At 40.4% G+C, this 72,089-nt stretch overlaps 1 protein-coding gene across 3 annotated transcripts; it reads left to right on the top strand.

Moving 5' to 3' along the window:
• The first annotated feature begins 14,058 nt into the window (after positions 1–14,058).
• Positions 14,059–55,365, top strand: ankrd50 (ankyrin repeat domain 50). 3 transcript variants are annotated; one of them, XM_028589071.1, is made up of 6 exons: positions 14,059–14,317; positions 15,674–15,964; positions 16,073–16,789; positions 30,951–31,183; positions 49,782–53,326; positions 53,636–55,365. In XM_028589071.1, exons 3-5 carry the CDS (start codon positions 16,284–16,286, stop codon positions 53,321–53,323), a joined length of 4,281 nt encoding a protein of 1,426 aa, XP_028444872.1. In that variant the 5' UTR covers positions 14,059–14,317; positions 15,674–15,964; positions 16,073–16,283; the 3' UTR covers positions 53,324–53,326; positions 53,636–55,365. The 3 variants fall into 3 exon arrangements, with proteins under 3 accessions (XP_028444872.1, XP_028444870.1, XP_028444871.1); XM_028589069.1 differs by having other exon boundaries at positions 15,674–16,789; XM_028589070.1 differs by lacking the exon at positions 14,059–14,317 and adding an exon at positions 14,649–14,695 and having other exon boundaries at positions 15,674–16,789.
• The last annotated feature ends 16,724 nt before the right edge of the window (positions 55,366–72,089 follow it).

Here is a 72,089-nt window from a genome sequence, read left to right on the forward strand (position 1 = left end):
CATTGGGTTATAACCCACTTTAGAGGAAGTTATTAATCTGCAAAAAACATTCTGTTTTCAGTCTGTTATTGAGTCTTAAATTGTTATCATTTGAAGCAAAACAGAATTTGGGTGATTTTTACAGTAAACAGTTTATGTTACAATTCACCCAATTTCAAGAGATTTCTGGATGCATCTATCTTCATCTGTTGTTCAACGATGCTGACACTTGTTTACTTCAAGAAAAACTGCACAACATTGGTGGGAGTGTAAAAATATCTGACATCAAATATTAAGTAATCAGTATGCTCTGACTCTGTGTAGTTGCAAGCTGGTTAAAATAATGATGTGCAAATATAGTACTTGATACAGATCTCATGATATTCCACAAGTCTTTGCATCAGTGTGTCGGATCACTCAAACAGGAAGTACAATAAACAGGAAAGCCTGGTGAGACATCACACTAATTGACTTTATGGCCTCCACAAATACAAACTGCAGCCTCAGCGGAGAGTGTGTGTCCTTTAAACAACCAGCACCATGGTCATAAAATCACACTGACAAGCTTCTCCATAAACACTGGAAGAGATGTTGAGGGAAGGTCAACAAATGTTCAAAACAGACAACAAAAAAGAAACTTTCCTTTGTTTCATTTCACAGAATCCCATTTAATGACAAATTCTTTCCACAGTTTGTGGTATTACAACATTTTTATGGCAGAGTACACAGACTTTTAATGGCAATTCTGTGTCATACAGGCGGCGGGTCTGTTTGCAGTTACACATAAACCAAGTAAACCTGGGATTCAGTTTGGGGTTTTTTTTCTGATGGAGAACTAAACAGTGCAAATATCAAAGCCACTTTATTTTACTGCTGTGTATTTCATTTGAATGTATATATAGACTCCTTTATATATATATATATATATATATATATATATATATATATATATATATATATATATATATATATATATATATATATATATATCACTGTACTGTCTGTAAGTTGGGTAGCAGGTAATCTAAAACTGGGTATCACAATGGGAAGTTTTAATGTAAAACATTTGTAATTACATGTAAATAGCACTATTGTGAATGTCATTTCAATTACATGTAAATGGCACTTTTAGGTATTGAATAGTATTTTAGCACTGACAAAACCTTTGAAGTTACATGTAAACTTGTAATTGTAATTTTCCTGTCTTTAATTACATGTGAATAGCACTTTTAAGTATGTGATGACCCGTGTACTGTCTATCTTAAGTGAGATAGATGCTATAGACAAATTTATATAGAAATATATACATTGTATGTGTATGTACTGAATGCCATCATTTCCCCAAAGCTTCTGTTGAAGTTTGCTAATGAAGCTTTTAATCGCTGTCGTCATATTCCATGACGTCATCACCATACAAAAGGGATTCTTTGGATTATATTAGTAAAACAATAATGAATATAACAACAGGCTAATCCAATAAGGACTTAACAAATGATGAAATAATAATTGCGACTTTAGGCCTACAGAAACTTTATTATTACGACAGAAACAACGCCCTGGAGGTATTGGAAATGTTTGGATCACACAAATTTTAAACAATCCGACCACTGTAATCAAATTCTACAAATAGTATGATACTAATAATATTAGTGTAGCCTAATCTTCATCTACAACTGTGCATAAATACCGAGTTTAAACAGAATGAATAGACGTGCAAACAAAAACAAAAAGCTGCACAGCATGCAAATGTTTATTCTGAATTTGGATGCCAGTGTTATGAATGAAGCTTCAAAGACTCAAGAAAATGAATGACTACATGATACATTTATTAATGCATCCATTTGCTCACTCTGTGCATCCAAAGCTGAATCAAATTAAGTCCGTTCATACATGAACCAATGTAAGTAAGATTTTAGGAAGCAAAGACACATGACGCTGTCATTGCTTTGCATACACAAAGACACCAAACTTAGGATTCGTCAAAAATGAGAACAGGAATGCAGAGTGATGCCTGTAACTTGTTCTGTGGTGGTTATATAACACAGCGGGATGATATTTTTAAACTCAGTCCTGTGCAGAGGTAGAGGAACACAACATCACTCTGCTCTATCATCTCCTTTAGAAGATCTGTCATTAATGATGCACAAACTGTATGAACGGTTTTACAGTGTTCACAAATCGATTTCCATGTCCTAGATTTCTGGAGATGACATGTAGCTGTGTGATGCCTTTTTGTGTTGATTTAGAATCAATTATTCAGGAGGGGTTATGAATTTACAATGAGAAATGTGTGTAGATTTTGTGAACAGAAACCGTAGTGATACCATTAGTTAACAGCAGCAGAGGTGCTTGACTTATATGTCGATGAAGAGTATTTATTCAGGCCATTCATTCCTTCCTATTTTGATTAATTATTTGGTTTGATTAATACTTTCATCCGCTGGCAACGTTATTGATAAACCAAAGCAGCTATAGAAATGAAGTATGTAATGTTGTGTAAATCCATCTGGTAGATGTTGAGATATTTCACTGGATAAGTGACAACTTTGACCTGCTGGGCGTACTTTATCAAGAGTCAGAGGATCACCTAAGTTATAAGGATTTATCCTCTGGGTACCAGGGCAACCCAGCTGTGGAGATATTTCAGTCTAGGCCAAAGTAGTCTTGCATTGCCCAAACTTCCTCCACAGCGCTGCGGAAGATGGTCTGGCGAGTCCACAGAGCAGGGATGGGAGAAAAAGTGCTCTGTTTTATTAGCATTTCTATGATCCAATCACAATCGTCTTGGGCGGCTCAAAGCACCAGACGGAGCAACGGTGCCTCTGTAAATTTAGCCTCGGAAAGGAACTTGTTTTGGTGGAACAAGTCGTTGAACAAGTTGTGCAATATAAAACTCAGATTGGACAGATAGTCTAACTAGCTGTCTCAATTTACCATGCGTGGATCTGAGGAGCAGTTAACCATAGTCCTCACAACTCCACCGGAGTTAAAGGTGCTCTAAGCAATGTCACGTGTTTTTTAGGCTACACATTTTTTTGTCACAGCACATATCTCCTCACTATCTGCTATCTGCCTGTCCCCTAAACACACTGTAAAAAAAACGCTCTCTGTAGACATCCCGGGTTCCACAAACAGCAACAAAAACAAACTGCGCCAACCTGCACCATGAAACATAACAAACAGCGTTCCAGCCAATAACCGACCAGAAGGATTTTGGGATGAGGGTTGGGGGGTTAGTGCACGGAAGGGAGGGGGAGGGGACGGGATGAGGAGGGAGGGAGGGGCAAGCTAGCTACCTACTCAGTTTTGTTTGACAATACTTTGAACGTCAACAAGAAGTAACGTCACCCAACATCGCTTAGAGCAGTGGTTCCTAACCTGGGGTCCGGGCACCCCTCAGGGGGGCGGCAAATATCACAGGGGGTGTGCAAGTCTTTATCTGGTTTGAGGTTGAGGTAAAAAAATAAATATTCGCACATGTTAAACAAATTATGATAATACACTAGAATATATAATGTATACAAAAGTCTGTATAAAAACTATATATTTTTGTTCATGCTTAAAATTGTAGGCAGGCTACGTAGTAGGCCAAACCTCCGGGACCTCTTAACCTGGGACCCTTGCTGTCATCAGGTCAGCTGCTAGCTGCTATCATCCTTGTCTTTCCTGCCGCCAAGGCATCACTATTTTATGAATGAAACATGGTGGAGAAACGAGAAAGGGGGCTTTTCTTAGACATGAGTTGGGGGGGCGCCAAGGAAAAAAGGTTGGGAACCACTGGACTAGAGGATCACCTAAGTCATTAGGATTTATCCTCTGGGTACCAGGGCAACCCAGCTGTGGAGATATGTCGGTTTAAGCCAAAGTGGTGGACCCACAGGCCGATTAAAGCCATGCTATACAGCTAAAAATTAAAAGAAGAAAGGAAACAAGTCCTAGTTTTATCGTTGTGATAACGCCAGCCTTCTTGACTTTTTATTAATTAAAGGAGAACTCTGTATTATTACAAAATGGGGGTTATTTTTATACTATTGGCCTATCAGTCCTATCGGTAACCAAAACTGTTTCAGACGGGGCAGAATAATAAGAGCAGTCAGACAGTTAGACAGGTTGTAAAGAAGGCAAACAATGAAATGATTAGCCAAACTGCTGATGAACGTTTTCCCTTGTTCAAATTTGACACAATGTATAGGGGTGTGCAGATAGTTTTCCTGTAAAATTAAGAATTCCTACTGACATCTCACATTTACTGACCTTCAACCTCACGTATCTTGCCTCGTCTGACTTTGTTGTGGTGATTTTACTTTACCATATTCCCAGATCTCAGCCATCTCTCAGGTGGGTAAAATGTAATCTCATCTGATAGAAATGATAGATAAAACTATGAAGATCAAAGTTTGAATGACCTGGAATTATCCTTTAAAGTCTAAATGAATAAATGTGACTTTTGAGGTAGAGCATAACATTTTATTATTGTATTTTATATTGGGACCTTTTTAATGAAACAAACGTATTTAACCCAAACTGTGACACATGCAAGTTTATCAATAATTCTCATTTTATTGTTTGAAAAAAAATCCCATTTTATTAAATATCCAAGTTATCGTTGAACGTGACAGGGAAAGAAACAGCCTGCAGGCACACAGAGAAGAAGCTTTGCTTTAATGCAGTGCACACATTAGCTTGGATGTAATGTTGTGCCACCTTTACACACGCACGCACACACACACACACTCTCCAGGGACATAAATATTTCAGAGAGTGGTTGTTAGTTCCAGTCTGCTGGGCTGGATGAGCCTGTCGTGAAGCAGCAAACACCAGTTTCTAGAGTAGAGGGACATGAGTTCATGACCCATATAGAGGAAATAAAGTCAATGGAAGCAATCTAGCTTAATGATTTTATAGTTTGTTGCGCCTCAAGACCTTTGGGGAGAGATTAAAAATCGAAAAAATAAATAACAGTGTTTGTCCGCAATAAAAGGTTGGTTGTTCTCTGTGATAACTTCTTTTGGATTTCTTTTGGTCTTATTTCTTTAATCTGTGCTGAACGTAGATTGTCTCAGATTGGCAGATTTGACATCAATTCAATTGGCCTCATTATGTTAATGAAAACCCCAGATGTTTGTGATTCATTTCGTAAATGTCGACATGTCATTTCTTGAAGGTGTCTTCATTGACAACAAAAAAACATATCTTGGCAGGTCAATGAGGCTTAAAAACTCAGAAATCAATTCATTGATCTCAAATAGTGGTTTTAAAACAGCTCTGCCACTGGGTGGAACTATGTAGGCTTTTTTTCCCCAAAGTAGTCTTATTTGTTTCAGATTTTCATATCGTAAAATCAAGTGTTGACACGTAGAATAAAAAAAATAATGCATATCCTACTGATATTGTATCAAATAAGTGCATGTGGATTGGAGTGTAACAATATGTCACACATATTTTAAGTACAATAAGATTAAACATAAGGCTGGTGGATGCATGATGGATGTTTTTCGCAGTGCAATTTATCAATTAGTCATGAAGTATAGCAAGCTAATTGGAAAAGATTGAAAGTGTCCTTAAAAAAACATGACATTTTAATTTTTGGTCCCTTCTTCCTATCAGACATATCACGTTTTTCCCCTAAAGTATATATTTCAATATGCTTTCAGACTCCTGACATATTTATCATCATATCTCTCTGATCTTAGGGAAGCTGTGCTGTGAAACACAACATAATTTTCTACAGTTCAGTAGCCTTGAAACTGCCAAGGGGTCACTCATGTGAATCACACAGTTTGCCTGTCAACTGCTTGTGTATAGGCTTGAGGATACTAAGCTGGGAAGTCTTGTCCAATCTGACAGGAAAAAGAGAAAATCTCTATTCACTCTAAAGTCCTTTGGGCCCTACATCCTTCATAAAAAGGCAACATAATTTGAAAACTGACATTAGCGAGTGAATAGAATACAAGAAAAATGAGATATATGTCATGATTGAGCTGCATTTGACGGGAAATGAAGCTATGAGTAAACCTATGTCAGAGCATAATAGCAAAGTAACAAAAAAAAAAGTATATATATAGCTGCTAGATGTTCCACAACATTCACCACGTTAATCAGCTAGTTGCTATCTTTTTCCACCTGAGTTTGGTGCTCATCAGGTAGCGTACAGTGGATTTTAGGACCTTTATTGCTGAAAACAGGTGTGTGCTGTGGCTGAAAACTACGCTGATGAGGGAGGTAGGTACAGCAGAGTCGTTGACCATACAATTAAAACAACAAACTGAAAGACACTAAAACGCTGGGTGCTAATTTGAGGTACTCACTTACAGACCAAAAATATTTGATACGGGACTTTTTTTTCCAGTGCATTTGCTTGCTGGGTGACGTTCAAAGCATTGCATTAAAGTGTGTGCCACCACGAATCACTTCAATGTAATAATATTCTATAAATAAATGGACACACTAATCAGCTGTGAATGCTACCAAGGTACATGCCAGGTTCAATCTGTTTTCGCACCGCTTATCATCACCCACAGTAACAGAAATTGATCATGCATTTGAATTATTTTTGATGAGCATGCACACACACACACACACACACATTCTCACATATATATATATATATATATATATATATATATATATATATATATATATATATATATATTCACACTTGGAGCACACACACAAGACAACTCTTGAGGAGCAAGCGTTGCCCCACCCTGGGATTGCAAATTAGCACTTACAGGCCTGTAGCTTCAGGCTCCATGATTGCCAATTATGTTTTACTCAGCCTCTATTCAGAGACTGAGTGAAGTGCTGTTGCATGAGTTATCACGGTCAGCATCGCCATTGTTCATTATTACCACATTATCATTCTGGGTGGTTAGATATTGATTTTGCTTGTCATTGTGTAGAAGTCATTCCCGTAAAATGACGCAGTATTTACTGCGGGGACCTGCTTGGACATTTTGAGAGGTGGTGGCTGAAATAAAACAACATATCCCCCTCCCCCAACTGTATAACCTCATTCTTGTGTCAGCCACACTATGAAATGTCATGTCAGGACACACACACACACACACACACACACACACACACACACACATATCTCTCATTTGTATTTATGTGCACACACACACACAGTAAAAATTTCTGCTTTCAAAAAAGGTCTATTATTTTCCAGTATTGTGATAACTGCAGTAAATCCATTTTCTACATTTGGAGAATCACTGGATTTTTCATCCCTATTTACAAATATTTTCCAGCCAGGAAAGGATCTATTTAAACATGTACAATGTTGTCATACCACAATCCCTATATTTTGAAATATATTTAAGTATTTTTTCTTTGTGTCTTTTTGTATTTTCTATAACTGTTTTTACAACTATTTGATTTTTGACAATGTATCTTGAGTGACATATTAAAAGTGCTTAATTTGTCTTATTTAGTTGAACATGGCATTGAATCTCTACCCTTTCTCATGTTAGCCATTACGGTAAGACCATAGGGTCGAGGCGTTGCTTGTCCAGTCCAATGAAGTTCAGGAGCTGTAATCCAGTTTGCTGATTCTTTGTTCCTCGTCCTTTGTAGAATATTTTTTTCCTGCATAGTGTTATCAAACACTACTTATTATGTGACTACAGCACCCATTCTGAAAAACTGCCCAAAACATTGGCATTTATTGCTTTTTCTGTTCAAGTTCTTGTATGGCTGCTTATGTTTAGACAACATTAAACAAAGCTTAGGCTTCTTTGAGCTTTCATAGTATTTTCGTATCAGTTCCAAATGTCAGGTATTGGATCAGCACTTATGTTGTACAATTTGAAACAAAGTCCTTATCCTGCTCGGGTCTAAATATAAAACTGTCCAACTAAAAACACCCATTTCACAAAATTTGCAATGCAGATGGGCATAAGCAACTGGTTTTTACATTACATAAATACATACTTCCGAAATATACAGAAAGAAATATAGTTTTGTAGGTTGTGTGTAAGAACCAGTTGCTGGGAGTTTCAGTCATCATTATTCAGCTGTTGGCTGCTGCTGCTTTGAAAGCAGCTTTATAACAAAGCTTCCTTTAGCTGCCTCCTTCAGCCTTTGCTTTCTTTGTGCTTCTGTCACCTCTATTTATTAGGCACTGCAGCTGTAAACAATGTGAAACATCCAATATGAGCCTTTATTTATAACGCAACATTAGCATTAGCTAACAAAGTAATGGCATGGATACTGCATGATTGAACATAAGCACAGACATCTTCAGCAAAGTTTATATACATTGCAGTGGCCTTTATGCTAATTAGTTGATTAATGAGGAACAAGCACAGCAAAGAAACAACACACTTTCAGCCCTTCTTTCAGTCAAACATGCAAAACAACCACACTACCAGCTTTCCATAGCTTACATGTTACAGCACTCTGGAGCAACGGTCAAGTCAGAGAGAAGAAGAGACACAAAAGAGAGAAGACATGGACCAGTCCAACTCAATTTTCTAAATCAAACCTAGTGTCCCCGAGCCAAACCCCAATCACCAAATGTGCGTCATCGCACTGTTAATAACGAGGTGGAGAATAATTCAGAAAATTCACAAAAGAGGGAACAATCATGGCGGCTCATGCTAATCCAGCCTCCTGAGGACTATGTGACTTGACCAGTTGGTATTTAGTTTATTTTAGCCAAAATACAGAAAAAGTATTGCAATTATATGAATACGGCAGATTGGTGAGCACGGTGGGAGTGGATATACACATAGGTCTCGATGTAAAAGAATGGAATAAATAACAAAACAAGCAACATGCGGCGTTGGAGTTTTCCTGTGGGGAGGAGCGAGCTTGTTACTTGGCTCCTGCTGATACTGAAACGGCAGGCAGATTGGAGAATACTAGTGTTTTACAGAGCACTCTTTAAGAACTGCCCTCATAATGTATGTCAGTGTGCAACGTGGTATAACAAATTTGCCTATAGGTATAGGCAATAAGCACCCTTCAGCGCGTGTATGGAACACACCGGGCAGAGGACATCTGCGCGGCACTTTAGGATGATGTAGTATTAAAGGTGCAGTAGGTAAGACTTAGAAAATTAACTTTCTGTCATATTTGCTGAAACTGACCCTATGTTCGAGTAATTTAAAAAAAAAAAAAAAATCTAGCTCCTCTGGCACCACCTACAACCTGTAGTGTGATTTGCAAAAATTCACCGCTCCCTGTTCAGATGCACCAATCATGGCCAGGGGGGTGTCTAAATGCGTGTCAATCACTGCTCATACACACACATTCATTCTCCCTTGTGAGAGAAGGGGCTTAGGAGACCGATTTGGGCTTTAGCAGAAAGGGGGGAGGGACTGTGAAGTTGTCGATGTTAAAATTTTTTGGCTAAGTCCTGGATCTTCAGAATCCTACCTACAGCACCTTTAAGAGCGGTAACGAATAGTTTATAAGCCAGAAATTCCGCGTAGTGAAGCTGGTTGGGGTGGTGGATGGGTCAGAAAACACAGGATTTTCACCTAGGAGACCATGCCAACACAACGAAACCGGAAGGTGATGGACATCTGGCGGAATTTACAGCAGCACCTGAACAATCCCGGAAATGAAATGTCATAGATGCAGACTAAATATAAAGAGACAATTTCCGTGCTGGATGATAAACTAAGACTAAGAATCTACAGCCGTGCTTTGAGCTAAATGCTAACATGCTTACAATGACAATGTTAACATGTTGATGTTACACATGTAATGTTTACTTTTATCACCATCTTAGTTTAGCATGTCAGCATGCTAACAATTGCTAATTAGCACCACAACACAAGGTGAAGATTAGACTGATGGGAAAGCCATTGGTTTTGCAGGTATTTTGTCATAAACCAAAATATTGGACCTGATGATAGCGTAAAAGGAGAACTTAAGGGATCACCAATTAATAGATTTATTGAAAGTATTTAATGCAGCCTTATTATTACCTGGAGCAATATAGGTAGAAATCAAGACCCAAACAGTTCCTCTTTGTCTTGTCTTTCTCTTGCTTATTTGTTAAGGATTTAGCTGATGAAGTATCATGTAAGGTTGATCAGTGGTTGTTATGACTCTGGAGGGCAGTTCAATATAGTATTGATTTGTTTAACTCCTCTCCGCATCCACAGGGGGCACCTCCACACATCTGACAGAACAGTAACTGAATGAATACCAACGTCTACAAGTTTTCAGTGAGGGACATTTATATAACACTCAATAATGGGAGTCCTTGATGTAATATTTACTGTTTTAAATGATCAAATGAATCAAGGTTGATTTGCTGCGGAATAGACAGTGGTCAGCTGGTAAGTATAGAGAGTGTTTTGTTTTTCCTAATCATCAGGCTTCCTACTGTTGTTGTAATAGTGTTATTTTTTCACAACACTGTTATTATTTCGGCTGAGTGCTTATTTTTGCTTTTTGATAAACCTAACAAAAAAGGTAACCATCATTTTCCTAAAATATTCCGGTAGGGGGTCTAATTTGTTTGTGGAATTCAGTAATGAGAGTGTTTATAGGGACTTTATCAAACTTAGGCTCATTACTGTTGGGTTTTCAGACATACGTGTCTGGCTTGCAGTTTCTCTGCGTTATTATAACTTCTAAAATGTGGTTGATTTGGTAAAAATATATTTTGTGGTCAACTTAAGAGATGGAACAATTTAAAATTGTTCTAGTGACAAAGTGTACTGTACTGTACAGATATAAACTCATTTGCTGTATATTATGGCCAGATTACCTCTTATGGGGCCGCTGTCCCTCACATTTTGGAACGTGCACCATGTGAGCACAATAATAAACTCAAATAACTAGAAGCAAAGCGGGCCCCTAGTTGCCTGGTTGGCTGTGCTGCATGTTGCACATAATAACGGTCAAAGGCCTTATACACTTTTCTGATTCTGCACTTTCACTTACACCTCACAAAGACAATGACCTGATGGTTGTGTAAGTTATGTAAATTACAGTCATACTTCTCACTGAGTGAGCGTACAGCCGTTCTGCGTCATCAAACAACATTATCATAATTCTCAGTTCTTCTCAATTTGCTAACTCTAAGTGAGAGTGTAGTTGAGGGTTCAGAAACAACCTGTGTTTTTGTAGAGTTTGCTGGCGGTCCATCCCTGTCTCCTAAAAATTACATTTATTTATTACTAAATTGTTTTCACAATTACATTATAATCTCTATATGTAGAACAGAGACTGGGCTTTGCAGCCAGACTGTGGTTCGTTTTAAGCACCAAAACACTATGGTTACAGTCGGGAAAAGATTGTGGTTTTCGGTAAATGTGACAACATTTGTGTTGTTGTAAACATGTTGTGTCTTGGGATTCAAGTCACTAACCAGAACCGTGACATTTCCCTAACCTTGAAGGGATATTTTGCCGATCCAGCTCTGTGTCATCTTTGAGTGGGCAATGCTTTCAGATGTTTTTTTTCGGATCTCGACAGACCTCGACTCGAAAATGCCCACACAGCCATAACACAGAGCTGGATGTAAATAAGCAAAATATCTCTTTGACCAAAGTGTTAACCTTAAGTGCTGTGAGTGCCTTAACATACCCATTAAGGTGCAACAATGCTGCAGTCATTACAGGCTTGTATTCCATTGCATTATTGTTTTGTTCTTTGTTAGGTGTTGTGTCACAGTCGGTTTCCACATCGATTTGTGTATGCCCTTACATTAACCTGTCTCTGTGACGCCCAACCTTTATTGTTAACATGAATTAAAACCTAAGAGGGCAGCACTACAAGAACCACAATTTGTAGTGGAAACTGACTTCAACACAAGAGTGGGTTATCTTCAAGAGAGCACAGACAGCATCAGCTGGTAACACTGTCAGCTACTAGAACCTACTGCAGCTACAACTTGAAGAAAAAGTCCCTGAAGTGTTTCCTCAGGGAGTGATAAATAAGTTGTAAGATCAGCAGCCTCCAGTTAGATCAAAACACATCAACCTGCAATCCCCATGTGCATCCCTGATGGAAGAAAAGAAAACAAACTTCTACAACTTGCTCACTTGTGCTTTTTCATTTCTAAAGTGGCTTATGTAACAAATAAAATGTGGTTCTGCAGCTGAAACACACAGCAAACAGGTTAGGGTTAGGGGTCAAACTGAATTTCACTTGAATTAAAAAAAACAAGCTGTTTTGATTCAGGGTGGGCTATGATGAAACACAACCATACAAAAAAGACATGACATGACATGAAATGGCTGAAGTTCTTTTTTTGCTTTTATTCAGAATAAATTTGCACCAATCTATGGACATTGCCAAATAAAAACACAGTATCGGCCCTCATATTCAGGCTGCAAAATAATGGGATGCCTCCTCAAATTATTGTCAAAACTAAAATATGATTTCCAAAACACACACCTGCCAGCTGCTCACTAACAATGACAAAATCTGGCGTGTCAGCTGTGAGGTTTGAAACACATCACAGTTAACAGTTGGACCGGGGGAAAGAACAACCTGATAATGTTTTCATTTCTGATTAATACTTTGTTCATTATTTTCCAGTAGATCCATAAACACACATAACTAAGTATGAGTAATTTCATTGTAATGATAATATGGGATAAAGCCTGCTCCAATATGTAGCACATACTATCTGTGGCATTGCTTAAATGATAACTTTGCGTAAACCACAATTCTGTTGAGCACATGCTGTTCAATGTTGTATTATTAATTTCTGGTGCTGTCTGAACCTATTAATCAGCAACCATGGGCAGATGTTGCAAATACACAGGATGCCTTGCAATGAGACACCTTGGAGAGAATGAAAACAGGAAGCCAACAACTTTTACATCATGTTTTTAAAGACAAAACTATTGCGTCTCATGCCAACACCAAAAGACACATTTCACTGTAGCATCAAAGCAACATTGCCGACAACCAACTCAGGAATGTTTGTACTAACTCACTGATGGAGAAGGATGGGATACAGTTTTTCAAAACATAATCTCATCATTTGCATCTACTACTTTAATGCTGGCAGCCTCTGTGTGTGTGAAAAACAAACCACAGATTTGGGCCGACCACCATGGCACATAAACACACAGTCTAAATAATCAGGGTTTGGATTTCGTCCTTGCCTTGTTCTTCAGATTTATGGCTGTTTTTTGAAGTCAGTAGCAGTTGTTTTTAATGCTGCTTTTAATGATTTGTTTTTATGGCAGGATTTTATATGTTCAGAGGGAAAAAAAGAGGAATGTTTAGTGTTATGAGACTCATAATACATTTCAGTCAATTCAATCAATTTTCTTCATTTCATTTAACTACTTGGTATCAATACTGCCTACAGGGAGTCCCAGTTACATATATTTAAAACAAACCATATTTTTTCTAAAGACACGAAACAACCATTCATCATCGTTCATTTAAAAATGTGTATCCTACATTTTGTCTTTGCTAAATAACAAATCATTTCCCCAATCTGTTATGTGTTAAAAAAGACAACTCCACTAAACAAAAAAACGGAAGTGTAGTTGCACTTGTTTTTGTGTGTTTTTACTACAGGATGCAATGGTAATTACACTGTAGGCCACACCTGCTCATGTTGCATTTAAAAGTTATTATCCAATATCATATATCATTATAATATATTGTATCAGCCATTAGGCTACCACCGGAGATGGTCATGTTCTGTACATATGTTCTGGGAGCAAACTAGTTTTTGGCATTTTTTTTTAAATGAAATGCATTTGTTTTGACACTGACTACTACATTCTTGAAAATCCCAAAGGAAAGCCAAAGCAAACTACCTTGAAGGTTCCTTTTGGATTATAACAATGTACCAATAAAGAAATGAAAAAGAAAACAATGTAACATGTTTCACTTATTCATCTGGGTTTTTACTGCTTTTATTATTTTATTACATGAATACACTTTTAATTTTGTATTTATGTGTGTATATTTACTAGTAGCAAGTCAATTGTGGTTCATTTGGAAGATAGGCTACACAATTTGCAATTATTTATGGGATCGCCTCATTTTATTTTACTAATGGAGATAAGAGGGTAAAACTGCAAGTCCCATAAGACCTTGCGCCGCTCATTGGTGTGTGTGCTCTGCATGCAGTGGAGAGAAATGTCGAGTGTTTGGAGGCGGAGAGTCAGTCGGCTCACTGTGGAGCTGTGTTGGGCAGCAGGAGGAGCCGACAGCCAGAGAAAAGACCGATTCAAAGAAAGATATGAACGTCGCTCAAATGCAGACATTTGGGCTTTAAATTGCACCGGAGGAAACGGTCGAATGGTTTATCTGAAGCGTTTGGCTTTTAACGTGGACAGAAAGGGTGTTGACTACGGACACAGCAACCCCCCCCCCAAAAAAAAGGAATCGGCAAGAGGTGAGAGGGAAACCGTTTGGGGCTGTGAGAGATATTTCAAACTGTAGCGAAAACAGTGAAACGCTCCACAATGTGCTATATTGAAGTTTAAGGAACAGTTGTTGTAGTCTGCAGAATTACGACAGGCAACATGTAAGGTTTCTTTTTTTTGGGGGGGGGTCTCCTTAAAGCATGCAACTGTTAGCTAGTCTGGACGGTTTAAAAAAAAAACACAAATTAAGCCCCCATAGGTGTAAATTGTGTCCCATTTGAAATGGGTGAGGTTCGTGTGGCCATACAAAAGACTTGTGCTGCCTTTTCAGTCACTGGAGTGGATTTATGGCGTTTGCTCTGATTGATTATTTGTCGGCTTTCGCCTCAAAACTCCACTGACCCTGGGTATATTTCATATTTATTTGGAAACGTTCAGCTTTGTGTTGGAGGCAGGGAGCGCCGTAGGTGGAAATGTATCGCAGCCCGTGTAAAACCTTGTTATTTGGCAGCGTTACAAAGTACCAGCAAGACTGTGTGTGTGTGTGTGTGTGTGTGTGTGTGTGTGTGTGTGTGTGTGTGTGTGTGTGTGTGTTCTTGGCTGGAGAGGCTAGGGTTAATATTTGCATTTGCTCCAGTGTACAGAGGCAGTAGTAGACCGTGATGAAGAGCTAAATAAAAACCGATGGTTAAAATGCCTTTAGCCAAAAAGCATCAGAAATCAAATCACGAGAAGCTTAAATTTGATGTCCTCTCCCATTTTTAAAAGATCCCTCCATCATCCAGGCTGAATTAAGATTTCTGTCATCTTCAAAAAGCGATTAAACCCTGGTTTTAGGTGGGTTACCTTCCACTTCCACCCATGTAAATGACCCCTGTATACGCAGGAAAGGGGGTCCTCTCGTTTGGACTCCCCCTCCCCTACAGTTCAGAACGGATGTGGACTGTTTGGGATTTAAAGCCACATAGGAAGGAAGGGGGGGGGGGAATCAGTAGATAGACTAGAGAAACTGGACGAACCCCTGCCAAGAATAGTTGCAGGGCAGGCTGTGATGTGGATTGTGGAGGATGAAAGCACCGAAAACCAACTTACCCACCTTTTGTGGCATGCAAGAATAGAGTTAACCCTTCTTTGTAGGTTGTAAAATATCTATAACACTAATGTGCATCATACTGTAACATGTAGTGGCAAACTGTTGCGGCTTATATGGTGTTGCTCATAGGTTTTTATAGCCAATAAATGCTCCGCTTTATGTTTGTATTGGTGATTGTTTATGCCCTCCATCCTTCACTTGAGTAGGATGGTTAATTGGGCATAATTATATAATATAATGTTGTACTTGAATTGTGTCCTAATTTAGCCTTTATTTCTGTGTCTGTTTCCAGGGAACGAGCCAGGCTTAGTGTGTTATTGGAGAAATTGACTCTGCACTGGCAGTCTCTTCCATGTTAATGTAATGGAAACACGCTTTGGTCACCCCCGGTAGCATCTGAAATGCATCAGCGGAAATATATCAGCAACTCCCATGGCTAATTGTATCAAGCGGCGGTGGCTTGAGTTTGCCAGTGGATGCACTCAAGAGCCGGGTGCCCTGCCATGCCCAGCGCCATGCTAAAGCAACACACTCATAATAACAAGGAGCACTCAGTTCAACCAGTGGGAAAGCTGTGGAAAAAGTTGGTGGAAAATCTATGGTTTGAGTGTCAATTTTGATTTCTTTTTTATTTTGACCTAGATATTCTGTAACTCAGCATAGCTTCTCTGCTTTTTCCTGCCATCTGCAGCAGCTCTGCTTCATTGCATTCACTTTGGCCTCTTAACATCAACACCAAGGACGGCTAGACTTGAGCCTGCTTTCTGGGAGGCACATTTTCAGCTGGCAAAATGGATGTTCGAATTTACTGCCGACCTTTGCTGGAGTTGAAAATGTGAGGGTCAGAATGAAGGGACCCCTATGAAGAGGAGGAATAGGTGGAACAGCAGCACTAGATCAAAATGGCCCAAACCGGTTTGCTGCAGGGGAAGCGCTTTTACTGCCGGGAGTGGGTCTTCCATAAGATCCAGCATTGCCTCCAGGAGAAAACCAACAGCCTCAGTGTAGTGACCAGCACTCCCAGTAAGCAGCCCCTGCTGACGCCCGGCGGGGGTGCGTCCAACCCCGGCACCCTGTCAGCAGAATCCACAAAGTCAGGTAGCTCCTGGGGAGTTTTGCTGGTAGGTGGCCCGGGAAGCGGGAAAACCGCACTGTGCACCGAGCTGTTATGGCCCACGTCGGCCCAGGGAACACACCGGGGGATGCAACAGCAGACCCTGGCCTTCCACTTCTGCCGGGCGGACGACTCGGACACGCTGTGCATCGGCGGGTTCATCCGAGGTCTGGTGGCTCAGATCTGCCGCAGCGGGCTGGTGCCGGGGTATGAGGAGAAGGTGCGCGACCCAGCTGTGCAAAGCAATTTGCAGCCTGGAGAGTGTGAGAGGAACCCCACAGAGGCTTTCAAGAGGTAAGGACGAGCACACACACAAGCAAACAAATACAGCCCTCTTTCTTTATTTAGTTTCATCTTACTACTTACTATCCACTACAGCGAAACAATTTCACCGATTAGCACACATTAGGAGGAGGAACTAATACATGAAGTTATGGCTGAGGAGTAGTTGATCGATGGAGAATTGATTGACAACAATTTTGGCAATCCATTGTTTGAGGCAGTTAATAAGCAAAACTGCCAAACAGTTGCTTCCCAAATATAAGCCTTTGCTGCTTTTCTCAGTTTTTATATCAGTATTGACTAAATATCTTTGAGTTTTGGACTGTTGATTGGGCCAAACAAGCATTTGCAGATACTACCTCGGGCAATGTTTACTTTTTTTCTAAATGATGAAATTGAAAAGAATTATTAACTGGTGAATTTTGTGTGAAACAAAAGATTGTCACAGCCCTGCCTGAAGTCACCTGCAGTATAATTTGTTAGGAATAAATGTTATTGGCTGGTCACGACATCTGCTTGCTGTAGAGACATTATTTGTAACATTTGAATAAAGAACATTCAAATTTGATCCTACAATTCTTCTGGTGGTTCCCAACGGGGTAAGCTTCGCTTCAGAACTCGAACCTCCTATGGCGCCATTTTGATGCCACAAAACGATCACCTCCCGTTAGCATTCTATTGACTGCCATTCATTTTGACGTCACTTTGACAGCGAATAATTTTACATCCGAAGCGTTTAAAGACTATTCTATTCTATTTGTCCATTGTTTATTTCTAAAGAAACACGACAATGTATAAAAGGCTCCATTACCTTGTACCTCACGTTATGGCTCCGTAGCAGACGGTTTTGTAAAAATAGGCTAACGATTGTGTCATGACCACGCGACTTACTGTCGCATAGTAGAGGAATTACCATGCAGTACAGGAGAAGCTCGCAGGCAGTTTCGACTTACATGAGCTGTTTAGGTTTAATTACTAATGTTAAATAGCATGTTGGTAAGCAATAATTAGCTTGTGCCCATGTTATCTCCTTACATATACCTACGCTCTCCGTCTCTGTAAGATTGGGAATGATTGAGATTTCTCTTGGCACAGCTACCAGAAGACTTCCAACTTTCAGACACGTTGCTCACGTCACATTTACGTCGTCTCTCTCAGTTGGAGGCTGCGCAGTAACGCTCAGCGCTCACCGGAAAAGTGCTTCTAATATCCTTCACTGGTCTCCGTCCAGAGCAAGACCATTAAGAATGTTGGTCCATTCTTATATATTGTCTATGGTGGTTCCAGGTAATGTTTGAAATCTAGGAATTTGGTTGGCCAGAAATGTAAAATGCAAAGCCAACTCCTCCCCCTCCCTTCCCTCTCCACCTCCTAACCCTGATGTATCCCCCCCCCCGCACTTTTTTTTTGACTGCTCACACTCATCGCATAGCTCCGCCTTAGCAGCCTCTCCACTTATTTGATGTCATGGCTTTGTTGGTTTTCCCCCCTGGTGTGGCATACTGGGTGGGACTGTCCCTGCTTGGCTTGTGATTCAAGAAAGGTCAGATATTTTTAAGTTGCAGTAGAGCTCAGGTGGCTGGAGACTCTTGAGGAAGGAGATCTGAATTGCGACTGACTCACAGACTGACAGACCCGAGTGACTGCACTGCAGAAAGATAAAGTGCACATGTGAAACTGAAGTACAGTAGGCTTGTGGATTTCCAGTGCCCTGCCTGGACATGTAACACGATCAAGATGGACTGTTATTGTAGACGGAGGCTTTGAAAGGAGCTGCACGTGAGCATGTGTGTATGTGGGTTCTTTGCATGACTTGTCTACACAGTATAGGCCAGGCAGGCTATGCAACACAGGCTGGAATGCAGCACTGAACACACACCACTCACGCTTCTTGTCTGGCCATCTGGTGATGCTTATTGCACCATCTCAACATCACACAAAGGGGGTAAAAGTAGGTCAAACGTTCAGCAAGGTAAATTATTTTTTAAAAGTCATCAGAGTCAACCGCAACCTTTTTTTTCCTTTTTTTTTCTTTCTTTGTTTTTCTCCTTTTTAAAAAACAAAAAAATTGTTTCCTAGGAAGTGAGCGCTCCTCTTGTCATCTGCTTGTAATCATGCGTCCTCTACCGATGACTCTGACTTGAGTTTGACCCGGTTTGATTAAAATGCAGGTTATCGTAGGGACATTTGTAAACAGAGACCGAGCCCAGCTGGGAGGTTATTTCTCACTTCAGCTCTGCTCTGTTTCACGCTGGATGTCGAGGGCCTTTTGCAGACAGACACATTTGTTCATCCTCGTCTCGTGAAGCAAGTATTCCATAGCGCTGGAAACCTCAGGACCTAGATCTGTGGACAACAAAGACACCATGCTTATGACCACAGCCTGTTTTTGTTTGTGAGCCAAATAAGCACTTTGGTGAATGCCTTATCTCCATCTCAGGTGTAAAAGCGTTCCAGGCATTGTACACAAATAATCTCAACGGCTCCCCTGCTGTTCTAGATGCTATCTGGTTTCAGGAAGCCAAGATTGTCGACTGTATCTGGAGGTGACGTTAAAAGAAGGAAAGAGAGAGAAAGGAAAAGAAAGAAAGCAAGCGCAAGGCATGGAATGGTGTAAAACTTTATTCTTCCAACATTATGACCACTAATTTACACCGGGGATAAAAACTCCCAGAGGGTTGCATACCTCGTGTTCATTGAACACATTTTGGCCTGTACTTTTACTCAATAAAAGTTATACAATTTTCATTTAGTTAAGGGCCTTGTTTAACACAGATTTGTGGGGAGCTTTTGACACCCCCATTCCCCTTCCAGCTGTGATTTTAAATGTTAGTTTGTGAGTGAATGCAAAAGGCCCTGTCAAATTCTTTAGCCCAGTCGAAGACAACCAAGTCTGTTTGTTGGTAGTAATCACCAATCGAATGTTAATACGTTGAAAGTGGTTCAGACGCGGGTTTACGTCCACTCGGTGCAACTTGATCATTACTTTTCCCATCCGTGGATCTGCAACCACGGTCGAGCAGACATTTTAAAATTGAGTGTTGCAACTTTCGGATGCATTTTTATTTCACTTATCAAGCAAAGTAATGTGATGCATTAGCAGGGCAGATGCCTCCCAGCAAAGGTCACGAGCCACAGTTCTCCAGATAAAAGCCAGTTTCACCTTTCAGTTTGCCTTTCTTCTGCTTCAAGTCCACCGGTACAAGCTAATGGCTTGTTCAGACAATAAACTTGATACTGGCGGTGCATTGAATACACTGTACTGTAATATCTGAAAGGTTTGACACTTGTAGTGTCCCATCAGAGCCAACGCACATTCCTCTGTTTAATTAGTCTCTGTCTTACTTTTATCAAAGGCCACTGCCATGTTTTGACTGGCGTCCTCCAGTTTGAAAGGATTTGTGAGTTTTAAACAATCAGTCAGCCTCCTGCCATCCAACATGCCTCACTTTCTCCCTTCTGGACAAAAGAGCTGGCTTCAAATAGGTGGATTTAACCCAGCCATGTGGGCCAAACTAAAGGCAACAGGTTTTTCTTTTTTGCTGATTGGACAAAGCTGCCTTTTTAGTTTAGGTGTGACCTTATGTGGATCTGTTGTTGAACCGTTTTCCACTGAACATGAGTTAGGTTTGAATTGAAGTCGGACAAGTTTTTATTTCTTTATAAAAGGGCACAGACTTCAGAAATGATGAATGACTGAGGCTTACATTTGGGAACAAGATTTAAAGTTCCTTGGCAGTGTTTTATTCCCACAGCGTGTCCATGGAAGAAATTGATGCTGTAGTTCAGATATTTTTCTACAGGACGGTTAAAAATGTTGCTTTTCTGGCAGCTACATCAAACATTTGCCTGTAGCTTTGTTCCAAATAACTGTTGATAATTCAGATAAGTAGTGACGTTATTCAAAACAGAAGCATGATAGAGCTAGTCTGGTAGCCTCCGGCGAACAAGAATATTGTTTGGCTTTTTCAAGTTGTTATTTAACAAGACGGCATGACATTACTGGCTTACAGCAAGCTTTTATTTAGTACATTTTGACAGGTTATATTTCCATCCACTTATCAGGTCTTGGAAATGTAGAAATATTGTGAGGCCAGAGATGTAAATAAATGCTTGCAGTGATGTCTTGACATCATTTGATGTTACCGTTATCTAAATGAAATGAAAAACCCTCAAAATTGGTGGTAATCGGTGCATCCCTACTCAAATTAATGTGAGATCAGTAGAAAACGTTAATTTCAACAATGTCTCCATTGGCTGTTTTTTGTCAGATTTTTGAACACAGTTTAAATTGGGGAATATTTCAGTTTCAAGTAAAACCAACAAAGACATTTTTATTGAGTTTGCGAGGGAGCGTGGTGTTTTTTTCTTCTTCCTTTTTGTGGTGACTTTTTGACTGTTGCACATTGGGCGGCCCTGCTTATTGGGGTTAAGGGATGCTAAATGACAGCGGCCTTGTGCCTTTCATGTGGTGCATGGCTGTGGAAAACTCGCTGCAGATTAGGCCCACATTTTAGAAAGGAAAAAAGGGCTCCCAGTGTGACGCATCAGCTCCAGTCGAGCAGATGAGGAGAAACAGCAGTACTGGTGTGGCTGCAACGATGACTCAGCAATCTGAGGTCAGCCCCTGTCTCCACACCACCGGTGGATGGTGTGTGTGTTTATGTGAGGGTTTTGTGTTTGTTTGTGGATGTGCCTACATGCTTGTGTGGGCATACAATGAACTGTAACTTGATTTTGTAACTTACCTTGTTGAATAATAATTTAGTCAATATGAAATATAAGAACATAGTAAAAGAAATCTTCATCATATGTTCCTAAAACCCAAATATTAGTCTTTAAATTGCTTATCTGGTCTGACCAATAGTCCTAAACCGGACATTATTCAAATGATAATGGCAGATAAAAGCAGCAAGTCGGCAATCTTTTATGAAACTAAGTGAATGTTTTTGCTTTGATAAATTAAATTAAACTAGTCTAATATTATGATAATAAAATATCCATTAATAAAATGCAGCAATTAAAACTAAAGCTTTGGGGGGAAAAAACATTCAGGTTTTATTTATGAAGAGTTTTAACACTTTCAAACCCAACTAATCTGCTTCAAAGGGATTGTGTGGTTAGATCAAATTTAATTGACAGTGGTTTTGCACCATAAGTAAACAAGCCCTCAACTGCCATCACATTTTGATTCATTCATTCAAATACTGCTTAACTCTGATTGGTGGGTGTAAATATGTGACATTTTTACCTTATTCCAATTGAATTGGGTATTTTGGATCCCAACGCTCATAGTAAGAAGCTGATTGAGAAAATATGTTTTTAGGGCTTTTAATCAAATATTTTATGATGATAGACAATTTGTTTCAGCACTGTGTTATTAGTATTATATCACACCTGTGCCAGACAGCGCACACTCCTGCCTTGTGTCACCAGAAGTCTGCTGAATTGTGCTAAAATCCTGTCTTGGCTGGCACTGGACACCTTGCAGGTTTACCTGTGTGTTGAAATCCGTTTGAGCTGTGTGTGTTCATGTGTTGAGGCTTTTGCGCACAAAGACAGTTGTGTGAGTAGAGCAGAGAGTGGTTCGGAGACTAAACTGTGGCAGGAGCGTCGGTGGGGAGAAGAGGGAGGGGGTTGAAAAGGATGAAATTTCAGATTCCTTTGACAGTATTGGATAGCTGGCCAGGAATGCACACCTCGTCTGGGTTAGGAAGAGCTTGGGGGTTTGGAATAGTTATCCAAGGTATGTGTGCTGGCTAGAAACCAAGTGTGCAGTGTGTTTACACTTTTGCAAATCATTAATAGGCTGCATTAAAGGGGTTAAGAAGTTTGACTGGTGATTAAAGAGGCCTGCTTTCAAAGTGCCCATATTATGAAACAAACACTTTTTCTGGAATTTGGGATGTTATTTTGTGTCTCTGGTGCTTCCACACACATACAAACTTGGAAAAAAACAAACATCCATGCTGTTTTGAGTGAGATAAGGGTTTCTGAATGTCTTCTGCCTTCAGTCTCTGGGTGACGAGACTGAGGTGAAAAAATCTGCAGGGCTTTCTACGTCACTAGCCGAAACAAGGTGGCTAAACGTAGCATGCTAGCTCGTTCTCAGTGGCAAAACACTGCTACAACACACACTAGTTCACCATAATCTATACTATAACAACTACTTACATGTCCCTGTTCTGCAGTTATTCCACGCAAAGTTGGAAGTGCGCTCTTGTTTAGAAGAAGTCTCCCGGCTAATCCTGCCTTGTACTGACCGAAGTTGGAGAAACAAACGGCTAGATGTGATCCTTATCTAGCTACTGCGCATGTGCGTTTCCCAACAAAGATGGTAAAGAAGTGAGATGACTCACTCTGTAGCTAAAACAGAGACCTGGACACACAGGGTGAAAAGAGGAGCTGCAGCAATGTGCAGTACAACAAAAATATGGTGTTTTTTGAAAATTAAACCATGTAAACTTATTCTGGTACAACCTCTAAATACAATTATGAACCTGAAAATGAGCATAATATGGGCACTTTAACATATTTTATTAAAATTTGGCCTATATGACTATTTCGATTTCAAAAAACAACCTATTAACAGGGTAGATACATTGAAATGAAATGGTAAGTCAAGAGAAAATCATAGTTTTTAACAGCAACACTCTGGTGTGATGTAATTGAAGGGTGAGGAATGGGTTAGATTTCACACACTCCCAAATGCAGCCCTCACCCTCACAATAACAATGTGAATACTGTGTGGGACCTGTCCCATGACAGGGTATTTAGAATCAAAAACATCATAAGACTTTGTCTAAAAGATCACCAGACCAGATAGCAGCTTCATTTTCAATTTAAAGGACATTAGTATGGGTCGATTATGGGGAACCACCATGGGCTTCTTTTAAAAAGGAACCGTTGTTTTTGTGCAAGTCACCCAGATTTGGCTCTCACGCGCACCTCACTTCCCCCCCCCGACCAAGCAGTCTCCAGGACATTGTTTCTCAGACAGCTTGAGGCATTTGTCTGCTTGGGATCCAGCACAAAATTGATTGTGCAAATCCATTAAGCTAAGATCAGATTCTCGCATTGTCCAGCATGTTTAAAGAACAGCAGAAACAAGCACTTTTAAAAAAAATTAAAAAAAAATAAAAAAAATACTTACAGGACCATTCAAATGTGATTGGACGTTCTTTTTTATTCTTTATTTTTTTTTGCTGATGTGTCGTGTCCGTAGCCTATGTGAAGTTATCTGCTGTTGACAGCTTGTGGAAAACACCTGATTTGACATCACTGACTGAGGTGTAGCCTGAAGTGGAACATGCTGGAGAGTTTCAGCTTTTAGTGGGGGCTGAGTGTATTTAGATATTTTCCTGAGGACATCAATGTCTGTACACATGTTTGATAGCAATCCATCCAGTAAATGTTGAGATGTCTACGTCTGGACCAAAGTGGTGGACTGAGCAAATGACAGAAGAGAAAAAATACCCACTGAGAAATTCATCAAAATTGGAGCTTCACGAATTCCAAACTGCAACTGTCTCTAACCTGAGATATGAAATGTGGGCAGAGTAGCTTCATGTGGGGGAGATGTTACTAAATTGTGCATTTAATTACAAAAAACTGTCGGCATGGTTTTAAGCTATTTTGTGTTCGACACGATGCAGTTGTTCAAGCATAATATGGATTGTTTTTTGTAAACGTTGCCCAATCCTCTACTCAGTTGTTGTGAACAAATTATTATAATTGGCATTTCTGTATTTCTTAACAATAGCTAATTTACTGCTGCATGGTTGACATCATCAGAGGGTTATCTGTCTAATGAAAAGCTCTCAGCACAAATGAATGTAAATATGTCTTTCCGCAGCTTACATAACTGCATTCTGCTCCTGTGCAGTCACTGTGTATCAAACCCTAGATTTATAAAAAGCTTTGAAAAACGAGCTTTATTCGACGCATAGCCATTTTGCAAAAACTGTAATGAAGCCTTAGATTTGGAGTTTACGTCCAATCAGATAAAACTGGAGTGCGATGATAACAGATTGAGGAGGAAACAAGAGCATATGGCTGAGGTAACAAGGAGAATATAGTTAAAGTGTCTCAGCCTGGCTGTTGAGAACATTTGCTCTCAGCACCACTCGCATCAGTCTTATTGTCCGCATCACTGTGATCACTTTGAACAAGATGATTGCAGTAGCGTTGTGCATAATGTAAGGATTACTGCAAGATCTGCAAGATTGTTGTCTTTCACTTTGGGTGAGCATGAGTCAGCTGTTGTCGTTCAACTCTGTGGCACTAAGCTCTCTTGACTTTGCAAAGACGCTGAGCGGGCTTCCTTTAAGTTGAAATGAAGAGATAGGGGTTATTCTAATAAAAAGACATCTCTGGTTTTCTACTGAACGTGGTGGAACGCTTTGTCAGTATCTGTGTGGTGGTCTGTCTGAAGCTGAGAGCTTGACTCACCAGTCGGCCCAACTTCCATTAATAGAGCAGCGTCAAGGCCAGACATGATTCGTGTATTTCACTCTCTGTTTTCTCGTGTGTGTGTGTGGCGTTTGAGTGTGTGTGTGTGTGTGTGTGTTTGTGGCGTTTGAGTATGTGTGTGTGTGTGCGTGGCGTTTGTGTGTGGCATGGATTTCAGGCTCTGCACCCGCTCTATAAAATGAGCTGTGTACATTTGTAAGGCGTTGGCTCTGTGCCCAGTGCTGCCCTGTCGGCCCAGACATCTTCACTAAACGTCACACTGAAAGCTTCACTTTGCACATTGTGGTGGGAGCGACAGCCGCTGCAGTTGCGAACACAACACGACAGATGGTGAGAGCATTAGATGCATTTCACATCCCCCCTTCTTCCCCTTTTTCTCTTAAATAGCAATTGGCGTCAACTTGGGCGAATGTTGAGAACTCGAGCAAGAACCAAAATTGGTTGTTAGTTGTTACAGATGTCCAAGACCACGGTGTGTGGCTGAATCACTTTTAATTTTCTGGCTCAGGTTTGCTGCAGGTTTGTCTGGCAAACTAAATCAGCTTTTCCTGAGCTTATTCTCTCTCCATCTCCAGTATCCCGTGGAGTTTTCTTTGTCTGCAGTCCTTGTCCTTTGACTCTTTGACAGCCTGAAAGTAGCTGAATTGTCTGAAAAGAATGTCTCTTTGTTTTGCCCACTTGCTGTCACTGTGGATTTGATTGTCTCAGTAGGCAACCTGGCCTCAGACACAGCCATTCACACACACTCACACACAGTCACCCCTGGGGATGGACATTCCTTTTGGCAGGGCTCCCAGATGGCTCTGCAGGTTCTCTGTGGCCTGCAGCCATCAGAAGGAGTGATTGACTGTGTTTCCTGAAAGGCTGAGCAACATGACGACGGCACGTGAAGGTTGGAGACACTTTGCACTGATTTCTTTCCCGCTGAGGGTTCAAACTGCTTGGAAAAAAAGTTTTGAATAGGAGCTGAAGTTTGTGGGAGCTTTGCAAAAACAGGTTTAACTGTCCAGTGTCCACCTGAGGGGAAGCTACATTTTAAAGGATTTCATCTAGTGCTGAAATGAACAGTCGAGCTGATTGACAAAACAAATCAACATTTGAATTCTAGCTTCTGAGATGTATAAACTGGTTTCTTTTCTCAGTAGAAGTGGATAATCTTAGGGGTTTGGACTGTTTTGCGGGACACACAAGCTGATTAAAGACTTTGCCTTGGCCTATGGGAATTTGTGAGAAGAATTGTTGGCATGATATGTGAGGCATTAGTCAGGGTAAAGTGTGATTTCAGAAGTGTATACTTGAATATTAGGCTTAAAATATATGGACCTTTTCCTTTATATGGACTTTCACAACATGTTATTTACTCTGCCATATTGTACATTGTTGTCTGAGGTCAAAGACATTGCAACTATTTCACAGCATTCAATTTTTATCAGACTGGTTTGATATTACACAACTTCGTTTTGGGTAATTTTGTAATGTAATATCAGGCATTGGCACTTGCACGTCTCTATAGTAACTAGGGCTGGGCGATATGGACCAAAAGTCATATCCCGATATATTTTGGCTGAATATCGATATACGATATATATCCCAATATTTTTTCCGCAAAGTGAGAGCAAATGTTCAGTCAAAGTCAAAGCCAAATATGACATGTCACATGTAGTTTCATAGAAACCGGCTATTTCAGTGAACAGTTGCAAAATCAAATGAATAAATAATAAACAGGTTTCTTCACCTGGTTCAATGCTCAGCTGTTCAAATAACATTAAAATGTGAACATAAATACTGTATAACAACAGGAGTACCTTTTTTGAAATCAAAGCTCTATAAGGTTTGTTTTAGTTTTTTCCAACGTTTTAAATTGTTAAATTTTTTTTCTACACATTTTCAGCGCTTATTTTTACATCCCATATTTTCTAATATAGGGCTGGGCGATATAGAGAAAATCAGATATCATGATATTCTTGACCAAATACCTCAATATCGATATTGCGGCGATATATTTAGAGTTGACAGTTGGTGCTCTCGCAAAATATCTTCACACTTAGATTTTAGATAAATAATCATTAATAATAGAACAGATAGAACAGTCTGGTAATTTCAGAAAAGTACATCACTTCACTGTAATGCAGCCTTTAAAAGCAGGAAAAGACACTTATGTCATATCACGATATTACGATATCCAAAATCTAAGACGATATCTAGTTTCATATCGCGATATAGATATAATATCAATATATCGCCCAGCCCTAATAGTAACCAAGGTGAAGTCATTGTACAAATGGCCTCTTCTGTATGGCCTAGTACTTTGGACTGAAAGCACACAGACTTTCACCCCAGCCATTCCTGCTCCCATGTGCTTAAGGATAATGAGCTATGGGTAAAATGTAAGCCTAAAATGGTAGATGCGTAAAAAGGAATGGCTTTGGAGCCACAGGCTTAGTGACAGGCTGTTGAGCATCCAGAGGAAGTCTCATTAAAACAGTATTTTAGTGTTTTATGACAAAGCTTACAACCAATGTCAGTTCCATTAAGTAAGAGTGGTAGTTGAAGAGTCCCATCATCTGTAAGGTGACCGATTTTTATCTGCGCAACAGCTACCCGTGAAAAAGCCTCAGATGCCCTGAAGCCATCTCTCTACTCTTGAGTTTTCATTTCGATTAATTGATTTGCTCAGCCCCTGTTTAAATGTTTAATTAACCTAGACCCAGATTAAAATGTCACTAATATGAAATCCTCTGATCCCTTATCACGGCCAGTTGAGCTGGAAGTAATTTTATGAGTCTTGGGAAATGACTTTTTTCCCCAAAAAACTGACGTCTTATGGCTGGCTTCAAACTGTTGGTGGCAGTCACAGTGGAACAGAGGTCTTGTCAGCACAAACTCCACTCCAGAGAACAAAAATTGCATTTGTCAGGCTATCCAGCTTCAGTGAGCGTTAATGTGTGAAGGTACACATAAGCACTGGAGCAAGTAGATTCCATGTCTGGCTTGCAGTTTGGCGTTGATAAAAGGTTAATGTAGCATTTAAATAGTTTGATTCGTTTGTGCTCAGCTGAGGATTGATGTGATGCGTGCTACAAAGTGCAATACATCATCTTTTGCTTTGTTACTGGATGCCACAGGGCTGGTTTTAATGGGTCCTCTTATTCAAACCTCAATAATTATGTTGCAGGGAGATTTGTCGAGGTTTGACTCGGACAAAAGGCTAGTTGTCATGATAGTTGCTGAGCACATCTCTCAAGGCTGAACATTTAGCTACCAGGCAAAGTTTTTCTTTTTGTCGAATAAAAAAAAATCCACTGAATTATAAATGACTGTGTCTCCTGTGGATGTTTCTGTGAGCACAAATCATCCACAGTGGGCCTGTTAATAGATGCAATTTGGGTTGGATGGAGACATATTTCAACGCATGCACTCTTTACCAATTGAGACAGATGAACTGAGAATGTTATGCCTCAGTAAAATCACTCTCCTGCTCTCCGTTGTAGTGGCAGTGTTGAAATAAGATAGCAAAATAATTACGGAATAACACTGATTCTAAAAGAGTGACTGAAATGGGATTGAATTTTAAAATGTATTAAAACAACGTTGCACTAATCAGCTACAAGAAACCAGACCTTTTCATGTTTTCTTTATTTATACATTTGTACAACATATTGTTCTCAACATGTAAAATAAGTTCAAGAAAACGTACATTTGAAATAAAAAAATAACTCATCATTTCCAAAAAGTAAATGACAGTAGGACTAGGATCAGTTGATATTGACATCATCTTTGCAAACAAATTTATTAAATGTGCCATGGAATATTATTAATATTAATAATATTCACACTATTTTACAGAAATTATTTTTCCTTTTTAAAGTTCCGTTCTTTCTCTTGTCCTCTTTGTCTCACCTCTCTCTAATACAATTCATCTTTTTGTGTTGCCGTTTATGTACGTTATTGTACAGCTTGTGGGAAAAATAACTTACAGTGCTATATAATCTATTCAACCTATTCAAAAACACCAAAAACATGTACCATAGAGCTCATTTTGACACAGTAAGCCCCCTAATTTCCACCAAGCACGTCTGCGCTGCGTTCCGGGCACGTGGCGTGCCCCGCAAGCAATCGCGGCCATTCAAGTCAATGTTTGATATTCCACCAGCTGCCCCACGACCCTAGCCTGACAAGCCAGACCCACATCCAGATGTTGGGTCTGGGAACTCACCCTTGACAGGGCTCAATCCAAGGGGCGGGATAAACGGTTGTCTTTCAAATTCTCTCTGCACGCAATAGGATAGCGCTACAACCAGGCAGAGCAACGAAGAAGGTAGCGGAACTAGTTGATGGATTCAACTTTAGCCTTATCCGGTCGGGAAAACTCTGAACACATCTTCCTTTTTTAAGAATGATTTTAGTGCTGTTCTTTTCTCAAAGAAAAGCTTAACTCCAAGTCTTCCAGAAGACCCCTTGTTCCCAGCTGCAGCAGCAGCAGCCATAAGCCCGCCCACCGACTCTATACATGTTATTGGCCTGACTAGAGTTTGGTTTTTCCAGCTCGCAAGTCAACGGAGAGTGCCTAGACCCCCCTGGCTGCATATTTAATTTGCTGCGGGCCGTTCAGGCAGCCAAGCAGGCAGTGAATCAGCGAGACTGTCCAGTCAATTTACCAAACCCCCCAAATATCGTTTATATCTCCTTTACAACACCACGGACAGTGAGATTCATCTTGGAGGTGGAAAAACATAATATGACATCACAGATCTTTTTTTTTTTTTTTTTTATCAGGACAACACCAGAAAAGAGAAGGCATGAATGAAGTGAAAAGTAGACACGCGATTGTTCTGTAAAATACTTGTACAGTCAGTATAATCTGCGAGTCGGGCAGCAAGACGCTCCGCTTCTGAGACGCGCCCGGCGTGTATGGCGCGTGGCGGAGGACGGAACAAAACAGCGGCGCAGCCGGAACACAGTACAGACATGCCCAGTGGAGAATCGCAGTAACCCTGACAGATAGTGCTTTTCCCCGTGAATCTCCTAAGTGGCAGCAAGTAGTTGAAAAAAGGTGACTTGAGTGTGGGGGGCCCAATCATCCTGATGTCATACCATATTTTGCAGGTTGTGGGGGAGCATAAGGATGATTCATTCCTATGCCATCCATAAAACACATACTGTAATTGCAATAGCAAAGTTGACATGCACAACACATGTACAGCTAACTGCAACAAGTTTAAGGTTTCTTATTTTGTTTTTTTTTACTGGTAAACTAGCAAACCTATCTGTTTTCACCAAATTACTCATAACCCCTAACCCTAAGCGTAAAAGGCTTTATTAAATCTTACCTTACTTGTTGTAATTTAAGCTGAAGCCTGGTGTTTGCTGGCATCGTTGAGAGTGAAAATGAGATTCCAGCATCAGACATGCTAATTGCGAACAGTGGCCTTGCATCAAATGCAAATGCAACCACATTACAATAGTTATTTACAAAATAAGACAACCTCTTCTCCTTTTTTTATTTGTGAATCCTCCACAAGAAAGAAAATGATTTGCCTAAAATTATACTGTACTTTGAATGCAGACTTCAGACAAGTGCTGTCTATCACAAGTTTGTTGAACAGAAACTAAAATGTTATTGTTTATTTATGAGTCAGACACAATCAAAAAGGTGAAAACCTATTCCCTCTCTTTGTTTCTCTCCTCCTTCTTTCCTCAGATGTGTCCTATTGCCTCTCCTGAGTGTTAAGCCTCCTCAGCAGTCTCTCTTCCTGCTTGTGGACTCCATCGATGAAGGCTGTCAACTAGGTGAGGGGGAGCAGAGGTCCCCCCCCGGCTCCCCCAGGACCATCGCCGAGCTCCTGGCCAGTCATCACGAGTTCCTGCCTCCATGGCTGCTACTCATCTGCTCCGCACGACGACAGAATAAGGCCATTACTAAACTCTTCACAGGTAAACAGTCCAGATTTTTCTCTTGAACACATTATACTATATAATAAGGTCATTATTCTGTAAGTGATATTCAAATAAGTGGTTTAGGATGTCATATGGCAGCAATAAATCACTGTCAAAATAATTGTGATACTATTAATCACAACCCAATTGAGCTCATGTAAATAGATGTATGCTACGTGCTTGTTTCTGCTTGACGGCAGCTATTTTTCTGTGTAAATGTGATACATTTCTCCCGAAAATGCGGTTACCAACAGAGCCCGCGGCGTCGTTCCTTTTCTGTCCTGGCTGTTTGACTAGCGCAGATGCAAAAAGCTTTCTAACATGACAACATGCCTAAAGAGATTAGGGTCACCATTGCAGACCTCTGTAGGAGTTGCAGCGCTTCCTTGATGTCCTGTGACACTGTGCCGTACCAGCTGCTATTATCTCCTTGTCAGGCCAGCAGCCTTCTCTGTGGTGATGAGCTGGCATAACATTAATCAAGGACCTGACTGTGTGGGAGAAAGTCTCCTCCGCAGACTCGCACTGCGGTGTGTACCCTCACTACCTTTTGGGGAGCGGTCATTTCTATGCTGCTCCCCACTCAGGAGATGCACGAAGTCAGGTTCAAAGCTAAGAGAGCTAAATTTTTTATTTTCAATCTTTTACTGCCTAAATGGTGTAGTACAAATGTCCCAATAAATAATAATAATACATAATATGCCATTTGGCACATTCTAATGCTCTTTTGTGTATGACATCAGGCATTGTGAGAATCTAGCATGGAGACAAAAGCAGGTTTTGAATGTTGTCTTGATGATACTTTTTTTCTTCTCTGTGGCTCTGCTAATGTTGTGTGTGTGTGATCATGTGTGTTGTGTAGAGCAGCACAATAGGCTGCCAATCAGGAACCTGTATGATACAGGTATTGTCTTGTTTGATTTGTCTCTTGTCAGGGTGTGTATTGTCGTGACATTTTAAGATGATGTAAGGATAAAATGTTCAAAAACTTGGCAATAAAATAATTTCATCTTAAAACGTTACTGGACTAAGCGACTGGAGGAAACCTGCTGAAATTCAGCAGCACCAGTTTGACCACCAAGTTGGACCAGCATTTAGTGGTGAATTTGATCATGATGTTTTGCAGGTGTGCTAAAAGTCGGATGGTGTGTATAGGGTTGTGCTTCACTGGTCTCACAATTCAATTTGATTACAATTATCCTGTCAACGATTCAAATTGACTCAATATCACGTTGCATCACGATGCATCACTTCCTCAATATATATTAATAATATTTATATTGCTACACGTGGTTTTCCATCGACAAATTCAAGCAGTCAGATATATACGAACATATATACAAACTCCTCGTTTTTATAATATATGCTCTTAAAAAAAGAATGTAGTGGAGTCTGAACACAGCAGGCAACAGATAAAAGGCAAAAAAACAAACAATCAACAAGTAACATCACTAGGCAATAATCGATTATGGTCTGTCACTGCATCGATGCAGAATCGTCTAGGTCCGCATCGCGATGCAAAGATTGATTTCAACGCCCCCAGGTGCCGAGGCATGTTTCAGACCGGCTCGTTTAAAGCGATAAAATACTGATAATTCACCTGAACATACTCGTATGTCCACTTTGAATGCAGCAGAGTACCAGTTTACTGTTAATACATGTGTAGGCAACTCTCGAAAGGTTATCTGAGGAGCTGTCGCAAAATATATTCAAAATATACATTTTTACAGCTGAAACGATTAGTCCGTTAATTGACAAGTCGACCGCTGGAAATCATTTCATCATTTCTGTGTTTCAGCTTCTCCAATGTTAGGATTTGCTGATTTTCTGTCATCGTAAGCTGAATATCTTTTGGACTGTTGGTTGGATAAGACTAAGCATTTGGAGGCAATTCTGAGAAATTATTATAGGCATTTTCACAATTTTATTCACAAAACAATCAATTGCCGCATTAATTGCAGCCCTAAAACATATAAAACAAAAAATATGCAAAACGATTACATTTATTGATTCAGTGTTGGATTTTATCTACTTTATCTACTTGTATAAATTCATACCTCTTGGATGATCTTATTATAGTTTGCAATGTTTTTTTTGTGATCAACAATTTTTTATTAGAAAAGATTGAAATGGTACATTTACAGTCACATTTACTTTGAACATACACAGCACAAACTACAGTACGACACTAAATACATAGCTCATGAGAGATAAAAGCGAGATGGTTACGGAGATGAAAGCTAGCAGTTACAATGGCAGTATTAGCTAGTAAGTATAAATAGTTTTCAATGTTGTGATTTGCTATGTTTTCATTTTAACCATTGGTTTTAAACCAAGTTTCTTTATCAAAATATATAGATTTCAAAAAAGATTTAATTTCAGCCCAAATGTAACTGTGGACCTGTAGTGAATGCAGCTTAAGCTGCAGACACACCGACCAGACGGCCGACCCTCGGCAGGGTCTGATCAGTCTCCCCAAGTTGGTCAAAAAAGTGCCTCAGAACACACCAAAGCGACAAGACGTAATACGTCTCCATAGCAGCAGGTGGCACTAATCTGTATTGTTGCCCCAAAATGGAAACCAGCAGCTGATTGGACAAATGCGTCACGTGGGTCTAGTTTCTCCGGAAATTCAAAGCCAGACTGTCATGGCGGCTCGTTCAGAATACAATCTCATATTATACTAAAATAGTTCACCGAAACGTGTTTCTGAAAACATTTAAAGCGAGAAATAGGCCGTGCAGTTGCTGAATCTGTCTTCATTTCAGATCGACAACGTTTAAAAGATTTTCGTCAGATTTTGAGAGACCCTAGTCACGCTCATTCTGCTCCCCGTTTCCGGGCGAGCACTCTACCAATCAGATGGGTCATTTGAGTCTGACTGCCGGCAGTGCCCGCCCCGCCGATTATACATGTCAAATTGGCCAAAATGAAGGCCGACGGCCTCTCGGACTGACGACAGCACGGAACACACCGAACAGACTCAAGTCACTGACCTCGCCAGACTGTCCAACGGCTGATTATCGGCTTGGTGTGTCAGTTCAAACTACTTGGTCCACTTTAGTGTAGACAGCCACATGATTTGAATAGCAGGGCTTTTCAGGCTTAAGTTCTCTTTTAAAATGGGTGTCATTTGTGTAATGATTAGCTATGATTTCATGATGCAGATCAGTGTCACCATTATCAGAGCACCTGTCTCTCATTAGAAGGACTGTCATGTGTTTACACCCTAACTCAACAATGTAGTTTGAAAGTAGGTTGTAAATGATTGGGTGCGGTGTTGGGGATTAAGTGAAATCTTAAGTGTAGGCGTCAGACTGGTGGAAGTGCAGTTTATATCTGATCAGTGTTGACAGTGGCAGCGTTGTTGAAAGTTGGGTTTTAGGACACCAGAACCTTTTTTTTTTTTTTTTTTTTGTCATGCATCTCATTTAGAAAACTAACGGTGATGTAAGCTGCCCACTTCATAATCGCAGACATGCCCACCCACGCTTTCCTCTTAACATCAAAGCTTCTACGTAGGTGTCCGTGGTAGATTAGATTCTGGAATGGTATCACAGTGTATTATAAAGCATCCTCGCAGCATTCTGCAAAACTTTGAGCCCACTGCCAACACAGATGGAGAAGAAGTTTTATATTTGATGACCATTCAGCAGCAATTTGCATTAAATCGTATTTACTGGTTTATCCTGTGTGTGTGTGTGTGTGTGTGTGTGTGTGTGTGTGTGTGTGTGTGTGTGTGTGTGTGTGTGTGTGTGTGTGTGTGTGTGTGTGTGTGTGTGTGTGTGTGTGTGTGTGTGTGTGTGTGTGTGTGCGCTGTCTGCTGCGGTGTCTGGCCCGACCCATTGATTTAAATCGTCAGATTTGCATTTGCACATAAAGTTGGGAGTGGAGTCACCAGGGGAATATATAGCCACACATGCCAAGGATGTAAAAGCTAATGGGATTTTTTTTTTTTTTTTTTTTAAATCTGTAACTTGCTTCAGAGTATCTCAGGGACTTCTGTGATTGCCTATTTGCCTTGCCTCCATTTATGTTGCTAGCTGATGAGCTCTCTGTTCTTTTTGTTTTTGATATGGTTTGAAGGGAATTTCATCTTGGAACAATCTGATAAACAGCAGTTATCGCCTTTCTTTTCTTTCTTTTTGGACTGGCTCTCATCTCTTTCCCTTTTATACTACCTCTTTGATGATGGTCAAGCGTTTTTGTCAAGCTCTTACTCCAATTGCCTAGCAATTGGTTAAAAAAAAAAAAAAAAAAAGTTTCCGTTTGAACAGATCCAAGCTCACACATCAGATGTAATGCCCCCATTTCAAAGAAGTCAAGTGATGTCGCTGTGTTCATGTGAACATGCTGTTCTACATGTAATGCTTCCATTATTGCAGTGCGTCATTGGATCCTATTGAGTTTGTGCATATAGAGATGCTCCTCCAGACCTACAATAAGCCTTGGCCTTTCTCCTCTGCTGATGCTTTTAGCGGCGTCTTTGTTTTGTCTAGATTCAGTCTTCCGCTTTTAGTTCAACACTGGAAATTCTTCTGCTAGACTGGCTTTTTCCCCCCCTCACACATAGACGGATGTAGACATCCAGGCAAACACATTCACCTACTTACCGTGTCCTCCGTTAGCTTGTACGCCTTATTATGAATACAGCCGTGCAGATGCTCCTTATTCATGCAGCACCGGACCTAAAATAGACCAACGGACTTCAGAGTATCACATTGAGGCCAAGTGTCCCCTAAAAATACCCTCCATATTGTTTACAAGTCAGAGATGGCAGTGGTCTGCCAAAAGACTCCACTTTCATGCTCAGTGCAAAGCCAACTCCTGTTTTATATGAGCGGCCTATTTTGTCTGGGGCGGAGGTTGTGTTGGTTTCCCAGTATACTCTGGTCTGCGGTGATGGGAATTTGGTGGTTGTGTGAATATAGTGTTGATAAAGCTTGAGGAATGACCTTTAACCAGAAGGTCGCTTTGCAGCAAAGTTGCTGGACCAAAAGTCTGCTCCCATGCCTTTTTAAGACTTCTGAAAGAATTTAGGATCCTTTTTGAAGAGAGAAACTGAAGAGTTTCAGTTGTCTTTGATTTGACACACACTATCTGCAGGGAATGTATTATTATTTTTTTTTTCTTTCTGAAATATATGCCTTTTTCCCCAGGAGCAAAGCTCCAAATTCTTCTTTACTTGCTCAACTGTTATTCCTTGTGTCTGTCTGTCTCAGAGTGGAATGTGCTTTTGGAAGTTTTCAACACCTCTGAGACCGAGCAGGAAGAAGGAGGCATATGACTTTTGCAGCAGAATGCCTCGCTCGCATCCGCTCGGCTAAAGCCTCACAAACAAAGACTCTTTGTGAGGAGGACTACAAGAATTTTGCAGAGTATCCTGCTGGCTGACTCCCATTATATGATCACTCAGTTTTGATTACAACTCAGTCTTCATATATTATCTTTTGAAATGCACTACAAATTCCGTCTTGAGATCTAAACAAACACAGGGTCGTTCTAGAAGTTGAATCGATCTGTAGCTGTGCTGCTTCTTTATGTCCCAAGTGACAGCAGGCCTACAGTGTGTAGAGAAGCTTGCTTTTCCTGTGCCTACTCCCTCTGTGTGCTGTGCTACTGTAAGGCCATGATAGGGGTAGCGGAGTGGAAACACTTAGGCAGCGATTTTGGTTGGGAGCCGGGGTAGAATCTGTGCCAATTTAACAAGGCCTCCGGCAGAAGGGAGAGCAAGGGAAAGGGGAAAGAGAGGGCGGGGTGGAGGTGGGGAACTGGGGGTTGGGTGTTTAAATAGAAACAGCCTCTCAGACATGTATTTTTTTTTCTCAACAGCTCATACCTCCAGTATCTCTAAATTGTACAGAACTGATATTTTGCTGACTCAGAAATGCCTCCTATAATTTTTCAAATTCCAAATTAGCCTAATATAAAGCAGACATTTTATTTTAACACTCGTTTTGCTTTTTGCATTGTTTTTCAAATTATCCACTTTGCACATGGTCTCAATAAAATAATCATTATTTCGAGTCATTTTAGTCATAATCCCTATATCATTTGATCCAGCCTAGTGTGTGATCTTTTTTTTTTTTTTTTTTATCATGTGAAGGCATCACTGAACTGTAATGGCCACCATCTGCCCAATATTGTTTACAGTGCACGCTTGTCAAAGTCACTGTTTCTCAAGTATGTGTAGGCGCTGTCTTAGGGGTAGCAGGGAGTACTGCATGGACAACATAAGAGGATCTCTAAGAAGCGCTGGGAGCGGTTGCATATTTTCATGAATAATTCTTTGAAAAGAGAGAATTGCCTTGGCAGGGATTGTAGCACATCACTGTGTGTGTAAGTCCATATACACTGGCTAACCTAAAATCTGATATGTACTGTTAGCAAAGGTATACCTGTCAATTCCTTGTGCTTCAGTAAGTACATTTACATTTACCCCTAGAAGCTCCAGCCCTAGAAATAGCCTGCTTTCCCACATTGTCATGCTGACATCCAGTTAATAAGTCATGTAAGGTCACAGCCGTAGCACCCTGACTACATTTCTGTCACAAAAGTGCTAGGAATATCTAGAAATGGGTTAAATACAGTAGAGAGGTAGGGTTTGGTCAGCGTTTTATTGAATCTGAATTCAGTATTGAATCAGATTATCAAAAACACATCCTTTAGACTTTAGGCTTTTAATGAAGCACCAAAAGTTACAAATAACTTATATATACACTATGGGTGGAACGGTACACAGAAGCCACGGTTCGGTTCATACCTCGGTTCAGACATCACGGTTCGGTTCGGTTCGGTACAATGGAGGGAAAAGCAAAACTAAAATGCATAAGGCAATTTCTTTTTTTATTGTTTATGTCTCAGGCTGTACCACCTAGTGTCATCCAGTCTCTCCCCTGAGCTAGCTGCAAAAGCCTGAAGTGTGTAAAGTAAGATGTAAACAGTAAACAATAACTACCCCCCCACATCATCTCCAGACTCCATCTGGAACTTGTAAACAAAATAAGACAATCCGCTCTAAAACTGAAAATACAGCATCTCTGTTCTGTGCCAAGACAAACTAAATTACCTGATTAATGCAACGTTATCACGATGTCTCCCGGCCATTTCTCACCGCAGAAAGCTGCTCCCAGCCTGGCTAAAGCTAATATAGTTAGCCTGAAGAAACGAGGCGTCCGTCCCAACTAACGTTACGGTTCGCAGCTGCGATGCTAGAAACGTAACACTAATCTACAACAGTGGTCTTACAACCACTCTCTCGCCTGTACTACTGGAACTGACTGGGAAACGGAAGTTTTCCCAAACTTGCGATCTTAAAGATGCGGGCGGATCCTGAAGAACCCGCGGATCTAACAGTAGTTCCGCATTACATGAGTTCCGCATTACATTAATGTATTCTCCGTGTAAATTCATGCATTTTGGTTCAATACGAATACATGAACCATTCCACCCCTAATACATACTTATAGATTTACAACTAAACCTGAAAGATTGACATAAAAAAGAACCAACATTTTTGGCAGGGCACGTCAGTCCCCATCTCTTTCTTCTCTCATGTCCTGTCATCGCTTTACTGTTGACTATCAAATAAAGCTGAAAAATAATTAAATATATAAACTACCCAAAGAGGAGATAAAAGACTTGACTTGATTATTTATCTCTTATCCAATCTGGCTATTTCACAATAGAACGCAGCCCTACAGTAAAGAGGTAAAAGGCACGTGTTAAGATCGGAGATAATCGGTGCGAGCAGAGCATTGCCACTCAAATCTCTCATCCCGCGTGAAAGCATGTCGTGACTAATCCGCGAATACAGGAGGTGCTGTAGATGACAACGATACAGCCCAGTTTAAAGGAAACCCAAAACAAAACCTTGAGCGAGCTGTACTTTTGGAGGATTTTGAGAGAAAAGCCAACATGAGCGAGGGATGAGGAAGGATGGAGAAGGCATTGATTTGTCAACTGCAGTGCCAGTAGTTATAATAATATAACTATCAGTGTGCTACTGGAGCCGTGAAAGATAATAGCTCCCCTTAAACAACCACATTCCTGCCCTGCAGTGTTATAGCAACTTCAATTAGATTGATTTCCACTGTCATAAAATACATTATTATTTTTATTTCTTTTTCAATTTTACTCTGAGTTCTTCCAGTTAGTCACAGAGGGCACTTGGCAGGCGTTTGGGGTGTACCAGCAAGAAACTTAGAAAGAAAATAGCCACACACATACACACATAAAAGCCCCTCTAGTTATGAATCACAGCTGTAATTAAGACTCTTTTATTCCTGGCTCAGTCTGAGCAATGTTACAGGAGCGCGTGGCCACTTTAAGAAGACTCTTTCTGGGAGGCATTTTGATGCAGGCTTTACTCACTTCCTTCCTTCGATGACACATGAGTTTTTGACCCAAAAGTAATCAGCAGGTCCTCTTCCACACCCTGAAGTATATACTGTAGATAAGTCATTTCAAATTCCACAGCTATTGTATAATAAAAGCTAGGCTATACTTTCAGGAAATGATGTGACTCTGGGGTGGGTCTGTGTTTTAGTTTTACTGTATTTCCCTCTCTTTGGAGGGAGAGTAGCCCACCCTAGCACTTGAACCACATCTTCCACCTCCACTCTGCCCGCCATGAATGGAGCTTTCTGTACCCAACTCGCCAAGAGACAGAGCTGATTTACCACCAGTGATCACAAATAAAAAGAGCAGCCCTGTTTAAAGTATGCACCCTCCTCCACCACTCTGAGCAGCCCTTTGTCCCGAGGCCTGCGGGTCAGTCTGACACAGGGCACAGTCGTTGCTCCGCTAAAAGGCCAACAAAACTCTTAACATCTCCGTGGATGTGTTATTTTTCTATACTTTCTTTTTGGTCAAAAGTAAGACCTCACTGGAGGGACCGCGAGATCTTCTGGCCGACTGACAACACAAACACGGTCGTAAAGCAGCGAGGACGGTTTATTTCTTCTGGGCTGTGGAATGCTCTCCGAAGAGAGACAAAGATGGCTCTGCTTACTGACACCCCCCCCCCCACACACACACACACCCCCACACCCCCCAGTAAATGACTTTTTGCGGCATCATATAGACCATTGGATGTTTAACTGTACAAATGCAACAGATGAATTTGAAACTTTTAAATAAAATTGTTTTATAAGAGAGTGGATGCCAAGAACAGTTTTCAGTACTGAAAGGGGAAGGATCTGAAATAAAAATAGTCTTTATTTTATGCTTTAAATAACTTTAAAACCAATTTCAACAGCTGCTGCCTTCCTCAGAGAGATTAACCCTCGTATTATGTTAAGGGTCAATTTGACCCATTTGCGTTTTTGTTCTCTGTTAAACCTCCAAAAGGTTTGCAACTGAAGAAGTTTTAGCACAGTTTTTCGATGGTAATTGTGATGTAGAGGAAGAGGTTTCAGAGTCAGAGGATCTTTCAGAGACCGAGAACAATGCTATTGACGATCCGGATTGTGAATTTTCCTATGATGAAGAGGATTCAGGGAACTAGTCTGGTGTAGTAAACATTCTCTGAAAACAATGGGCAGCAATCCTCCTCAACATGGACAGCTAAAGATGGTAACATAAAATGGTCAACATCACCACACTGACTGACTGACTGTCATCAAAATGACTCCAAGCCCCACAAGATTTTCTGCCACACTAGTTGATGATATTCAATCACCATTTCATCTCTTCATATCCCAACCAACAGATAGGATCATAGTGGACATGACCAACTTGCAGGGGAGGTGTGTATTTCAAGAGAAATGGAAGCCACTGGATCAGATTGACTTGCATGCATACATTGAAATCCTAGTCCTGCTGCATCCGCAGTATCCACCCATGCTCTGCAGTGCCATGTTACATCCCGCAACACCCTGCTGTGATGTTCATACGCACAGAGTAGTCAGGATCCGGTACTGGAGACTGCACTACTCAGTATGACACAATGTGCCCTGCTATGACATGAACTTCCATGACTACCTCGAGGTCACTGTTCCATTATCTCTAATGTGACTATTGTTTGCCTGTTCATCACACCCCCAACCAGCCCCGTCAGACACCGCCTACCAAGAGTCTGGGTCTGCCGAGGTTTCTTCCTTAAATTGAATAGTATTAGCTGGAGTGTACAAGTCAAAGGGAGAAGCAACTGCCAGTCTGTGGAATGACGAGAGTGGAAGGCCAATATTTCTAGCAACAATGTCTTTGGAGTCAATTCATATGAAAGCTTGGGTGTTCCACAACACCAGAGCTGGTCGACGTGAAAGACACAAACTAGCTGAGATCAGAGATGTATGGGATGAATGGGTCAAAATTGTACCAGTCTTGTACAATCCTGGTCCCCATGTCACTGTAGATGAACACCTTGTTCCATTCAGGGGGCCCTGTCCCTTCTGACAGTACATGCCCAACAAGCCTGCCAAGTATGGCATCAAAATATGGGCATCCTAGGATGCCAAATCTAGCTATGCATGGAATATGCAAGTGTATACCGGAAATATTTTCACTAAATAATTGGTAAAAACAGTTTTGGGGGAAAAAATGTTTGTGTTTTGAGTGTATTTACACTGTACGGGTCATTTTGACAAATGCATGCTGCTACCAAAGCATAATAAAAGCCCTCTCTGTCCTCTCTTCTTACAGTTTTGGGTATTGATTGTGTCGATGCCTCGATGCCTGGGCAACGAGAGCAAGGGCAACCTATTTAATTAGCTTAACTCCCCCTTTCTTGAAATTGGCTTACACAGACAAGCTGATTTATGTCCATATTCATGTGTGAGTTGTCGTCTGTGAGGCTGCATGTCGAGCCTCACTTTGGATGAGCTGAAGACCATAATCCTCGCTGAATACTGTAATTTACCACCGTGCAGTCTGACAGCCGGGCAAATTACAGGTCTACCGTGTCTGTATCTATAACACCTTGGGTGCTCCACTGCAGTAACATGACTCTGAACATGGCGGGCAAACCGGCTGGCCTCTTTCTTCCTGAGGTGATGCCCTTTGGTATGTGGCATGCCCCTGCCAAATTTTTTATAGACTTGAGATTCTTTATTTTCTTCAAGGCTGTAGTACAGAGCACGACTTGTCAGTTTTTGCTTTAATTGAAGGGTATTTTAATTAAGTCTTAATTTGAATAAATGCAGTGGAATTCCTGGCACATTTTTGGCTGGTGTTGCTGTAGGGGCTTTTAAATTAAAGACAGGTTTTTTTACCACACCGCCTCTTGACCTGCATGCCAAGGATGACTGCAAGTATCTGATTCCACAGTAAGCCACACCTTTCCCCACGCCTGAACTGTAGTCTGGACATTTCCCTGTGAAATCCTTCTAAAATGAGTTCCAGACCTTGCTGGCACTGTATGTTAGTTGCAGAGAATGGCTTGTTTGACTGACGTGCTATACTTATATTAGTTGTTCCTTGCGCAGGTGAATGGAAACCTGCTGGTAGGGCTAAATGAGGTCATCAGGAGGTCAGCCAGTGTAATAATGAACAGAAACACGGGCAGAGATTGAGGGAATTTGATCCTGTGTGGGGCAGGGAACTCCCAGCACTACAAGTGCTTACGGCCACCATGTAGACTTAACTTGTATCTTCAGAAACAAATTAGTTATTTTAAAATTGACTCGGTTCTATAGATCCAAGGATCATGGGACATATTTAGCACATATCTGACTTTTTTTTTAAATTTAAGAAAGAAAGGACTATGTGGCATGAAAAGAGGGATTATTGTCTGTACAAGCTCTACTTTTTCCCCCCGATTACAGAAATTGGTAAATGGACAGTTCGAATGAAGTTTATACTGTTTATATACATTTTTGATCCTATTTGATCTGTGTATTCCTGGCTTATTTCAGTTCTCTTTTGGAATTTCTTCACATAGATGAAATCTCCAGTCATCTGTGCAGCTGCAAGAAGCTCCATGATATATAGTTACATCTCTCTTAGAGGGAAATCCATTATGGGATGCACAGTGATTGAAGGCAAACACTTGTGACCAGGTGCACAGCCTCCCTCATGGCTCAGTCTCTTGTCATCATTTAATGAGCTCCTGTCATTCAAAATCATACTTACAGCAACTTTTTGTCTTTGGTTATTAGAAGAAGAAAAAAACTTTCAATTCCTGGTGTGTTCTGCATAGACTGTCTTGAGATTGATGTTTTATTATGTGTGTAAATGGTTTGATAGGTTTATCAGAATGCACCTCCAAAGCTGAGCCATGCTGTAAAGCCCCTTTCATGCAGAGAGAGAGATTAAAGGCAGGATTGGTAATGTTAAAAAAACTAGCAAGATTTAAAAGTTGCATCTCCTTGGGCCTCCTACCCACACACAGACGTGCACGACCGCTTCAGAGCAGAGAGGAGAAAGGACCGCAATTTCCCTTCATGTCTCATTCACTGGTAATCAAACAGCTAATATTATCACACCACATGTTTAAAACAAACGTGACTACTGTTCGTGGCTCGTACACCGGAGGGGTAGAGTACGCAGAGCGGGGCAAGGAGGCTTTTCATTGGTTCTTTCCAAGCGGACCAGGAGGCAGTGATTGGTGGGCGTTTTTACAGGATTACAGCAGCTACAGATGACAGATCGTTTTCCCTCCTTTTTCAGAGCTGACTATGCACAAAATCCAAAAACCGTATGAAAGAGCAAATTTTAAAGTCTATAAAAGCAATTTTTTCCCATCCCGGTACGACCAGGGAAAAGAGGTAAAAACCCCTCTTACAATAATAATCTGACCAACAGTCTTGCATGTATTTCCAATGTTCACACTTTCTACATAAAGCATTTGAGGAAATAGAAATTAAAGTCCCAACTTATCATCCTGTCATTCGACGCTTGTGCACTGTCGGATATTGCAAAACAGGCAGCAGAAAATCGCTATCAGTAACATATTATTAAAGTGATGTGAAAATGTATCGGTACTTTACTGTTAGAAGCTCTCTCTCTCTCTCTCTCTCTCTCTCTCTCTCTCTCCTCTCTCTCTCTCTCTCTCTCTCTCTCTCTCTCTCTCTCTCTCTCTCTCTCTCTAGGTGACATATATTACACGAGCAAGCTCATTCTGTAAATGTAATGTCTGAATGCAGCCATGAGGAACATTAACGTAAAAGTCACATGTGCTAATGGCAAAAGGCCATCACTTTAACAGATAGATGAAGTCAGCAATGTTATATATTCCATGTTTGAAAAAGGCTTTAGTGTGTTCAATGTATTCCTGTTTGCTCCACCCCTCATCTTATCAACACTGTTCAGTTGCACCACAACAGGTTTGACTGGAAACCCTTTCACATCCCGTTTGAAATTCAGCAACAGGCGTGTTTGGGCACGAGCGTTTTCATGTGCTTTGCCTTTAGTGTAACATAAATTAATTGTCAAAGTGCAGTCATTTTCACTGACTCACCTGGTGGTTGTGTAGTATTGCAGAAAATATACAGTACATAGGCCATAGAATGTAGCATCTAATCTCAAATTATTTTCTCCTGCAGTGGTTGTCTTTGCACAGTTGAATGAGTCGGTTTTGTCTCTCTTCACTTGTGAATATGCCACATTTATCCGAGATAGACTAGAAAGTGGTACCTCCACTCATCTGTTAGGAATTAGAGAGTGTATATAATTAAACAGGGAACTGTATTTGTCAAAGATTAAATAGCAGCACTCTTGTCAAAGGACTTTTGTTTGCAGACCGTTGGAGCCAACTCTCATCCACATACTTGTGTTTAGGAGGTTGGCGCTCTCATGTTTTTTGGAGCCCAGAACGCTGCAGCTGTCGAACAGACGTTTGTCGAGCGCGGGTTTACTGGAGAGGCTGAGGAGAGGGCAGCGGGGCTTGGGTTTCGGTTTTCTTTATGGATCAGATGACCTAAGATTGTGTCTAGCAATGAACGTACCAAATCGGAGACGCTGCCATTTTGAAATCCTGGTTGATAAGCCTGGACCTCTAATTTCTCAACATGCTTGCACACACGCTGCCTCGTTTGTCATCTGAAAAATTAATCTAGTAGGCAAACAGCCCCTCTTTTGTACGCAGGGCTCTGTCTCCTGTGGCTGGTATCCAGTTCTGTAACGAGCAGCAGCTGGCTCAGAGGCCTGTACTTGGGAGCTGCATCCCTCACCCCGATGAATGTGTCATTTGTTGCTTGTTTAGCAGTCGCTTTTGTTCAGACTCTGAACCATCCTCTCTCTCTCTCACACACACACACACACACACACACACACACACACACACACACACACACACACACAAATAGCCTGAACACACAAAATACTCCACTACAGTTTGTGTAGTGCACATATAATGGCACAAAACCTAGACCTTCATGACTGTTGGGTTTTGGAAAGAGAGAAAATGGTTTTTGGAAGGCAATTGGACATTTGTAGCCAATGAAAGTTCTTGCATTCTTGTGTAGTACTTAATAGTAGTTCCTGTTACACCACAGTCATCAAATGCAGTTTGGATGACTTTCCGCCTGTGGTTGTTGTAGTGCTTTATCTGCAGGAGTGGGGTAGTAATAATGCCATGACTTCACAGTTGACATCCAAGACCTATGAAATGATGTCTGCTGATGACTAAAGTGGAAATTGTAGGTCATCTTCCACTATGTGCAGCAACTGAAAGAAGAGGTCTTTTTTTGGTTTGTTCTGACTGGAGGCTCTTGCTTGTTTTAGTCTTTTATTTCTTGCATATAGAGGTTTTTTGTTTGTTTGTTTTTTAATCCAGGCAAGTGTTTTTTGTCATGGTGGCTGCAGTCAAATGTCTGTATCCTCCTCCCTTCTCTAGCTTTCCTAGTCGCTATATCTTCATAATTGGTGTGTCACCGACCGTGGAACGTTGGAGAAACTGTTTATCATAAACTAAAGCACAGAAGCATTTTTCATTTGTTCCCCTGAGAAAATATTTGTGATAGAGGAACATCTGCAGAATTGGGCTGTAATGCAAATGCAATGTTTTTCCCTCTGTAAATAGACAAATCAACAAAGAATATAAATCAGGACAACATATTAAATGTCACACTTTGCTGAAATAACTAGCTGGGGAAAATAGAAAATAGTTTACTTCTGTTTTTCCCCATTAATGGCCTCTTCCCCTCTCTCAGCCAGTGGGTTTCCTGTCTCAACTGGAGCAACCCCAGAATGTCCAAAGAGGGATTGGGTCCAGAAGGAGTAGGAGGACCCATCAGTGACACACATAGGCAGGGGATCATACCGGGCATAAGATGTCTGATTTGAAATATGAATTGTAAATGCAAATTTGATACTGTATGTGCCTGTGTCGACTGAGGCACGTGTGATTGTGCATTAGCCTGAAAGGCAGGGGAAGGAAGCATGTACACCAGCTAGTGTGGCCTTTAAGCTAAAAAAAAAGAGCTTTAAGAACCTGACATGAAACAAAAGGCTAGAGAAAATAAGGAGGGGAAGAGTGAGAAATCCCCCGATGATTGCCTCATAGGCTGAGCCAGAGGAGTAGTGAGTACACTGAAAACCTAAATGCACATTAGGAACATGTGATGCCTTCAGGTGTTTCTGTATCTGTTGATACAAATCTGAAAGAAGCCTTTGCTAGACTCCTATAGACCCATTCCGGTTCTTCCCATGGCCCTGTCAAAATGAGGAATCACTCAGCTTTTTGGAGCAAAGATTTTGAATATACACAAAACGGTTAATGGTTTTTAGTACTCAAAGGTAGAAGTGCTTGAGTGTTTTACTTACTTATAGCTACTATGAATGTTTACTGTGCATCTGTCTCTTGTATTGTCAATGACTTCTCCAGGAGGGGAGTGGTAGCTGGTACAGGGGGTCATGGAACCAGACAAAAGAAGGCGAAGGGAGGGTGGAAAATGTGCACAGTCACTGAAAACAAAGACAGACTGAAAGTGGGTTGGGGTCATTGAGTTTTTGTAATGATTGAGCAATTATATTTAATGTAATGCATGTAGTATAATGCTAAATGAGAATGATACTTTGCAGCTTTATTAATTTAAAATATTTGCACAGCTGTCCCCACAGCTATATTCAGAATAAACATTTTTGTACTTTGTTCCAGTTTAGTGTGTAGTGTTAAACCCAACTGTCCATGTGATCTCTATTACAATAAAATTAAAACTTACTCAATAACAAATGTTGTATGGTATGTAGTTTTTGCCCATAACAAAGTTCAATCTAAGAGTGTGATTTATTAGAATCAAATTTGTATCACAGGATGTAATTCAACATAGTCAGTATCTAAGGTGTAAATGCCTTCATTTTATCTGGTTTATCACAGTTTGAAATATAACAAAGGCCTCAGGGACAACGTAAAAGATTATTTTGAGGCCCAGTTAGTGGAGTGGTGCTTATCTTAAACAAACTCAGAAGCAGATGATAGAAAAACACCCATCGGTCCTTCTGTTTACCAGGGTCCGTTGTTCAAACGGTTAGTACCAGCATGGAAACTGTCGTTAAACTCATCAGGTCTGTTAGGCTTCCAGGTGTGGTTAGCACCGGTCCCTTTGTGGAGTAGGATTTCACAGCTTTTTCTAGCCACACAATAGCAGTCAGATGAACAGAGCACTGCCCCAGGTTTGGTGAGTCTGATGCATATTATGTACAGGTAAAAGTTGTGTTATATAATTAAAGCAATCATAGTTTACTGTTTCAAGATAAAAGTGCTGGTGCTGAATTTCATAGATTATTTTCAAAAAAGTCTCTTAAGAGTAGTTGCTTGTCAGTACATGAAATGTTCAGTCAGTATTGAGATGCAATAATAACCTTTAATTACCATACTTTTGAAAAGGTTAATGAGTCCTTGTTCTGTGTTCTGCCTGGCAAAGTGCACATTTTTAGGGAGGAAAATGCAACTGCTTTTCCCATAGTAGGAGGCCTGTTAGTCATTTTAAAAAACAGTATGTCAATAACACTTAGGGAGTCTCTGGTGGCATTTTTTTCATGTCCCAGTAACCCCTGAGAACCATGGGAACTGCAAATATAAGTATGCAAAAATGCTCTTCTTGCCCTCTGGCTGACTTACACAGACCATGAACAGATTGTTTTAACATGGAGGAAAGTTCACTTTATGCCCATTAGCCAAGGCCATTATGGAGCCATTTTTCCACGTCTCAGAGAGGAATTCCCATTTAAAGATCATTCATTAAGACCCACTGTGATAATTTCTTTTTTTCAGAAGGATTTCTAAAGGTCTGTTCTGGGAGCGTGTAGTACGATAATAAGTGAGGCACTGGAGAGATGTTTTACAGACCACTGATGTGCTACAGGCATGGAAATGATGTCTCCCTTGCTCTCCTCAATTTGACTCTTGTACATCTTAAGCCCCGACCACAGATTTGCTCCTGCTGATTAAGCACTAATAACCTCTAAGTCAATGTACGGATTAAGTGACCAATCAACCCAACTTTAGTGTTGAAAGAACAGGGTATCATGATTTTATTTTCTTGTCATGATTTTATTTTCTTCTTGGATGCTTTTATATAGGCCTCAGTGGTCCCCTAATACTGTATCTGAAGTCTCTTTCCCGAAATTCAGTCTTGGTGAGTTTTCCTTAGGATGTGCCATTTTTGTGTCTGTAGCTTTAAAAGCTATTGAGGAGGAGAGAGGGGGCAAGGTGGAGGGTGGGGGTGTGGCCTTGACCAACTGCCATGCTTCACTTGTTTGCAAGCCATGATGTCTCTCTCTCATGGGTGGGCCAAATTCTCTGGGCGGGCAAAGCAGAGAAAGGGGAGGTAACCTTTCCCCTTATGACATCATAAAGGGAAGATTCCAGATTGGCCCATCTGAGCTTTCATTTTCTCAAAGGCAGAGCAGGATACCCAGGGCTCGTTTTACACCTATCACCATTTTTAGCCACTGGGGGACCATAGGCAGGCTGGGGGAACGTATATTAATGTTAAAAAAAAAACCTCAAAGTGAAATTTTCATGCCATGGCACATTTTAAGGTCTTCTGCTAAGACTGGTGCTTTCCCTTTTTACTTGTTTTTCTGATGAGTACATTTGGGTGTTACCATACATACATACATACATACATAAACAACAGCACAGGTATATTTTAATATGATGTAAGCTAGTTATTATCTAGTCATGTTTCCACTGAAATGCTTGCTGTTTTCACCCTCACCAAGGAAAAAATGATTACAGCTGACATTGATTCTGTATCAGACACAATGTAGTGCACTAATTGCCATTATTTTGTTTTCGTTAGTAATTTAAGGGCTAAACTGATCGTGAACTCCTGCTGATCGTGAACTCCTGCTGATCGTATCTGCTTCCAGCAGCCAGAGGGGTTATGCACTCAATTCCTCTTCAACTACACAGCTTTACTGTTAATTATCCTATGCCTTAGGAAATTAAAGGTTGGCTTAACCTAATTATCCAAAGGTACAAGATCAGTGGATACATACTGGGTATGATCTCAAGGTCGACATAAGATAAAGACTCAAGAAGCACTGTGGGGAAAGTAACACTACTTATCATCAACGGTGATTTCTACAACCACTTGCACTCCATCTTTCATATTCTTCATATACTGGCCTAGTAAGTTTTGAAGTGTCTTTTTATATTATCCATTTTGTCATCCGACTCCTCTAATGTCCATTTCTTTTCTTACAGGATTCCGCAAAATCAGCCTTGATGATCTGCGCAAGGCCTACATCGTCAAGGATGTGCAACAGTATATCCTCCACAGGCTGGACCAGGAGGAGGCCCTGAGGCAGCACCTGACCAAGGAGACAGCCGAAATGCTCAACCAACTCCACATCAAAAGTAGTGGCTGCTTCCTCTACCTGGAGCGTGTGCTGGATGGCGTGGTGGAGAACTTTATCATGCTTCGAGAAATCCGTGACATCCCTGGCACCCTCAACGGCCTCTACCTGTGGCTCTGCCAGAGACTTTTTGTCAGGAAACAGTTTGCCAAAGTCCAGCCCATCCTTAATGTAATCCTGGCAACGTGCAGGCCACTTACGGTCAAGGAACTGTACCATGCAGTCTGGACCAAAAACATGACACTTACTATGGAAGAGTTTCAGAAAAAGATGGACATTCTCTCCAAGTTGTTGGTCGATGGCCTTGGGAGTACTAAAATCCTTTTTCACTACAGTTTTGCAGAGTGGCTACTAGATGTTAAGCATTGCACCCAGAAGTACTTGTGCAATGCAGCAGAGGGACATAGGATGTTGGCGATGAGTTATACTTGCCGGGCAAAGCATCTTAAACCACTCGAAGTGCAGGAATTTGCACTGCACCTTGTTAATTCCAATCTGCAGATTGAGCCATTTAATCTGGCACTTTGGATGGTTTGGAATGGAACTCCTGCTAAAGACTCTCTGACCACCTCCATACCAAGAGAACAGGAGGTCCTGCAACTTCTGGTCAAAGCTGGAGCTCATGTCAACAATGAGGATGACCATGCGTCGTGTATTGTACAACAGGCCCTGGAAAGAGAGGACTCAATACGAACATTACTTGACAACGGGGCATCTGTGAACCAGTGTGACTCCAGTGGGAGAACTCTGCTGGCTAACGCTGCATACAGTGGAAACCTTGATGTGGTCAACTTGCTCATATCTAGACGGGCAAACATGGAGCTAGAAGACAACCATGGACAAACGGCACTTACTCTTGCTGCAAGGCAGGGCCATACTAAAGTGGTCAACTGCTTAATTGGTTGTGAGGCCAACATAAACCACACAGATCATGATGGATGGACAGCCCTGCGCTCAGCAGCTTGGGGTGGACATTCAGAAGTAGTTTCTGCTCTGCTTTATGCTGGTGCCAAAGTCGACTGTGCTGATGCTGATGGTAGAACTGCCTTGAGAGCTGCTGCTTGGGGAGGTCATGAAGACATAGTGTTGAACCTTCTTCAGCATGGGGCTGAGGTCAACAAGGCGGACAATGAAGGAAGAACGGCTCTCATTGCCGCAGCATACATGGGACACAGAGAGATCGTTGAGCACCTCTTGGACCACGGGGCCGAAGTTAATCATGAAGATGTGGACGGAAGGACCGCCCTCTCAGTTGCTGCTCTCTGTGTTCCTGCAAGTAAAGGCCACGCTTCTGTTGTGAGCCTTCTAATTGAAAGGGGAGCAGAAGTTGACCACTGTGATAAAGACTGCATGACTCCTCTCCTTGTGGCTGGCTATGAAGGACATGTTGATGTAGTTGATCTGCTTTTAGAAGGTGGGGCTGATGTGGATCACACAGACAACAATGGTCGCACTCCTCTTCTTGCTGCTGCATCTATGGGCCATGCCTCTGTTGTCAACACATTACTTTTCTGGGGGGCTGCTGTTGATAGCATTGACAGTGAGGGAAGGACTGTGCTGAGCATTGCATCTGCTCAGGGTAACGTGGAGGTGGTCAGAACTCTGCTGGACAGGGGTCTGGATGAGAATCACAGGGATGATGCAGGCTGGACCCCTCTACACATGGCTTCATTTGAGGGCCACAGACAAGTGTGCGATGCCCTTATTGAGCAAGGTGCTCGTTGTACAGAGGTTGATAATGATGGTAGAATACCGCTGATATTAGCTGCACAAGAGGGACATTATGACTGTGTGCAAATTCTTCTGGAAAACAAGTCATGCATTGACGAGAGGGGATATGATGGGAGAAATGCTCTCAGGGTGGCTGCACTGGAAGGCCACAGAGACATTGTTGAACTGCTGCTGAGCCACGGTGCCGACATAGATTACAAAGATGCAGACGGACGCCCAACACTCTACATATTGGCACTTGAAAATCAGCTGGCCATGACAGAGTATTTCCTCGAAAATGGAGCAAATGTGGAAGCTTGTGACACTGAGGGCAGAACGGCCCTCCACGTGTCCTGCTGGCAAGGGCATGTTGAAATGGTGAGGCTGCTGATTAACTATCATGCTGATGTGAATGCCTGTGACAATGAGAAGCGATCTGCCCTCCAATCTGCTGCATGGCAAGGACACACGAAAGTGGTGCAGTTTTTGATAGAGAACGGCACACATGTGGATCATACGTGTAACCAGGGAGCAACAGCACTAGGCATAGCTGCGCAAGAGGGTCACATTGATGTTGTGCAAATACTTCTTGAAAATGGTGCCGACCCCAACCACGCTGATCAGTTTGGACGCACAGCAATGAGAGTGGCAGCAAAAGGTGGCCATTCAATGATCATTAAACTTCTGGAAAAGTATGGGGGCACAACTCTAAATGGCTGCAATCCCTCCCCAGTACACACCATGGAAGAGAAAACACCATTGGCTGTGACTGGTAAAATGCAGTCCCTCACCATTAAATCAAGTAGCTCTGGCAGCACCGGAGCAGGAGATATGCAGTCGTCTGGACGTGGTCTACCCAACGGACCTGTCCATGCTTTTAGTTCACCATCCGAATCTCCTGATTCCACAGTAGACCGACAGAAATCCTCCCTTTCAAATAATTCCCTCAAAAGTTCAAAGAACTCCTCCTTGAGAACCACATCATCCACTGCCACAGCCCAGACTGTGCCGATCGACAGTTTTCATGGACTGACATTCACAGAACAGATCCAACAGCATTCACTGCCTCGCAGCCGGAGCAGACAGTCTATTGTTTCCCCTTCCTCTACGTCTAAGTCCATTGGTCAGCAGCCATCATCTCCATCCAGTGACTTTGACTGGTCTCAGTTAAAATCTGGCTTCAAGTCAACAAAGGGAAGTAAGACCGGAAATGGGACATCAAATGGTAAAGGAGCACTGGGAGACAAGAAAAAAGTCAAGAACAGTGGATCAACCCAAGGTCAGGTTCTGGAGTACGAGATGACCCAGTTTGACAAGAGGATTGCTCTCAACAAATCGGTAGCAAATATTTCAGTGAAGGATCCACATTGCAAGATCATGATTGGTGGTTCAATTCGGCAGGAAAGGGGGCAAAGCCAAGATCAATTCTTTATCCAGCAGCAGAGCTGTTCTGAGAAGAAGAGGAATGGCATCATGACAAACCCCAACTATCATCTACAGGGTAGTCAGGTTTTCCTGAGTAGAGTATCAGTTCCTCGGACTGTACAGAACAGAGGCCACCAGGATGTTCTAGAGAACTATCCCATAGGGGAAACTGAACTAAGCCTTAAACAAGCCCTGAAACTGCAGATTGAAGGATCAGACCCTGGGTTTAACTACAAAAAGGAGACTCCATTATAGCTGGTAAGAGATACTTTTCAAAATAGTCCTCCAGTATGTGCTTTTATTGAAATACATAAAGCATTTGTCTCAAAGTTGAAATTAAGGTCAGGGCAATGGCACGTAGGCAAGACTTGGACTGGTCCCTTCATTTACAGTAGCGTGGCTAATAATGAGGCTAAAACTGACTTAGTTGATACTGGATTGCACTCAACACAACCATCATTAGTTGGATTTAATCAGCCTTGCATGAAGAATGCCTCAAATGGATAAGCAGAGCTTTTTTTCCTCCCAAACAAAACATTAACCCAAATCATTCCTGTACCATTTCAGATGTCATGAATGCCATTCGTCATGCAGACATCGAGGGAATGTGCCAAAGCAACGGTTTTCATCTACATAGAAAATACTCCTTTTTCTCATCCGTGGGAGACAAAATAATACCTAGGGACTATTGTTGATTGCTGCCTAAGGCTTATGTGAACTGATACATCAATGTGCCTACATCTGTTACAGCCTTCTTCATGTATTCATGCAAACTATCATTTTAATTTAATGTAATGCTATTTAATAAACAGTGTATGCACTTTTAAGAGTAAAATGACAGACATGCATTTGTTCTATTCACTTTGTATCCCATCCATGTTTTATCAAAGTAATTGTTTGAGAGAAACATACCAATGCTTTTTTATTATTTTATATTATGTTTGTTCTGTCTACTTTTTCACACTGACAGCAATGTACCACTGAGTACATTGTCACAAGGCCAGAGGACATAACAGTAAATGATGCCATGGTATAAATGGTGCATTGATAGTCTGCCTTTCTAGAGACCCCAAACAATCTGTGTTAACCTTGGATCAGTGTGCTTAACCTACAGTATGTTGTGTGTAATATGTTAATAGTTATGGCAATTTACTTCACCGGTATATACGAGCATATTTATTTTTTGGAAAAAAAGCCACTTTTGCTGCATTTTGTGTTGCATTACGCTCTACCATGGTGCTGTGTTCAGAAGTTGCCTGCAGTTATTTTGGTCTCCTAATTTTGTTGGTTTTGTGCGTTTGTGTATTGTTACAAATATCTAAGAAAGAGGGAGGTTCATTGAAAATGTAAAAAAAAAAGTAAATTTTGTCCCTATGGGATTTCTCAGTTGCTTGTGTGTTATTTTATGTGTGCATAAAAACTATTTAAATAACCCATTGTGTACCGTCAGCAAAAGTTTGGTGCTAAATGCAGTGATTTCAAGTAAAGGCAGTGATTTAAAAACATGCAACTGTCTGCAGAATTACATGTATAGACTTACTGCATTGCAAGAAACAAAATCCAAGCTTTGTTTCCTTCTTGCCACATGGTTAATTTCCAGTTAATTCCTGCTGGATTTTTTCAGGGGGCATGGCACAAAAGGGTTCAGCCATTAAGACAACTCATAGCTGTGAATCATATTGTTTGAAATGCAGAGTTGTAAAGCCAAAGTTGAAACAACATAACGCTGTCCCACCTCCTCCCTGTGAGAAGCTGAATATCAGTTCAACAGGACTTAACCCCGCGAGAGACGGAGGGGAGGAGGTGCTCGACTGTGACGCTGAGGGAACTGAAACATCTGTTTCTCATGAACTGTGTGGAGCTGTGTTAGCGTTTACCGTCTGTGTCGTATTTTTGCAGGCTTTTCATATTGTCAACAGTGAGCTATTTTTTGCCAAGAACTGGGATCGGGGGGTAGAAACCTATTGCATGCACAAACACTTATAAGCCCTAGTGAAGGCTCTCAGCTCTTCAATTCTACAGTAGTTCAAACGTATGCCATGAAGGGTCAATAGAAGGATTCAAAGCAGGATCGGGTCTTGAAACAGTGTTGAAAAAAACATACTGTATAGTCTTATTAAGCAGTTATCTTGTTTGTCTTGACTGTGTTTGTCTGTCATCTTTGATTTGACTGTCAGTGATTGGATTGTAAATAGCTTAACATGTACATTCAACTGTCATTTAAAAAGAATTCCTGGATTATATGAAGTGGGATTTTCTGATGTATATTAAAGTGCTTAATAAACAGATTTGCTTTACTGCTGAAAAAAAAAACGTTTGCTAATTTATTTACATTGTCAATATGGACTGGAGGTAAAAAAAAATAAAAATACACCGACATGAGTGCAATAAATTAACGTTGTGACAGTCTGAGGCATTGTAGTTACGTAAATTAATGACATTTAAATTTAAACATGAATGGTATCTTAATACCAGTCATATTTGGTAAATATGGTGTAAATCTCTGGTAAATGAATATGAGGAATTCAGTACTTTTTTGGGTACCGGCCTTATTACGTCGGTACTAACAAACACAGATTCACGTTAAATGTTGCCAAATTTCGGTAGATGTGAGCGCGTAAGCACGCAGGGGTGTGGACGGAGCAAAGTTATGGTGAGTCACGGCAATGCCGATTAAGTGGTTGCAATGTGTTGCACTTTTCAAAATTCCACGCAGATAGCGTTCCCTGCAATATAATAAAAATATTCCTAATTTTTTTTTTTGTAACAACACAAACCCCAAGCACCCGGACGCCCACACTCAATCACCTATACCCTAACCATAACCTTGGCAGCCATATACAAACAGCCATGCATCCATAGACAATACATTACTACAACACAACTGACTCAGTGGTTACATGTTTGGTTATCTTAGCTGTATCTCAATCCAAGGCAGACTAATTGATTATGTCTGGAACAGAAAACCTTGTGTTAGCACTGATGCTCCATTGACTTTGAAGAAGTCTGCATCATTTTAATACAGATATAATATACACAGGGGGAAAAAACAGATAGGGGAATGGCAACTAGAAAGCGACAATTATGCAGTGACTAATTATTTTCTCCATCCATTCCTATGTCAGATAAATCTTGTTTGTTTGAATCTAAAGGCCCTTTTTTATCCACAGTAGTGCTTTTCTCTGTATTGGGGCTGCAAAACCACAGGCTACTGTTACTACCTACGTCACTGTTGGTCATTTGGTGGTGGAGGTCCAAACCAGGACACTGCAGGCATCACAACACATGGATCAAGCTGAAGTGGAACAGACAAGTGTGCCAAGTGCTATCACTGCCCCCCCCTTCCCCCGGGTTTATCTCAGTCAAACAGGAGCTGTAAGATAGATCAAATACAGAGTAGGTTTAAGGATTTATTTCGTTTATTTCATATATTACAAAATTTAAAGTCAAAATAGATGCATAGCATTTCAAAAACAAACCTTGGTTGTGTTTCAAATGCATTTAATGGAATGAGCAGCATTTTAACTTTTATCCCAAAGAGTGAGGATTGGACAAAGTTCTTATGCTGACTAATTAGGCTTCATTGTCTTCACCCAACATCTCATGAAAAAATGTGCAACAGCGCAGGTAAGGCAATAAACACATTGTGTCTTTTTTGACAAGAAAAAGCGTGCTATGTGGAACGGTGCTAGATAAAACAAAGCAGTTGAGTGATCTAGAAAATGAATAGAGACAGGGAGAGGCACTACTACTAACGTTAGCTAAAACAAAGCAAGTCATATCATACAGCTCGCTGTGCTCCGACAGTAGCACAAGTCTTTCGGGACCTTCTCCATTTTTTTCTTGTTGACCTGAAACAACAGGTCTCGCTACTCGGCTTGTCATTGGTCAGCTGACAAAAAAGCGATTACATAGGGCAATTGTTTTTCAGAAAAGTTCAACTTTTTTCAACTTCGAAAAGATTCTCTTAGCTGCAGAAAAAAAAAAAACATTGACGGTGGCATTTAAAAAAGCGCTCAGGACTTTTTTGAAAACATGCTTATAGGATTATAATGTAAAACAGACGCTGGTAGCTTCAAAAAATATGCCAAGTGTAAACATTTCCTAAAGTTAAATTTTGATTTTTGGACTTTCAGCACAGCCTTTTCTGTATGTTTTGGGAGGGTGGGTGTTAATGATTAAACCATGTGGTGCTGATGTCATGTAATATGTTCTGACCATGCTTGGAGGATCTCCTCCTGAACCATCTGCCAATAGCCACATCTGTTTATTCTCCACCCATGCCCTTGTTTTGGATACAGCGCTAACAAGCTCCCACGCAATATACACAACATGGCGACAGTTGTGGCCGACTCGTTCCAGACACAACTTTAAACCCAATGGCCTTCATCTATGTGCCATCAATAGCCATGTGCGTGCAGGTTTTCATTCCAAAAAAACACTTTAGCTAAAGATTTCTCTGATTAGCACTTTTTAGCTCTGTAACTAGCAGGAACTACTGAGTGAAACCAGCTGCTTTGTCGTTTGGTTGTATTGAAAACATGCATACATATGGCTCTAAACAGGCTCAAGGTAATTATCAAATAAAAAAAAACTGCTGTTGATTGTTGTGTCTTTGTGTGGAAAAAATTTTCCCAGCTCGCCTTAGAAGGAGGACATTCAAAAGAATGCAAACATTGACAAGCTATCTTGGCAGTTTGGCAGGGCTGTGTGCCTGCCCTTGCTTCCAACTCTCTCTGTGATCACATGTTTTTCAGTATAGCTCATCATATCTGAGATTTTCAAGAAATAAAATTTTCAGTTGGTGAAAAAATGCAGCGTTGTGGGCAAAACTGACAAAAAAAGGTGCATTTTCCAATGCATCGTCAGACATGAGACTATGGTATGAACAAGAAAAATCTGTGTTTAATTTCTTAATAAAGTTATAAGATAGAAAAGTTATAAAAAAGAAAATGTTGTTATAAAAATCATAGTCTAGTAGTATGTCATAAAAAGTCATAAAAGTCATAGTATAGTATGTCATTACAAAGCCATAGTATAGTATGTCATAAAAATATCAAAGAAAAGGCATAGTATAGTATGTCCTTAAAATGTTATAGTATATTATGTCATTAAAAAGTCATAATATAGTATGTGATAGAAATAGAATAGAAATAGAAAGTCTGTATTAAAATGTCATAAAAAGTCATAGTATAGTATGTCAGAAAAAGTCATTGTATAGTATGTCATAAGAAGTAATAAAACTGCATAGTATAATATGTCATTAAAAAGTCATAAAGAGTCATAGTTTACTATGTCATAAAAAGTCAGTATAGTATGTCGAGAAAATGTCATAAAAAGTCATAGTATAGTATGTCACATTAGTCATAGTATAATATGTCAAAAATGTCAAAAAAGTCATAGTATAGTATGTCATGAAAAGTCATACTATAGTATGTCATAAAAAATAATTAAAGGTGTAGTAGTATGTTATAAAAAATGCATGTATGTCATTAAAAAGTCATAGTATAGTATGTCATCAAAAAGTCATAAAAAGTCATAGTATCGTGTGTCATAAAAAAGTATTAAAAAGTTATAGAATAGTATGTCCTAAAAAGTCATAGTATAGTATGTCATATAAAAGTCATAGTATAGTATGTTTTAAACTGTCAAGAAAGTCATAATATAGTATGTCAACAAAATGTCATATAAAACTCATAGTACAGAAAGTCATAAAAATGTCTAAAATCCTAGTATATCATAAAAAGTCATAGTTTAGTATGTCATAAAAAAGTCATAAATGTCATAGTATAGTATTGCAATAAAAGTCATAAAAAGTTAAAATATAGTATGTCAAAAAAGTCATAAAAACGTCCTAGTAAAGTATGTCATAAATGGTCATAGTGTATGTCACATAAAAGTCATAGTATAGTATGTCATACAAATGTCATAAAGGCATAGTATAGTATGTCAAGAAAATGTCAGAAAAAGTCATAGTATAGTATGTCAAAAATGTCATGAAAAGTCATAAAAAGTCATAGTCTAGTATGTCAAGAAAAGTCATAAAAAGTCATAGTATGCCATTAAAAAGTCATAAAAAGTTATAGTATAGTATGTCATAACAAAGTCATACTATAGTATGTCATAAAAAGTCATTGTATAGTATGTCACGAAAAAGTTCTACTAAATGAATGTCATACAAAGTCATAAAATGACAAAAAGTCATAGGATAGTATATCATTAAAAGTCATAGCATAGTATGTCATACAAAAGTCATAGTATAGTAGCATTAAAAAGTCATAGTATAGTATGTAATAAAAGTTTCAAAATGTCATAGTATAGTATTGCATAAAATGTCAAAAGAAGTCATGGTATAGCATGTCTTAAAAAGTCAAAATACCATAGTATGTCATGAAAAGTAATAAAAAGGCATAGTATAGTATGCCATTAAAAAGTCATGAAAAGTCAAAGTATATTATGTCATAAAAGTCATAAAAAGTCATAGTATGTCATAAAAGGTCATAGTGTATGTCACATAAAAGTCATAGTATATTATGTCATACAAATGTCATAAAGGCATAGTATAGTATGTCAAAAATGTCAAAAAAGTGGAAAGTCCTACTAAATGAATGTCATATAATATATGTAATAAAAGTGTCAAAAATGTCATAGTATAGTATTGCATAAAAAGTCATTGTAAATTATGTCAAAAAAGTCATGGTATAGCATGTCTTTAAAAAGTCATAAAATGCCATAGTATGTCATGAAAAGTAATAAAAAGGCATAGTATAGTATGTCATTAAAAAGTCATAAAGAGTCATAGTTTAGTATGTCATAAAAAAGTCATAGTATAGTATGTCTAAAAATTTCATTAAAGGCGTAGAATAGTATGTCATATAAAAAGTCATAAAAAGTCAGTATAGTATGTCATAAAAAAGTGATAAAAAGTCAAAATGGTGCCCCATTTGTAAGGAACATGCATTTGTGGGATGAGCAGCAGCGCTGAGTATGTGGGTTGCACCCATGAAAAATTTGCCAAATCTTCTCTGCCAATGCCAAACAGCTTATTATGCCATTGACTTTTTTGGTGTTTGATTGGATTGGATGATTGAAGTTTGAAGAAAACAGGAACCTCAGTAGGGTCAAAGTGTGGAGGAGACACGGAGAACACTATACTGATTGCTGCACCGATAGAGTAACACCTTTTGGTGGAGGCAGTGTGATGGTGTGGGGCGGCATCTCCTCACTGGAAAAATTAGGCTTGTCATCATTGGAGACAATCTCAATGCAGCGAGATATAGAGATGAAATTCTGAAACCAGTGGCAATCCCATATCTCCACAGTCTGGGACTGAACTCTATCCTCCAAGATGACAACGCTCGCCCCCCACAGGGCGGGGTTTATCAGAGACCACCTCCAGAATGTGGGAGTGGAGAGGATGGAATGGCCTGCCAGCAGTCCTGACCTCAACCCCATTGAACACTTGTGGGATCAGCTTGGGCGTGTTGTTCATGCCAGAGTGACCAACACAACCACGTTGGCTGACATGCGACAAATGCTGGGTGAAGAATGGGATTCCATCCCACAGCAGTGTGTGACCAGGCTGGTGACCAGCATGAGGAGGAGGTGCCAGGCTGTTGTGGCTGTGTATGGTTCTTCCACACGTTACTTCAGGCAATCATCCAATCCACCAAACACCAAACGAGTCAATGGCAGAATAAGCTGTTTGGCATTGGCAGAGAAGATATGGCAAATTTTTCATTGGAGCAACCCACATACTCAGCGCTGCTGCTCATCCCACAAATGCATGTTCCTTACAAATGGGGCACCATTTGTAAGGGAACTAAACAGGCTTTCCAACGGTATAAGATTTATTGCCAAAAAGCATTGTTACCACAGAGAAATAATCTACCAAACACAAATTTCCTTACTTTTTGTGCTAAGTTTAGGTCGTAAAAAAGTCAGCAATTTTGGTAGTAGTAGTAGTTTAATGTGGAAGTGGGATGAAAAATATATTATGCTTTGTTAGCACTTTTCCCTTGCAGTCCTCAATTATGTGCTAGCTCCCTAAATTGGAACCCCTGACTTGTTCTGGGAAACTGGCATTCACACACACACAAATAGTCAACTTCTGCAGATCAATGCCAGCAGTGATTTGATGAGGAGGCAGCCAAGTGGCAGACTTATGAAGAATTTTACAAAGGGGTATTTAAATCTGTCCATCTATTTTTTTAATGACACAAGTACTGCCATGCAGAGCCCTTCATCATACCATATTTCAAATTAGATTGACTGGCATTGCCAGTGTGGGAGCATTATTCAAAAAAGGTGATGTTTTTCCAAACTCACATCAATTACTTGACAATTCTCAAGAGGAAACGACTGCAATTTAAGTATTTTGAAGGGAAATTCATGTTGTAGTTGGAGGTCCACTGACCTTGAAAGAGGTTTCAAATTCCCAGCTACATTTTACTGAATGTTATGTTGTTTTTAAGAGATTTAGAAATTAGGGTCCATAATAGATTTGTCGTTCTTTCATGAATGAGATCTTGCTTCTAACCTTAATTGATCCAAGACAGACTTTGTCTGCCCTGGCAGTTGCTCTTAAAGTGAGATGATCTTGTCCGATGAACTTTTGAAGGAGGAAATAGCACTTTGAATCGCTCAGAAATTAAAAGTATGACTAAACACACACTTGCTCAAAACACCCTGGAGTTACGCTGACTATTAGCCTATGATGGCTAATGTTAGCTGACGTTAGATATACATAGCTGTTTAACTTACATTACTGAGTCAGTTAACTGACTTTATGACTTGTCTCTACAGTAAAACGTTTTAGTCTTTACCATTATAAATGCCACTTGTTGCCACAATGGCTGCTGTTCTAATAGATCACTTCAAGAAAGGGTAGGCCTATTTCCGAGTATTGAGATTCCCCATCCAATTTCTGTGATTTATTTTAAATTTTTTCATGATCAAGGCATCGCAAAATCAACAGCGCTCTGGCATGGCTGATCTGTAGTGGACAGAAAACAGAACTGCAACAATTAATGAAGGTACCTTCTGTATTAACAGGTGAAGTGCTGGAACAATAATATTGCGTCATTAATAATTAGTCTTTTGTTTGAGGCTTCATGGCTAAAATGTCCTATGATGCTAATGTTTGAAGCTAAAAGAGGCTTCTGTAGTATGAGTTAGCCAAATCGAGTGTGTAGCTGGAAAGTTGCATGTTGGTTGATTACCTACATTCTATCCCAGCAACAAACCTACATGTGACAACCATGACGTATTCCTCCTGCGTGGCTCATTAAGGACACACATTGCGAGGAAACTTAGGTTTGGAAAATACCCACTTGCTTTGGCTAAAAAGACTGCTAAAAAAGCCTCATGTTAACCTCAGATGAACTAGATGCCTTTTTGCATGCAATGAGGACTATGGATTTTGCACTATGTACAGTAGTTACTTTACGAAGGTGGTTTATGGAAAGTAGAAAATCAACATACATATGACAAATGGGTATTGCATTAAAACATGAAAAGTCTAAACAGATCCTGTAATGACTAGTTGCTGTTAGCCTTGTAACCTCTTGAGCCTTGGTTCTTATTCACGAGAGGCTTTGTAAGCTTGTTTTGCTCACCTCCCTCCTAAACAATCGATGATGATCTTGACATCAGCCATGATTCATAGAACCACAGTTAAATGTATACCTTTTGCCTCAGTTCAAACAACTTCCAACATGAGTTTAAAAGCCAGAAATCTCTGAACCTCCTGAAGTAGTCATTACGTCATTGGTATTGATCAGAAACCCCATCATCTCCTTGCAGATACATTATGATCACTTTGTGCTATAGGGCAGAATAAATCTTTGTTATAGCTCCTATAAACTTTTAGACTCCCACAATGCCAACAAGCAGTAATCACAAAGTTGATTTCAGATGTGGTTGTTACAGCCAACCTGCTGAATTTTACACTCTTTACTGGCAACGGTTCAAACACAGTGTTTGAGTTGAACAAGGCCATTCTAGTCTGGATTTGTGTCAGTGTAGTACAGCAGGTGGTTATTCAAGAGCCCTTCAGGAACCAAGCATTTAAAAGATGGCTTAGCAGACCGGCTTGTGCTCATCTGCTTTCATAAACAGCTCTTAGATCCACCAAAAGGACTGAATGAACTTTTATGAATGCATTTTTATTTTTTGCACAAAAGGAAGATTTCAAACTGTAGGCTCTATATCTGTTTGTTGCAGGGAAGTATCAACTCAAAAAGTTGAATAAATAAAAAAGCCAGTGCTTAAAAACAGGCAGCTATGAAAGCAGCCTCTGCTCGACAACAATGAAGTAACTCATGGCCAACAAAACTGGAGAATGAGAGATTAAACATACTGTATTCCTCTTTGTTGCCTGTTTACATAATCCCTACAGTCTCTCATCAAGCAGCGTGGATGAAAAGCTTTCATCACCTCTCTATGGAAAACCCGTCTTCTTCTTTGAAGCTTAACACAGTGGCCCAACATGCACACAGGTGTTCTACTTTCACTAAACACTGAATAGGATAACACCAGTAAAACATGAAGTCTGTCTGTCTGTGGGGAAACAAAACACTGAAAAAATCTGGTCTTTTCAGCGTGGTTGAGTTGGCTATAGTGCAGTCATATTCTGCATCGTTAATCAAGCCAAGGACAATAAATGGACTAGAGCTCGACACAATGAAAGGTCTGTAACTCCACAGACCGAGATATTCTGGTGTCAGACAAAAGCAGCAGCCTGCAAACTAGATAGCTCAATATTTCATAGCTAAATGCTTTCTTTCCATCACAACCACTTTCAGAAGGAAACCTTGTATCTCCGAAATGTCAGCTTTTAGAGAAACTTAGAAAAACATCTTTGTGTACAGCTTAAAGACAATCCTGTTTTGATGCAACTCAGTGTTCTTGTTGATGTTGTATAATCCCAAAAGGTCAGAGAATTTTCCCAATCCATGAAGCATATAATCCTCTCATTCAGCCTTACTGGACATTTTACAGGGCTTTCAAGAGGGGGAGTGGAGTTTGTGTCCCAGGAAAAACACAAGACCCAGGAAATGTGTGTTTGTGACCCGGGAGTACTACTTTAGGGGACCGGTGTTTTAAATCAAACCACAATCTTTTTTGTAATCTAAACTAGTCATGTTGGTGCCTAAACTTAATTGTCAGCGTTGCGTGACGGTCACCTTTTGTTAGCTAAACTCAACTGCAACGGACCCTGAAAGGACTGCTACCTTGCGTGCGGTGCCATGTACCCAGCTTACAGTCACCTTTTGTTGGCTAAATTTAACTGTAAAGACTGCTAAACTTAACTGTAATGTGAGCAGTCATCACGTGACCAGCTCAGTGTCAAATTTCTCTGGGTGGTTAAGGCATGAGGGTTAAGTTTGAATATAAACTGCAACATCGTAGGCCCTGTTCAGACCTGGCATTAACATGTTTCTTGGGTGATCCGAACACAAGTGGACAGCTACAGTAAGTACAGGTGTGAATGCACCTCGAGATGTAGAGATCTGATCGCTCAGACCACATTTGAAGGTGGTCTGGGCCGCATATGTCTACATTCTTTTAGCAGTGTGTATGTGAATGTGTCCTCTGTGTAAGCGTAGCATTCTCAAATCGTGTGAACTGGCTTTTCTTTATCGACGTTGTCTAAAAAGTCCCAAAGATATATATTACGGATGTAAGTATGTTGCTGCCTTGCGCTGAAAAAAACAAACACACATTTGGTCTTAACAAATGAAAATGATGTATGTGTGTTTTTGCATATAGAGCAGGGAAGTAAGATCTGATAACAAGTGGTCATTTAAGAAGCGTGTGGACAGGTCTGAAACAGGGCCATAGTCGAGAAATGCGAGTGTAAGTGTAAATGTGTAAACTGTTTTCTACCTGTTAAGAGAAAAACTGTCAATAAAAATTGTATTATTTTCAAATTCCAAGATATTTGTAGGCAGATACTTTTAAAATGTAAAACCATTCAAATGCATTTGAAGTATACAATCAGTTTTAGATTGATCTTTGTAAGCACACAAAACCAGGTCTAAGTGTTTAGTTCTGTTTGCGTTTGTATAGAAATGTAGTGTCATCTGCATATAACTTTAATCCACAATTATTAACATCCGGTCATAATTAGTAATGTAAATTCTAAAAAAAGGATAAGACCTAAGAATCCAGAGGAACTTCTGCATTGATATTGAGAAACTCAAGAGTGCCCAACTTCATCCACAACACTGAAATCTGTTATACAAGTCATTTCTGAACTGCCTACAGGTAAGGAGTTATCAAAGACATTTTCAACATTTCAACAGCATGTGGTATCCTATCAAGGCAGATCCTACCTAGACAGATCAATAAACACAGCACCACAATGTAAATTTTTATCTAAGCGGTAATGATCATTGACACTCTGTAAACTCCCCCACCGCTCCTTGCTTCCTCCCTAGTGTTACTGTAGCTAAGCATTACAAGTACAGCACAAACAGAACAATGAGAAGCAGATTCGCTTGAAACACAGCGTTTGCTCATCAAGCTGAGAAAAGTGAGCACCACCTGGGTGTTTTATTGGTACTGAGCTGCTAAATCGGCTTATTATGCAGAGCTGTTATCACCGGGAGTTGAGGAAATTTCACAGTGTTGGCAAAGGTTTGCTCTCGCTTTCTCACTCCCTCTTGCTACCTGGCTCTGTCTCTCTTCTTGGCACTGTTTCCTTTATTTTTCTTCTTTCATGTCTTTTTTTTTACTTGCTGCCAGTATATTCATGTTTCTTCCTGTCACTCTCTTTCTCCCCTGTTCACTGTCTTTGTTTTCCCTTCTCTATCTTTTTCTTCTATCTCATCCTCTATCTCTGTATTTTGATTTTCTCTTTCCTGGTCTCTGTCATTCCATTTTTGTTTTCCTTATCCATACCTCCATCCTCTCTGATTGTTTATTTGCTGCCTGTTTGCATTTTCTCCTCCCGTGCTTTTCCTGTCCATGTCGGTTTTCTTTTTTTGACACCCGTTTTCCATATTTTATTCATTTTCCTGTATTGTTTTTGTCTCTTTACTGTTTTCCTGTTGCTCTTCTTCTTTATGGCTCATTCTCTCTTTTAATGCGACTCATTCGTGCTGTTTATTCTGTTATTGTGGAATAGTTTCATTAGTCTTTTCATTTCCTTCTCTGTCTCGTTTACTCTTTTTCCATACTCTTATTTGTCATGACCGCCTTCTCTGTCGCGCTTTTCTCTCTTTGTCTGTTTTTCGCCCTCCCCTGCCTTTCGCTCTCGCTCCCTCTGTTTCTTCCTTCCGTCAGCAGAGAGCAGCCCTCACCACAACTGCTGCAGAGTTCATCTCAGGACAAAACCCTGCTCTGCTGCTGCTGTTTCTGCTGTTGTTGCACACACACACACACACACACACACACACACACACACACACACCGTCGACCGAATCAAAGTCTTGGGTGTAACGGGGCCCGGGGACAGATGGAGAACCGTGAAGACGAAAGAAAGACGTTCTCCTAGTTTCACTGACGCACAGAGCAGGAGGAGAAATATTAAAATGACAAGGCAGGCAAGGATGCCACATGATATCTTGAATGCTGTTCAACAGTGTTTTGCACATGAGCACATGAAAAACTGGCACAGACGCTGCCCTTTTGGCTTCAATGTTGCGATCTCTTTGCTCTGTCTTGCTTCTGCCAGTATTTAAATTTATTTTGTCAGGAGTGCTTAAGCAGACTTGACCTGACTTTTGCAGCAGATGTTACTGTGCTGTCTCAAGACCTTACCGGATATCAGTTTTCACAATGTTTACTGTACAGCACAATAGAGTGGGAAATTGAGGGATCATTTTCTAGGTGGCAGCTTTGGGACAAATATATCTATTTTGTTTATCTAACACTACAATGATGCAATAAGATAAAAGGATATCACACTGTGAGGGAAAATCTCCAGCATCGGGATGCCAGAAGCTGTTCCAAATGTTGAAATTGAACTCAACCAGTGAGATTAGCCACGTTAGCAGAGTTCCTCTGCGAATGGTAATGCTGGCCAGCCAATCATCTTTTCAACACTTTAGTGTAAAATATGTCGACAAATATTGAATATATTTACATGTAATTTGGTACACATATTCATGTCTCTCTCAGGATGATTTGCAGCAACTTTGATGATCCCTTAACATCATACATACATCTAGTGCCATTATCAGGTCAAATTTTCTATATGTCCAATACTGTACTTTGGGTTATGACTAAGGCTGCATTCACACCAAATCAGGCGTTGCAAGAAAAACATAGTCCTCCCATTCATTTGAATGTGGGTAGCATATAGGCTGAGGTGTGGTGTGGATCGCACGGGGTGCCGGAAAAATCCTGCAGCGGCCCTGCAGTGGCCAATAACGTAACTGGGAAACAGACAAAACACAATGGAGTGTAACGTTATGTTTCATGTGTAGCATGCATGGCTAAATGCTAGCACCATAGAGAACACAATGGAAACACAAATGGGCCATTTAAGTGACAGTTCCACACCACCGCACAACCCTGCGCTAATCGCCACCATGCCTGATTTGTGAACGCAGCACGCATACCTGCAAAACTTATGTAATTCCCCTCTGCCTAAGCTGAACTTTGCGTTAATTATACCTGCTAAACATCAGCATGTTGAAATTGCCATTGTGAGCATGATAGCATGCTGATGTTAGCATATCTAGCTCAAAGCAGCACCTGAGTACAGCCTCACATAAGGCTCTAAGAATAGCAATGTTTTCTCAATATTTTTCAGGATTTCATTTTCTGGTGTGTAATGAGCATTACATTTTTGTGCGCATGGTTATAGACTTTTAGTCTTGTGTTTACCCCAGAGAGACATTTGCATAACTGAAACTCCAAGTTGCTACAGTATTAGTAATGGCTGCCTGCTGGGGTGTCTTTTCTTGCTGTAGACATTCACAACTACCATTGAAATCACTGGCCAAGCTTTTGTGTGTGACACCAAACCCTGAAAGTAGCTGCTATTCAGCACAATCAGTGCATGACTTTACAAATTTCCCCCCATAAATGTGAATTAGGCCTGACCTGGCAACCCATGCACTTCCCCTCACATCTCTCACCCTCTCCTCATTAGCACTAACCCTAACCCAGGTCAATACCTATGGCTCAGTAAGAGCACCAAACACACACACACACACACACACACACACACACACACACACACACACACACACACACACACACACACACACACACACACACACACACACACACACACTTTCTTTTACCCTCCCTCAAAGTCACTCTGTCTTTCTGTGAGTCTCTCTTTGTCTTGCTTGATTTGCCCCTGTCTCCCCCCCCCTTTCACACACACACACACACACACACACACACACACACACACACACACATAATGACACACATATTCACATATTGCTGATCAGGGTAGTCGAGCAGGCGGGAGTCTGACCTCATTAGGAACCATGGCAGCCAGCCAGGGGAGGGTCTGTCGATGTAAGTGGTGAGGGAGCAGGATGGACTGCAGAGAGCAAGAGAGCTAAGAGATCTTCCCGTGTTGGATGCTTTCATATGCATGATAGATTTTATAAATAGTACCAAATATATGGTGTAAATCGTATGGATTATGAAACAAGATAGGTTCTTAGGTATTTCATTTTCTTTTAGCCATGCCAGCAGCGTGGCTCTAGGGATGGCAATGTCGGTCAGTCCACCACTTTGATCCAGACTAAAATATCTAAATAACTATTGGACTGTCATGAAATTTGGTTCAGACATTCATGTCCCCATCAGGATGATTTTAATCACCCTGGTGATCCTCTGATTTTTAATCTAGCGCCATTTTCAAAATTTCATTTACTTCAATACTTTTGTTTATTACCAAATGCCAGCAAAAATGAATCCCATACCCACCAGCCTCAAATTAACTTAGTGTTTCATGTGAATTAGCAAATATTAGCATGCTGAGACACTACCTGCAACATGGTAAACATACCTGCCGACATCAGCATTTTAGCATTGTCATTGTGAGCACATAAACATGCTGATGTTACCATAAAGCACTTAAGTGCAGCCTCACAGAGCCATTAGCATGGCTGACCTAGCCTTGTTTTGTCTGTTTTAAATCTGCTTATTGTATGCGGAAGCACACACACACACACACACACACACACACACACACACACACACACACACACACACACACACACACACACACACACACACAGATTTTGATAGATAGAAAAGATAAAACATGAAGAATATCAAGAGAAAAATCAATTCGTAAAAACTATAAATCTTTGCTGCAACATGAAAAATACAGATAAAGCCATAACGAAAGAATACCAGCTATAAAGAGCAATAAAAAGCTAATGCAAAATGTAACTCTGAAATGATTCATACAAAAGCTAAGGAAATTATGACACAAAGTATTGACATTTTAGTCTTGAGTGCTCGACGATTTTACTGTATATCACAGATTGATGAATAGATATTAGTTTTTAAAGCCTCCGTTTAGCCCTAAAACCTTACATTTTACATTTTGAAAGCAGCAAACAGCACCAGCCGAAGCCTTTTCTGTCAGACAATAGCTTCCATCGATCATGCCACTCTCTCCGTGGCTTGTGAAAAATCTCTTGTTTCCTCCTTTCTCTCCTACATTTGCCATTTACAGTTTGCAAGTCACTGGATGGAAATAGAGCAGGCTATAGTCAATCATACAACCTCCTACTTTGTCTTCTGGATTTATGACAAAAGTTAACCTCAGCTGCGCGGCTGCTCTATACTGTATTCAACAGATATTTTACAGGTAGTCTTCTATATAAATGGAACAGTTATGGAGTCTGGAGGGCCGACATGCTGCCAAAGCAAATGATAGATTGCTTCTACGCTACAAGGATGTATAGGCTTTCCACTGCTGTCTGAATATGTCCAGCTGAATGCATTACCGAGCCTTTATGCTGGAATCACTCAAATCCTAACCAAGGACCACAGAAAGATCAACATATAAATGAAACTACAGGCAAGATCATGCCCTTCATTTCCTATCTGTTTTCTGCCAATGATGTGCAGTCAAAGAGGTGTGGAGGAGGATACACCAAGGTTTCTCGTGAAATGGATGTCGAGCCTTGGTAACCCTAAAAAAACTGAATGATGCTCCAAATGAATAGCCTCAAAATGTTTCTACTTGCAAGAGTGGCCACTCACATATTTTAAACTGCTATACAAATAAGTAACATAAATAAATCTCTTCCCTACTTCTTTTACCAAGTCAAGCATATATTTAAATGATATTACTGAGTCATAGCTTTATCAAATAGTTTAAGGATTCATTCCTCAATAAACTTTTGCGGGTGGTGTTCATTTCATCAAACTGAGTTTTGGCATTCAAGATATTATACAAGTATATAAGTAAGTATATAAGTATATAAGTGAGGAGCATGAAAACTTGTCTCCGAAAACGTCCCCCGTGTATAAAGTAATTTAATCAGTTGTTAAATATTTAAATCTTTATCTCTTCTTTATGGAAATACAGTCTACTATACAAATGGATTTTCTTCGGGCAAAGTAAAATGACTTCACATTATGGGTGCATATTACTGAAATAGAGTATTATTTTGGAGTTTTTGGCTTCATACTCTAGATGAGATGGACACACTTTACAGTGCAAATCAACTCTAATTAGTTTCTAAACACACTAACTTTTATTTCTCAACCAAACATGACTCCTTAACTGGTGCTCTGCAAAGCCTTGTTAAACCCTATGTTTGTTGTAGCCTTTAAACATGGAGTGCAGTAAACTACCACCATATCCAACAAAATCTCTGTACACTGTAATTCTATGTTACACTAAAAGAGCTGTTGCTATTTTTAGCAGTACACTTGTGTAAGTAAACAATGTTTATCTGCATAAAAAAACAGTGTCACGTTACGTGTTCAGTAAATTAGGGGGGTATTCGACTGTGACGTAATTTAAAATGAGGAACACCTTATTTGGCAACTGTTCAAATATATAAATATACATCTGTCTGTCATGGTTGCCCTGCTGCAGACACAGACCAGCACGTGTGATATGGAATCACAATAAACACTTGACAGAGTTCAAGGACAGTGTAAACTCTCAAAAAACAGGACAGTGAAACACACAGACTTTATGAAACTAGAAGGCATAGTGTGTTCGCCTATGCTGAAAATTGCTTTTAGCTTTATTGGTCATACTGGTAGCCACAGACAAACAACCTCATCCTGACATGTACGATGTATTGCCTATCTTGTTTAGACCTTCCTAGGTTGTCTTGGTTACACGCTTTATCATACTCAACATGGGAGTAAACCAAACAGCATCTGGACAGGCCTTGAAACAGCAAAAGTCAAGGGACCGGTTGGAAATAGGAAGAATTAACTCAGGACATGGCGAGACGAGAAAAAAGTCTCACTCCCCTTTCCTATCTAGTGAATAGGGCCCCTGGTTTCATAATGCACCAGCTCTCAGATTAAAGGCCAGTGACCGTAATACTAATCATATCCCTTTTCCTTCAAACCTCAGGTGTAATATTAGCAAAAAGCCACAAGAATATCTCCAAACACTAGTAATCTTCCTGGCTGATAGTTAATAATGATTTTTCAGCTCATGATGAAAGGCATAGAAAAGAGACTAAGCCCAATTTTTGCAACATCTTTCAATACCATGCAAAAACAAGCTAAAAGGAGGGTGATAAGCGGAACTGAATGAGTCATTACAGCAAGGTAAAGGGCTACCGAAGGCCCTCAGAGAGCAGACCACCCACTCATGTCCCCCATTAAGACGGCCGGCTCTTCTTGCACATCAACGCCCCTGCAGCAATTTACTGCTCAGCTTGCATGGAGGGCGAATGAATGGTGAAAGACTGAGAATTCGTAATGAGACATGGGTCAGTGAAATGTCAAAACTGGACAATGAAAAGAGAAAAAAATGACCCACGCTGCAGTAGCAATTCCAGTCTTTACGCCTTTAGAGAGAAAACGTGAACTAAATGAAACTACCTACATATTC

The sequence above is a fragment of the Perca flavescens genome, chromosome 10, assembly GCF_004354835.1.
Source record: "Perca flavescens isolate YP-PL-M2 chromosome 10, PFLA_1.0, whole genome shotgun sequence".
Taxonomy (NCBI): Eukaryota; Metazoa; Chordata; class Actinopteri; order Perciformes; family Percidae; genus Perca; species Perca flavescens.

Excerpts from the sequence above, each read along its gene's own strand:
- ankrd50 (XM_028589069.1), top strand. The coding sequence starts at position 16,284 with ATGGCCCAAACCGGTTTGCTGCAGGGGAAGCGCTTTTACTGCCGGGAG. Across the intron at positions 16,790-30,950 it reads CCCACAGAGGCTTTCAAGAG|ATGTGTCCTATTGCCTCTCC; the intron begins GTAAGGACGAGC and ends TTCTTTCCTCAG. Across the intron at positions 31,184-49,781 it reads CATTACTAAACTCTTCACAG|GATTCCGCAAAATCAGCCTT; the intron begins GTAAACAGTCCA and ends CTTTTCTTACAG.